Source organism: Vombatus ursinus, unplaced genomic scaffold, assembly GCF_900497805.2.
Source record: "Vombatus ursinus unplaced genomic scaffold, bare-nosed wombat genome assembly UNPS02014830.1, whole genome shotgun sequence".
Lineage (NCBI taxonomy): Eukaryota > Metazoa > Chordata > Mammalia > Diprotodontia > Vombatidae > Vombatus > Vombatus ursinus.
In genome coordinates, this window is record NW_020954608.1 from 475092 (window position 1) to 547180 (window position 72089).

Below are 72089 nucleotides of genomic sequence, written 5' to 3' on the forward strand. Positions count from 1 at the left end.
GCTACATTTGCAGTTAGGGGATTTGAATAAAATCCTGTCTCTGCCACTTATCAGTGAGACCTTGGGCAAGTCATTTATACTTTCTTCATCTCTGAAACGTATTGGTCTAGTTATTTCTAAGGTCTCTTCCAATTCTAAGTTTATGATCATGTGTATCAGTCCACAACTTACTTCCATCCTGTTGGGAAAAGCATCTAAATATAAGAGCAGAAAATTATATGAGCTCTCAGTTAAAATTGCTTAACTTTTTTTTTTCTGGGTACATACTCTGAGGGAATTTTTTATTGGGAAATCAGGATTGTGAGGACCTCCAAATAATATCGCTTTATGAATGATGACAGCAGAGTATAGCTCTCACACATATACTCTAGAAAATATTTTTTAAAAAACTAAGAAAAAGGATAAAGAAACCCAAAGAGAAACTATAGTAAGTTTCTTCATTCAACTGAAGACTGTCCAAAAAAAGACAATCCAAAGCCTGTGAGCACTGGGAAAGAGATCCTACCATAAAAGCCAGCTAGAACACAATTAAACAAGCTGGCAACTTTCCAGTACAGAATAGAGATGCTCCAGGGAAACCTGAAGACTTCAGTACTCTGCACCAGAGTGTTGCAAGGAAGCCCCAGAGTGGTACATATAATAACACATGGGAACACAGTTAGTGGAGCTAAATTTGGAGCACATCTAAACGTGGAGGATTTATATGTGGAGATATGTAGGGAATACATGTGATTAGTAGACATACATGAAGTGGTAAACACCAGTTCTCCATACATCCAGGTCTAAAATGTGGAGAGTACACACACCAGGGTGATTCACACCTCCAAATCTGAAGAGTTATTGATGTTCTCTGGTGATGTCATCATGCTGCTCTCTTCTGGGTGTCACCTTGCCTCTATAGAGTCTCTCCTCTCTTTTACATTTAAAGCCCTTCACAACCACACTCCAGTCTAGCTTTCTAGGATAATTACATATCATTTCCCTTAACTCTACCCTTAACAGTCAGAAGATGCATTAGTTCAAAACTCAATGGGAGTAGCTTATGAGCTCTGGTTTTGGAAGGGTACCGACCTACAGAATACCTCAAACATGAGATTACTATTCTAGGGACCCACATGTATGACAGGGTGCTAAGAGACTATACATAACATCATTGCATTTGATCCTTAGGATAACTCTTTGAGGCAGGCAGCACATATTATTACTTTTTTTTCTCAGTCAAACTGGCCTATTAGCTATTCCCTGTATAAATATGTTCCATCTCCTGGGGGCCATCTCCAGTCATCTTGATCTATATCTTGCCATTGAATCCAGATAGCTCCAAAGGAGAAAGTGAGGCTGGTGACCTTGCACAGCCCTCCCTCACTTAAATCCGATTCACTTGCATGTCATGGCACCATCTCCCTGATGTCATGGTCCTCTTTGAGAATGAAGGACAAACAACAACATTCCATCTCCTACTTTTCTCCCTTTGTATAGGCCATCCTCCATGCCTGGAATATTCTTCTTCCTCAAGTCTTTAGATATGTTGTATCCCATCAATTGAGTATAAGATCCACATGAATAGGAACGATCTCATTTTTTATGTGTATCCCCAGCACTGAGCGCAGTGTCTCCCGCAGAATAGATAATAAATGCTTGTTGATTGTTAGATCGCCTGATTAGTCTCATAGTGACTGAGTTTTTTGCACTAAATTCTAGTGGTCATATCCATAGGGTTTCCTACTGGCTATCTCAGCTCTTGTTTTCTATGGTGCAATGACTAGAAAGCATCTCCTTGATAGGAACCAACTATCAGATCTTTAATCATAACTGAAATTATGAGCTACTTCAGCTGAGATCAGGAGAAAAAATCCATATAATTGATAACTCATTAGCTAGTCTGATAAAAAAAATAAAGAGAGGAAAATTAAATTATTTACAGTGCAAGCAAGCCAACCAAATATTCTAGTCGATCCTCCAAAGCCACAATCCCAGGAAGCAACCCTGTATAGATGCAACTTGGCAACTGCTTCTTTGGGAGCTGTAGTCTTTACTTCTTCAGCAAACACAGCTGCTGAAGACCCAGGAAAGAAAGTATTTGATTGTCAAATGGTGCACCATTGAAAAAAAATATGATTTTATCAGTGGAACGGATATTAAAATAGATACATAACTAGCTGCTTTGTTGCTGAACCCTCAAACTATGATACCTTTCCACTTGACTTGTAGCTGAAATCTCTTATATGTGTTGTTTCCCCCTTAGGATATGAGTTTGTTAAGACCAGGGTTGTTTCTACTCTTCTAATTATGCCTGAAGTACTTTAGCACAATGTTGTGTACATAAGAGCTTAACAAATTTTTTTTCACTCATTCATTCAATATCAAAAATGGATAAGGAAAATGCAAAACAAATGAAGAGCTAGATGAGACTTTAAAGGCTATTTAGTCTAATTTTTTCATCTTAAAGATGAGGATATTGAGTCCAACAATGGTTAAATTACTTCTTCAAGGTCACACAAGCAGTAGTTAAGGGCTGCAATATTTGAACTCGTCACCTGATTCCAAATCTAGTGCTAGACTGAAAAAAGGTAAATAATACATGTTTTTCTCCTCAAGTAAGCAATTGGAACTGAACTTTAAATAAATCTGAACAAATTTTTGTTGCAATCTACATCAGTATAATATCTGATTATAAGAAAAAATGTGCTTTTGATAGAATAGTGAGTCAAATATATGAGTTGTATGTATGGACCCAAGGTAGCAATGTGAAAGAAATCCCAGTGGGAAGTAGATTAAGCAGTTCAAAATTTAACAAGGATCTTTATACTGTTATGGTATTCAACTTCCAAAGTAGAGAAACTCAGTAATAGATTTGATTGGATTGCATTTTACAGTCTGGATACAGGAAGTTTGGATAATATGATGGTTTCAAGTACTCCCAGCAGTATTTACTCTCCATATTTACGAGATCTGCCAGAAAAAAAATGGTTTCGTGTTTAGCCAATTATTTAGAAAATGTGTAACATTTAGCTTACATTCCGAAGGAACCTAGCAAAACCTGCAGTGTTACACTTTCAGTAACTGAGTTATTCCTGTTACCTCTCGGGGGGGGGGGGGGGTGAGGAGGGAAAGAATAAGGGAGAAAAATACTCTCTCTTACTGGAATTCCATGGGAGAGCCGGCAAAGTCCCAAAGAATGAACTCAAAAGGGAATGGAGGAAAGGCCTTTATAGATCTTCTTATAACCTAAAGAAGAGGAGGGTTTTTATAAAGGATGTGCTCCCAATGACATTCAGTGGCCAGTCCTCCATAACAATAAGAAATTGTGTATAGTCCCAAGACACAGCAGATATTCTTCAACAAAAGATTAATGAGCATGTCCAATTCTAAAGTTCATTCCTAGTATTCATAGTAATTCTCATATTCTAACACACTTACTCCTACTTTCTGGAAAGCATCAAAGCCTACCAATGGAAGAGGGGTGGGAAAAAGAGTCAAATGTGCTACTTTAGAGAAATGAAGGATTCAAAGGAATGAGAGAAGGAAATGGACTGGAAAAGTTCTACCACATAATTTAGTAGAAAGCAAACTGGACTTGGAATCAGAAGGCCTGACTCTATCATGTACTAACTATATGAACTTAAGCAAGTAATTTAACTGTGTAAGACCAGAGAATTGTAATGGCAGAGTGGTCAATGATGGTCCAGTTCTTTGAGTTCTTTGACAAAGTGCCTTATCTAGTCCCAACCTTTGTGGAAACTTGGTAAGCCTGCTTTTGGGTAAGTATAAAGAAAAGGCCCTTTCCTCCCCAACAAAGCATGTCTAAGCCTCCTCTGCTTTTTGTCAACTTACTCTGTAATGATAAAAAAACTTTTTATTGGCTTCTGAGCTAGAACTGAGAATATATAAAGTTTGAACAGACAAGCTCTTCCACTGATCCCTGGCAGCTTTTGAGTGAAGTGAAAGATCAGCAGAACTGGAGAAGCATTAGACCGTATTTTCTACCTGGCTACTGTGTGTCCATGAACGCATGGCCCCTCTGTTTCTTTTGTCTTTTGTGTTGATTCTTTCCTGATATTAAGTGAAAAAGTATCTGAATCTGGGACAGAGCAAGTTATGACTTTTGAAATGTTTAAAGAGCCATCAGGAGTCCAGCAACTGGAATATGTGACAGAGTATGGTGGTCTTCAGCAGTCAAACTTGGTGAGGAGCCCTCCCTGAGAAATAACATGTTTAACCCAGCCCAGCAAGAAGTCAGCCCTGTAAAGTACAGAGCTGGGTCTAAAACTGAGCTTTTATTAATCCAAATTCAGAGTCTCTTCTACTACCCCACTCCATCAGTTTCTGCATTTGTTAGATGGGAATAGTAATATTCAGAGTAAGACATTACTGTTACTAACATAGAAACGCAAAATAGGCTTAACTATGCAATGGAGTATGAAGTGAAGGGACAGGATTAAAAGGATAAATCCATCATGGACAGACTAGGGTTTAGGTAAAACAATATTTTATGTTATAGCAGAGAAGGGTATGTTACATCTCTCTGTTCTTTAGATATAGGCATATGGTAGGAAGATCAGAGATTTAGAACTGGAAGGGACCTTAGAGGTCTTCTAGTCTTACCCCTTCATTTTTCAGACAAGGAAATTGAGACACAGAGAAATTAAATGACATTCATAGGGTCATACAAATACCACATGGCAGAGACAGGATTTAAAAGCTAGTCCTCTGACTCAGTATTCAACAGCCTTCCCACTGTAGCAGCCATCCTCTCTAGAAGTAACACCATTATAAATTAGAGACCTAAATTAACTAGAACTGCAATTTGCACAATCGGGTGATTTGAGCATCACATTTGTAAAATTGTCACTAGAACAAATAACGAAGCTTGTTTTAAGGTTCCCAAAGTGCTTTCCTAACAAATGATAACTGATGGAATCGAACCTCATAGAGGTTAAATGGTTTATATACAGTTGCAACAAACATTAAGTGTTCTGACACTAGACTTCATTCCTGTCCTTTTGACTCCATCTTGTACTCTTTCCACTGGATTGGATGGACTCTCTACCCATGTGATTGTTGTATGCCCCAAAATTGAAAAGAGTAAAATGTAAAAATTAGGAGACAGGGTAAGGCTGAAGTTGTATGTGCAAGCATCACATGTAGGTGTGAGTAACACTAAGCTAGAAGCTTATTTTGGGGAAAAGGGGAAGTAGACATTAGAAGGAAGAAATGGAGGACTGTCTGCTTGGGGGTTTTATTCTGGGCTTTCCCTAAGATATAGGCTCCCAGAACAACTATAAAGAGCATTTCTTTCTCTCCTAAACTCTAAAATAAAGTGTAGGTATAGTTTCTGTGCTACAATCCACAAAAGGGATTAGCATGGTTCCTTCAAGAAACGGCAGATACCAGGTAGGAACAACTATCTATTTTCCCCATAAAATAAAGGCTTAAAATACAAATGACTCAGAATAGTGCCTTAATGACTACTTAATACAAAACAATGACTTATAGCACCAATTATCTTTCCCAGGAGGTAATGATGTTTATGGTACTGTTTAATATAGATATTTCTCATTCACCTTGGTTATTGCTTAAATACCCAAAGAACTTTCAAAGTCCAGATCTTCTGAACAAAGAGGCAAGACCCTTAAGTCACTTCAGGTTCAGGGGCATCATGTCAGTGGTCATCCCAACCTGTGAGAAGAGGGGTAGTAGGAGCAGGAAGCATTTTCCACTGGGCAGCCAGCCATGACTCCGAAGTCTATGAACTCCAGAACCAATGTGGTAGCCACTAAAGTTGAAATTATCTGTTTATCAGAATCGGCATTCATTGACCTGTGCTCAAGAAAACAAACACAGAGCTGAAGAGGCAGCCAGGTACTTGAGGTCCAAACCCAAGATCACTTAGGCAACCTTATTTTCTCACTGCTATGTGCTCATTACCTCCTTTGCTTCTAGGGAACAGGAGGGGAAAGAAATTGTCTCCCTGCATTGTTCCATGATCTAACAAAGCCCCAAGATATGCTCAAAAGAGAGAGGAGTGAAACCGTTCTATAACTCTTGCTGCCTGCTGGGAGGGGAGGATCCTTCCCATATAATCCGGTAGCCAATCTTCCTCAGTCACCTAGAGACACACAAGCAACACTCAAGAGTGACTGTCATCTCCACTGAGTTATTCATGTGCGACAGTGATCACAATACTGTTAAACTCTAAAAGTGCAAGTAGCTTAGGATCCTAAGCCCACAAATCCAAAGCCCTAGCATAGACAGAAACAGCATGAAGCTACTACCACATACAAAGTAGTCATGGCTTCACTTTTTTCCCTATTGCAGGAAGAAACAAAATGCCTCAAAACTTAGCTCAAAACTCAAAAAAAGAAAAGAAAAGAAAAAAAGGGAGGAAGAAAAAAGGAAGGAAGGAAAGAGAGGAGGGAAGGGAGAGGAGAGGAGAGAAGAATTGTTTAAGTTCAAGGAATAAGGGACTTGGCTCTGTTTCATTATCCCATAAAGTAGGGCATGCCATTAAGTCTTGACTGATCATCTTCCTCTCCCTACACTAGTGCTTCTACCCTCTAACATATTTAAATTAAAGCACTTGAAGGTTGGAGAAGCAGTGGGGCATACTGGTATAAAAGGACTGGAAGAAGAGTCAGAGGACCTAGAATAGACTACAGGTTCACTTACTGCCTGAATGACCTTGGACAAATCATGTAACATTACTGGGCCTCAGTTTCCTGGTGTATAAGATGAGCGAGTTAAACTATTGATCTTCAAGACCATTTCTAGCTCCTAAACTTAAGTTTAAATAAAGCATGTATGTTTTTTTAAATGCTGAGTTTAGTTTTAAAAGTATGCCCAGTCACTCTACCAGGAAGAGAAAGTAGCCTTTAGTCAGATACTATGTCCAGTAATATGGATTATGCAAAACACTGGCACTTCCACTATACGGCATCATTCAGAAACCCACAAGGTTTGCATAGTTCTGCTGTAATTTTTGAACCAGACATTAGAGCATCTACTCTGGTAATTTTATTTTACTGATTTTAATCCCTCGTATCCACATAATTGTGGGAGTCTTGATATTTATGTAAACATCAGAGGGTGGTCTCAATCTTTTTTACTACCATTAAACCATCTACACTGTGCCATACATGCTATGTAATCTGTCGATAGATGCTATGAGCAAGACTATGTAATGAGCAAGATTCTGTGAATAATTATGATATTTCTTTAGCCGATGATTTTTTGCTTTTAATGACTCTCAATCTTATGTGATTTGGTTGGGTGTCCATCAAGTGGGAAATGACTGAATAAATTGTGGAACATAAATATGATCAGATATTATTTCACCATAAGAAATTATAAATAATGAGGAATTCAGAGAAATATGAGAAGACTTGTATAAACTGATGCAGAGCAAAATAAATAAACCAAGAATAACGTATCCAAAGGCTTGTTATTGTTCAGTCTTTCAGTCATGTCTGACTAACTCTTTGTGACCCTACAGACCAACTATCTGTGGGGTTTTCCTGGCAAAGACACTGGAATGGTTTGCCATTTTCTGCTCTAGTTTTATGCAGGCAGGGGCTAAGTGACTTGCCCAGGGTCACACATCTAGTAAGTATCTGAGGTTTGATTTGAACTCTGGTCTGACTCCAGGCCCAGAACTCTATCCACTGCACCATCTATGCAAAGACTGCAAAGATATAAATGAAAACAACTCTAAAAGACAGTCATATTTGGATTAACTACAACAACCAGTCTTTTCTCTGGAGAAAACATAACTCCCTTCTCTTGATAGAAGAGTGGAAACAGGAATGATGGGTTTAAAATGTTGCATATTCTGCCTTAATGAAGTCATGGTTTCTATCAGTGTCTTGCTTAACTATTTTTCTTTTGTGTAAGAGGTAGTTCCATGAAACAGAGGTATAACTGGGAGATGACTGATATGAAATTAAAGGGTATTAGTGAAACAAAAAATTCAGTTGTACTTTGAACAATATTTGATTCAGTAACTGTGTAAAAATGGAATTTTCAGCTCATTTCTACAATTCATGGTGATTGTGGAACAGAATATTTGATACTGAAAATACTGTACAGTGGAAGGAATGCTACATTTGAAGTCAGAGCACTTCAGTTCAATTCCTAGTGCTGCCATTTGCTACCTGTATTACTTTAGGTGAAATAATAATATTAATAATAAGACTAATATTTGTATAAATGAGAATACTAATAACTAACATTTATATAGAGCTTACTATGTTTCAGGCACTGTGCCAAATACTTTAGAATTATTATTTCATTTGAACTTCACAACAACCCTGGAAATAGGTGATATTATCATCCCTGTTTTATAGATGAGGAAACTGAGGAAAACAGAGGTGAAGTGACTTGCCCAGAGACATACAACTAGTAAGTATCTGAGGCAGGATTTAAACTCGGGACTTCTTGACGCCAGGCCCAGCCTTATATCTACTGCACCACCTACATGTTCTCTGGGCCTCAATTTTCTCATCTATAAAATTAGGGAGTTGGACTAGATTACCTCCACAATCTTTTACAGCTCTAAATCTATGATCCTGTGATTCATAAAATGCAGGATGTTAAACTAGAATTACATTTAAATTATTTTTAGATTAAATTTAATCTATGGCTTATTTTTTTTTAATTTGGAACTTATTTTTAAAACTATGTACTTTAATTCAAATATACCCCAGTTCCTTCCAGGGTGAGGCAATATACAGAAACAAATTTTCTTGATTTTATGCCAGATATATACTTTCTGGAATATTCTCATGTGAAGGTACTTACAGATTTTTTTTAAACTTAAACCAAACCCAAAACAAGTTTAGTCTCAAATCAATAAAACAAGCTATTTAATTAAACCCAACAGAAGCCCTGAATATGTGTATAGGTATCTATGTGTGTTTCTATGTGTGGGTGCGTGACGTATGAATGTAACCCAAGGCTCAAGCATATTTGTGTAAAACTGAATGAGGGGCAGTATGGGCAAGACCTTGGGAGAGGAAAGATCCTTGTTCTTCTGGCTTCTGGTCTCAAGAAAAGAGACATGCCCTTGCAGATTCTTTTCAGGGAGAGGTCTCTTAAGGGAGAGAAAGACTCTAGGAAAAAACTAACATGTAAACAGATTGGTCCTGTCTAATTTCAAATAAAGTCTATCTAGGGATTTTAAAATGGAGTCAGTTTTAAAATACTCTACTTTTAATGACTTGAAAACCTTTGGTCATTTGAAAGATCAGCAATTTTAACAGAACAAAATTATTTTTATTTTCCAACTCACTGTCTTCACAAATATTTTCATTAACTTATTTTTAAATTGTTAAATCTGTTTTATTGTCTTTTTAATATTAATATCTTTTAAGGTTCAAATGAATATTTTCTTGAACCTTTGGGTAGCTTTCATCTAAAGATTTGCAGAAAGGCTCATTTACACAAATTTTCTATAATATATGCAAAGGAATAAAAAAAATAACAGTTTCCTACAAGAAGAATTTGTTCGTTCATTCATTTGTTCAACAAACATTTATTGAGCACATTTTTTTCTTTCTTTGTGTTACGTTTCTCAAGAATCAGAGGTGGCCAGATAGTAAATAGAGAGAGAAGCCTCAATATGAAGGCTAAGGCCCAACTTGTCTGCAAAAAGGCAAATTAGGATCTGTCTATCCCAATGTTAGGCATGTGAGGGAAACAAAGGTAAATCAGACACAATTACTCTTCTCAAAGAATCAACGATCTATTAAGGAAGATAAGCAAATTTAACAATAACTAGATCTCCTTCTCACTAACAAGGAGGAACTGGATATTGTGAAAATGAGGATAGGTCCCAAAATGGGAGATCCATTGATGAACTGAAGAAACAGGCAAAGTGTAAATACCATTAGCAAAAATTCCCAAACTGAATCCAATACCCCAAGTGTTTTAAATATGGTAATAATGAGAAGTCTAAGTAGCAAGAAGTCAATGGAGATACAAGAAAATAGGTTTACATAGAAGGGGGTGATCTGGCCACCGTGTAGGGGTACAACAGCATATAATTTTCTACCCCCGATCACAAAATCAGAAGATCATAAATTTAAGTGTTGGAAGGTACCTCTGAGGCCAACAAGTTTAACCTCTACCTTTTATAGATGAAGCAATTAAGACCCAGTGAGGTTAAGTGATGCCCGAGGTCACACAATTGATAATTAATCTAGCTGGTAAGTGTCAGGCCTTTGACTCCAAGACCAGTGTTCTTTCAACTATACTGCGCAGGCATGAGGAGGTTGAAGAAGGGAGTAGGATTTCAGGATATACATCCCATCAGTCAGAAGAGCTGAGGTGTCAAGTAAGGAATCTAAGAGCTGAGGAACTGAGGTCCAAGGGAGGGAACTTGGTTATTAGGAAACGGTGAGCCTAAGGATAAATTTGGTCTTAGAGTTTGAGGTGGACTTGCATTACTGGGTAGCATTCAACTACGAAGTTGAAGACAGAGCAAGAGTCAAATACCTCATAACAGAATCCCAGTTTTAAAGTGAAACAAAGTAGAAAGAAAGGGGAAGTGAGGAGTATGGGTATATAAATATACAAAGAGGAAGTAGATATAGTAATGGGGTGTTTTTTTTTTCATTAATCATAGACTTAGTTTATGTTTCTGTGTTCACTGAGTCAGGTTTATTGTTCTAAAAAGTGGTAGAAGTAAATAACTACTCAAGCGCTGTTTCCATTTCTGGTTGTTTTACTCTTCGAACATGAAATAAAAAAATACGAGAAACAACTTTAGTATTAAAACACAGGCATAACACCTTCTGCAGCTGGAATCATAAAAAGAAGTCTCCATCTCCTGTTTATATACATGCCAAAAAAGGGGAGGAGGAACCCTCAACCACCTGAAAGACTATTTTCTGCCTGAGGAATTTTGTAAAATCTCAGTGAGATATATGTTTATTGTAGCTAGTGACTGGAATAGAAAACTTGAGCCTTTGGCTGAGCTACTGCTACTGACATGATGAATGCCTAGAGCAGGCGGAAGTGTCCATTAAACTAGTAACAGTTGACATCATATCCCTCCCCATGATGTCTGATACTTACAGCCAGCTACTAAAGTGATTATGCACTCAGTGGTGAGTCCATCCTGACAAAGCACCTTACCAGAGATGAAAAGGAGACTTGTTGAGGTTGCTAATCCAATGAATGCTTAAAAGACGGAACGGGTTATGTCGTTATTAAAATTGGGGTCATTTTTGAAGTTGTGCCTTGATAAATAAAGCCCTAGGCACATCTGTTCAATATCTGTATGGTTGGCAGTATAGAAATCAAATCAAATTTCAAAGCCACTTATAATCCGCTTGATACTCAAAGTACATTTCACTGACCTCATGATTTTGCCATTTGAGGTAGCTGTATTAGTCACATTTCAGACATGGTAAATGATGATGCCGAGACTGGTTGACTTAGCAATCAAGCAACAAGAAATATAAGGGTTGTCAGGTTTCCTGAAGAACAGAAAGCAGTGATTTATCCTTTAAAGTTTACATGTGATTTTCTATACTGGGATACAATTGCATCTCTACACCAGCTTTCATCGGTTATCACTGGCATTCCCAAACAGTAGTTAAGTCCCTGCTCTTTTTTGAGACAATACCATCAGCTCCTGACACTTTAAGAAGAGGTTAGTAGAACTTCTCTTGGATAGTGGAAATGGATAGTAGCAGTAACAGATACAGCAATCTGATATTTGCCCAACAGGGGAAAAAGAACCCAGAAGGGTACCATGGAATTCGGTCAAGAGAAGTGAAACCATGGTCAATAGCAGTGAAACCACGGTTGCAACATAAGTTGACTCTTTCCACACAGTGATTATGCTTCAATATCTTGAATACCTGATAGAAAACATTACAGAAATAAAACTAACTATGCTTAGGACTGTCCAAATGAATTTAAATGCTTTGTTGTTCTTTTCAGAAATCTTAAGTTCAAAGTTGCCTCCTTCCTTTTCTATTATCCCTTAAATTCTCCTTAGCTACTGAATTTAATAGAGTTCATGCATTCAATGAAAGATAAAATGATGTATAGCCAATTCTTGGCTATTCACATTAAAGATTTTCCTAACCTCCTTCTTCTTCTTCAACTCTTTATTGCTCCTACCATGTCATGGATATTTTGTTACATTATCACCAGTGGGTTAGAACAGGGCTATCCTTAGGCAAAAACTGTGAAATGGGTAAAAGTTTATCTTTGGTGTTCCCCACCTCCCTTTTCGGCCTATCCTCACTAGAGAGCCAATGGTCTCCTACTGACCACAGCAGAATGGGATAGTGAGTGGCGTGCCACGGTGGAGTCTGGAAGACAAGTTCAAATATTGCCTCCAACACTTACTAGCTCTGTGACCCATATACATAGGATTATATTATTAGGATTATATAGTATATACATATATATGTATACATAGGGATATATATAGATAAGAATCCTTGACCTCTTTCTCTTCTATCTCTAAATCTGTGTCTCTATGATCCTATGAGGTACCCCTGTCTTTCAGAGGCAAGAGATTTGGTCATCTAATTTATACTATGGTTTTAGTGGCATGATATATGAGTCCTCCCATGATTTGCATTTTAAAAGAGTATTTCAATGTGTAACCCCCCAAAAAAATAGTACTCAGAGACTTCTACCTGGGTAGGCAAGATATCATAGGAGAAGGTAGAAAAGGTATTCCCAATGCTTCTTATATCGCAGTAGATAATTAACTGTTTACAATGGCAATATGTACCTACACCTAAACGTCGCAGGAATTGCAAAGCTACTTTAGTAAGATGAATAGAAAGTTGCCCTAAGGGAAGTCTCAGAACAGAAACCTGTCAGCCAAGGGTACACCAGTGCAGCTTGTGGTTGGATATATAAATATATATACCTATATGTACACATATATATACACACATATATACATACACACATATATACACAAAAAGAGATATATATGTATGTGTATATATATATAAAACATATGTGTGTATATATATAATATGTATATATAACTTCTTCAGTCTGACAGTAAATTAATCAAGATCCAGCTTATCCCTGGCTTCTTCTACCTTCCTCATAGATAAACACCTATCGGTAGGCCAGGGAACCTTCCTTCAATGGGTATACAAACACAACCACATATATAATAATTTGTGTCCTGGGACTGGCTCAAATGGTAGAGATTCAGTATCCAAAAGAGGCTCTGTAACTAGAGTTAAGAAGAGTTCAAATCCAGCCTAGCTATGTGAGCCTGGGCAAATCATTTAACTGCTGTCAACCTTGGTTTCCCCTAGATTGTAAAACAGGTATAACAATAGCAGCTAACTTGCAGGGTTGATGTGAGAATAAAATGAGACAATATCTGTGAAGTATCTGTAAACTTTTAAGTGCTATATAAGTACTAGCTATTGTTAATTATTGAACTCATACAAAGGGAAAAGCAGGAAGGAAACCCAAAAACAACTGCAGTTTGGGGGATCTCCTTAAATTCCCTGGTTTAAACAGACTGTAATATGATGTCTGCCAAACTCAAAGTATATCTAAAAATAATAATGTTAGTGATAATGTAATAATGTTTAGTAATAATGATAAGAAATATCATTTGCAATAGCATTTAGTAATAATGATAACAAATAGCATCTGCATGGTACTTAAGGTGAGCAAAGTATTGGACAAATATATAAATACTAGTTATTAGAAATTCTAGTTATATTTTTATTTTTTTTTAAACTCACACAAAGAGAGAAGCAGGAGGAAATCTAAAGACAACTGCATTTTGGGGGTCTCCTTCAATTCTCTGTTTGGAAGAAAACGTAATATGATGCCTAACTCAGTATGCCTAACAACAACAATAATAACAATGATAATGAAAATAAACAGCATACACACACTGCTTAAGATTTACAAAGCACTATACAAAAACTATCTCATTTGATCCTCATGACAACGCTATAAGTCAGGTACTATTATTATCCTCGTTTCACAGAGTTTTTGCCTACTGCAAAGCTTAGCCTGGAGTAACAGGATGAGTAGCCCTGGATCAATAGATCACTAGCAAACATGTGTTTCTTCTTTGACCTTTGATCCTTTGATTGGCTCTTTGGTTTGCCCAAAAGAGAAGTGGTACCCAAGAGAAGTCTATACAGCTGTTGTGTATAAGATGGGAGCCACGTGTAAGGTTGTTGCACTGAGTGCATAGACACCTTCTCTACTGATTGACTGCTTGGTTGTAGGATGAGAATGCTCTCCTTCCCCACCATAGCTTGTTTATTTTTCTTCTTGTCTCCTTCTCGTCTAAAATATTGTTCTTGATCCCGTATCTCTAACTGCAAGGGCTAATTTCTTTCTTGTAAACTGCCAAAGAGTTGAATTTATTATTTCTAGACAGATTCTGAACTACAGCCTTAAAAAGAGTGATTAAAGGGATGCCAGCTCATTTCAAGAGGCTCCTTGAGGGTATGGAGGGTGTCCTTTTTAGTTCTGTATCCCCAGCACCTAGTAGAATGTCTTGTGCATAGCAGGTACTTAATACGCGTCTTTGATGGAATTGAAATTGTATAGTGGAAGAGTCACTGGATCCCTGTTCAACCACTTATTATTGGCGGGATCTGACCTAGTCATTGCACTTCTTAAGCATCTCTGTATCTTCCTGTCTAAAATATTAAACAGGAGTATTACTAAGGTTCCTTCTCTCAGCTGAAAACTATACTAAGATTTTTGGTATACCCTGTATATTTGAAGTTACTCTGATGGAAACATTAGTATTTTTAATAGCATCATTCACTTGAGAATTTAATTTTAGCAAAAGAAAAAACCCTCACAGAGTGATCATCTATAAGGCATTCCGTATTTTCATTTTGGCATATAGAATGGGAGAAAGACTGTATTTATTTGAATATATTTGAGATCAGGCATATTTATGCCAACATACTTTTAAGATCAAATGTATTTACTTTTAGCATACATTTTGAGATCAGAAGTATTTATTGCTATATACATTTTGAGATCAAATGTTTTTTAATAGGTTCAGTATGTATAATGGTGCCTAATCATTGGCACTCACATTCACACTATTTCAAGGTGCAGAGCTCCAGATAATTACATGCTGACACATTCATACATCATACCCTGTAAGAGATTTTCAAATGCTTATAATTTTGTTGATATTAACATCTTCAAACATCTATGCTCATTTTTTTTTCATTATTGAGTATAAAATCCATTGTAAGCACAGAGTTTGAAGACTAAACCTTTTGGCATTACTATAGTTTAGACCAGTTAGAAATAGTAACATCTCAATCAATTCTCTCTCCCCCTCAAAAAAGGTATTCTTTTTACTATTTAGGATAAGTCTTCCAGAATCAGTTCATCTCTTCTTAGCTGTCTGGGTAAGCTAAGTTCAACAACTATAATTCAAAGAGGAAAAAAGGTCATTCCCTCAGCTTCTTCATCTGTAAAATGAGAGGGTGGACTACATGTCCCCTAAGTTTCGTTCTAGTTCTAAGACTCTGTGATCTCTGAAATAAATTTTTTCCTCCAACATTAATTGAATATTTGCTGCATTTCTTCCATTTGACTTGGTTATGCAATATACCTAACAGTCAGGTCTACCAGACCAATGGGAAAAAAAAGAGAGAAAATCATTTACTTATCTAAATTATTCAGGCAAAATGCCTATTTTCTCCCAAAGGGGTTGAGTGTTTTAAGTAAATAATTTAGCATAAAAATTCTGAAATATTCTAAAGGAACTAATATGGGTCTTCCCTTTTCTTTTTCTTGGATAACCTGACACAATATGCGCTCTTTCTGATTGAGGACTAATGATTTAATTTTTGTCTTTTATCCCTAGCATCTATCAAAATACTTTGCACTTAGAAGTACTTCATAAATGCTTGTGGAAATGAATTGACTGAACATAGAATTAACACTGACCTTTGAAAGCCTTGCTAGACCCTTTGTACCTTCATCACATTATGGGGAAAAGGTTTCATTTTTTGGCCTATCATTTGTTTATCACAGAAACTTTCAGTTAACCCCTCCTGCGCTGTTTTTATTGGTACATTTTGTTTTGACATATCAATCACTTTCCAGCAAACCACTTCACCATATACCTTCCCACAAAAAAAAAAATCATAATCAAAACAATTGGAGTGATTGTAACTGACAGTGCATGTCACTTTCCATTTTTTTAGTTTACCACTTTTTCACAGGAAGAAGGATATATACTTTAATTTTAATAATTTGGAACCAGCATTGCCCATTGGATTTGACCTGAGGTTTGTTGCCTTTTGGCATTGTTTTCATTTACATTGTTGAAGTCACTGTGTGTATTGGTTTTTTTTTTAACTCTGTTTTCTTCACTTTGCATCACATCATACAAGTCTTCCTGTCTCTCTGAATTGTTCATATTTGTCATTTCTTTCAGAGCAATAATATCTGATTACATTAACATACTACAATTTGTTAAGCCATTCTCTAATCATTGGGCTCATAGATTTTTCCTCCAGTTTTTTTTTTTTTTGCTATTACAATAGTGCTGACATTAATACTTTGGTGCAGATGAGTCTTCTTCTATCCTTAACCTCCTTAGGGCATAAACCAAAGAGTAGGTGCTGAATCAAAGGGTATAAAGAATTCAGTAACTTTTCTCTCATGATTCCAATTCTTTTTCCAGAATGGTGGGACCAACACTTAGTTCTACAATCAGTTAGCAATTAGTGCCTGCCCATACTGCCCCTCCAAATAATTTACTTTTCATCTTCTGTAGTCTTTATATTTTTATATCAAATAGAAATCATATTATCCTTAGATAAAATTATCTCAGTCATCTAACTATACAAATAATCATGCTAGGAGAATAACACTTTTTTGGAATGCCTACTGACATTTCCTTTCTATAATTATCACAGAGCCATTCTTGTACATGTATGTGTGCAGCACATATGGAGAAGAAAAAATAGAAGGGAAACAAGCATTTATTAATCTATTACTAGTATGTGCTAGGCACTGCGCTGAGTGCTTTACAAATATTATCTTTCTTGATCCTCATGATAACCCTGTGAGGTAGGTGCTATTATCAATCTTCATTTTTACAGATGAGAATACTGAGGTAGATAGAGATTGAATGACTTACCTATGGTGACAGCTAAGCATCTGAGGCTGGATTTGAATGCAGAAAGTCCTTACTTCAGGCCCAGTGTTCTATAAACTATGCCACATACCAGCCTACAGTGAAACAGAGAAGATGGAAGAACCAATAGAGAAAGAGAGGGACAAGAGGAAAAAAGTGAAAGCTAACAAATATCTCAAAATTTGCCTTGCACCCAGTCTAACATCAGGGTTAATGAACTTATCAGTGATTAATTCTTTTTCCTGATATGATAAAAAAGCAAAATACATTTGGGGAAAAAATCCAGATAGCCTTCAGGTTCAGTTCAGCAAACTTTTTTTAAAAGCACTATATACAAGGCACTGTATTAGAAACTAGGCACACAAAATCAAAAATTAAAAACAATTCATTCCCTCAAAGAGCTTACATTCCTTAGAGAAATACAACATGTAAACAAATGAGTATATACAAGATAGTTTGAAGAAGGAGAGAGAATAACAACTAAGGTATCAGGAAAGGCAGCCTGTAGAAGGTAACACATGAATTGAATCTAGTAAGAAGCTAGAGATTCGAGGAGCAGGAGGTAAGAAGGGATTACATTCCAGACATATGGGATACCTTGTGTGAAGGCAGGGGTGTGGACATGGAGAGAGGAGGATAGGAGATAGAATGCCAAGTTCAGAGAATGACTAGCAGGCAATTTGCCTGGAAAGTAGAGTGGACAAAGGGTAGTGATATGACAGAAGTCTGAAAAGATAGAATGAAGGCAGATTGTGAAGGTTTTAATGCCAAGCTAAAGAGATTGCATTTAATTCTATGGTCAACAGGAAATAGTAAAGAATCTTGAGCAGTGGGGTGACAGGGTCACCCCTTTGTGTTGAGAAGATTATTTTGGGAGCCCTATGGAAGATAGATTGGAGAGGGAGAGAGACTGGAAGTAGCATATATGTGCTGGTTATAGGGTGTGAACCCCATTAAACTCCATACTGAGAAAAAGCTGTAGAAATTGTAGAGTTGCATTTTTCAGAGCATTTTCAGAGTCACTGAAGATGCTTATGAGATATTCTGTCTATTCATTCATTATCATCTAAATTAAAAAATTATAAGAGCTGACAGTGAACCTTCCCAACATGTATCACAATAAATCAACTATCATATAGCCCTCTTTGAAAAAAATGTCAGCCTTCTTACACCTTCTACTTCCCGAGAGAATCTCACAGAAGCCAGACTTCATCTCACCAAGCAATGTGTACTATTCTTCAAAGACCATTTCACATTTTCCTATTTGAAACAGTTAAATTGGGGCGAGATGAAATATTCGTGTGGCATACTGAAGCTAGTTTGGCTGGGGTTTCTGATTTCTTTGCCAAGGGAAGCAAGAAAAGTCTTCTAGGGGTGGGGGTGGGGGGTAGGAGAGATACTGAATAAGAATCACCAGCATCTTGAAATTCTTCTTTTATTTAGTTTCTAAACAGACCAAAGTGAAATGTGAACTACAGCTTTAAGACATCTTCCTGAATTAATAAGCTCCAGGTGTATTGAAAACCATTAATTGCTTCTGAAGGGAGCAACAGGAACCTTCTCCAAAAGCCTGTTATTTGGAGGAAAGATCCTAAGCTGAATGTTTGCTGCCTCAGTGAGTTCCTATGGCAAAGGTATTCACGTGGTGCTACAACTATGAAGTTTGAAAGGAATAACATGGGCGTAGAACTTTGTTGTAGTAGGATGAATGCACTGAAGGCCCTGTAAAGGCAGTTGTTTGAATTACATGTATGTTAAACAGTTTCCAGAGAACAGTTTCCATTTGAGGTTCTTGCACAATAAAACCTAAATTGCACTTTTGCCTACTGAGACGAGTCTTTTAACTTGCTTTTTTTTTCAAAAATAATAAATCACCCTAATGATGACTGTGCAGCACTGTCACACTCTGACATAGTCAATTTCCTCAACCGTGTGTCATTAAAAGATGCAACTTACTTATTTATGATGATTAATAAGAATGAAATATGGATGAAGAAATGAATTATACAAATGCTATGTGGTACATAACAGGGATGGATACAAATTACTAGGTTCTGATTACCTGCAAGCCGCTACAAACAATGGGTAACATAACATTTATTTTCAGTTGATTACCTGCCTGGATCTTTGTGGGGAGGGCAGCATGTGAGAAAGTTTTGAGAAGTATTTTGACACCAAGGTATTCTTTTTTTTTTAATTGTAGTTTTGTAAAATTATACTTTCTTTCCCCCCAGATTTCACTGTTGCCTTCACATCACATTATTTTAGGCAGGGTACAACACCTCAGCCAATGCAGTCTGACATGATGTGTCAAATGCTTTTGTCTCAGCTGACACAGAAATTCTAGATACCCTCCTGGTGCTTTTCTTAAATATCCATAACTTAACATTTAGGATTTGTATGCTGAGCAAGTTAAGCGAATGAATGGCTCTTGCAGTAAACAGTACAGGTGGGTGTGAAATGGGGTCAGGATGATGGGGAGGCTACTAGTTTTCAGTTTTAGGTCCATCAAAGTTCGTAATGGGAGTATTTAATTAATTGCTCCTGGCACTGCATAGTAGTCTGGTTTCTGTATTTTCACTAAGAATATGTGTGTATGATGAAAAGCATTTTGGATAGACAACCCCAAGACTCCCTCTGTAGTCTGGCAAATAAATTATCCTTCTTGGGTCTCAGTTTCTATCTGTAAAATAAGGATGTTGGACTAACTGGTATCTGAGATACCTTTCAATTCCCATTTGGGACATAGTCAAGGAAGTAGGGGAAGATAGGTTGTTTTTTATCAAGTGCTTATTGACTTGACTGTACTTTCTTGACATAGGGAACTCCCAGTGAGAAGCTCTCTTGATCAGCAATCACTCAACAATTTACTATATTAGAGAATTCCCTGAGGCACTGAGAAGTTAAATACTTGCCCAGGGCCACTCGGCTACTTACTGCTTGTGTAACATTAGGCAAGTCACTTAACCTTTGTAGTCTTCAGTTTCTTCAAGTGGAAAATGAGGGGATTAGATGAGGTGACCTATAAGGTCCCTTCTAGCTTGGTGATTCTGTGAACTTTACATGCCGTAATTTGAACCTATATGTTTCTGACTTTCCATTCATTGTACTATGGTGCCTCCTCACATATGATAAACATTTGATTTTTGAAAATATATTAAATAAGTGAAATTTCTGAAATTTGAAAATGAGTTCATTTTGAACTAAATTGTAAGCCCATAGAAGCCATCCCAGAAGTTCTCACAGGTTTGTCACTGTCCATCAGATCATACCCAAAATAAGCAAACAAAAAAGGTCACCTTCAGATTCAAGAGGATGTAGATGACTAATCTTTGGAAAGCTGTTTATGATTTTCTTCCCTTCAAAGAAATCAAAAGGAAATTCTCTTCTTAAAATAACCCCACCTTGTCTCCACTAGACATAACCAGGGAGATCACTATGTTCTCCAGCAGGACGTATGTGCTTGCTAGAATTTTCAACCAATGAGACCCACTTAAAGGATATTACCATTTCTGAACCAAATCACTGTCTGCTCATGCCCTGAGGCCATGATGCTGTTTTTAAGCTGTTTCCAAAGCCTTTTTCTAATTAATCCTTTCATAGATGTCATGTACACTATAGATGTTGATGCACATAAATTACCAACAAAGACTGAAACATGAAACTATTAGATCTGAAACATTAAGCTGAAGTAAAACAAAAGGTGGAATGTCCAATCATTTGGTTCTGTCATTGAAAACTTTGGATGGTTCTAGGTTCACATTCTTCAGATTCAGATTTTACAAAAATCTAGGAAAGTTTCCTGTTCTATTCCAAGAAAGCACAGCAGTGTCCTCCCATGAAGTGTAACCCAAGAAGAGAAAACTTCCAGGTTGCACTTTGCCCCTTCCCTTGAGAATTGGTTTGTAGTGAACTCCCTACATCTACACTTCTACTTTCAGTGGTAAAAACAGTGTGAAAGTATACTTTACCCCACTAGGGAATAACTGAGAGGGAGCCTGGAATAATGGATAAAAGATTGACTTGGAAATCAGAAAGACCTGGGGACAAGTTTTGCTTTTGACACAGACTGGCTTTGAGAGTCTGGGCAAGTCATTTACCCTCTCAATGCTCTCAACTCTAAAAGTATACTATAGCTTAGTTTTTGAACTGCATGTTTTGAAGGAGTTTCCGTACCATGAGTTCCCTATACAAATAAAATCACAGGTCCATACCAAGTGAGAGAGAGAGAGAAAACGACCAAGATTGATGATGTACTATGTTTGTATTCAGCAGATGAAAATATTATTTAAAAAATAATCTGTTTCATGAGTTACAATGAGCAAACAATTCATTAGTTAGCAGCCAGAATATTGGTGACAAGTCTCTTTGAACTTACTTAGGCTAGTTCTTATATAACAGACATCCATATCTGAATTCAGATTTGAAGCCTTTTAAACTAGATAAAAGTTGCTAGAGCTTAGGCTCTATAGGCTGAGCCTACAAGAAACCAGGTTCAACTTTCATCCCTGGTAACACACTCTATATAGTTCATTTTATTTTAGAGACAACATAGTATGATAGATGGGACACTGGACTTCAAGTCAGGAAGATCTGGGTTCAAATCCCACCTCAGAAGGGAAATATTGAAAAAAGAAAAGGAAGAAAAAGACATCAACATGGGAGACATCTTGTTGATGGAGATTTTATATACATATATATATATATACAGAGAGAGAAAGAGAGAATTTTATTTTTCCCAGTTACATGTAAAAACAATTTTTAACATTGGTTTTTAAAACTTTGAGTTCCAAATTCTCTCCCTTCCTCCCTCCCCACTCCCCCTCACTGAGAAGGCAAGCAATTTGATATAGGTTATTCATGTGTAGTCATACAAAACATATCTATAATGGTCATGTTGTAAAAGAAAACATAAGAAATAAAAAAGTAAAAAAGTATGTTTCAGTCTGTATTCAGACACTATCAGTTCTTTCTCTTGGGATGGATTTTTCATCATTTTTCATCATAAGTCCTTCAGAGTTGTTTTGGATTTTTGTATTGCTGAGAACAGCTGAGTCATTTACAGCTGATCATTTTACAATATTGCTGTTACTTTGTACACAATACATTTCACTTTGCATCAGTGCATTCAAGTCTTTCCAGGTTTTTCTGAGGGCATTCTGCTCATCATTTCTTATAGTCCGATAGTATTCCACCATAATCAGATACCACAACTTGTTCAGTCATTCCCCAATTGATGAGAATCCCCTCGATTTCTAATTCTTTGCTCCCAGAAAAGAGCTGCTATAAATATTTTTGTACATATAAGTCCTTTTCCTTTCTGGTTTTTTTTTTAATCTCTTTTGGGATACAGACCTAGTAATGGGATTGCTAGGTCAAAGGGTATGCATGGTTTTATAGCCCTTTGGGCATAGTTCCAAATCATTCTACAGAATGGTTGAATCAGTTCACAATTCCACCAACAGTACATTAATATCTCATTTTTCCCATGTTCCCTCCAACATTTGTCATTTGTCTTTTCTGTCCTGTTAGTCAATCTAATAGGTATAAGGTAGTACCTCAGAATTGTTTTAATTTGCATTTCTCCAATCAATAGTGAGTTAGAGTATTTTTCACATGGCTTAGAAGTAAGATTTTAAGTAACAAGAAGAAAGTCAAAATCAAATACAATTTAGCATCTACCCCTATAAAGGAGCTGAAAGTATGGAAAAAAGGTAAGATAGAGGTCTGAAACAAACAAAAAAAAACTTACTTAAAAAAAAAGTCTTTTAATGAAATAAAGGATTTCCAAGACTTCTTGATAAAAGGTTGAGTAGGAACTTTGAAATACTGCATGAACACTGAAATCAAAAGAAACATAATAAATATATGAGCAATCAGAAAGGAATAGACAAAGATGAAGTGTTTACAATCTAATGGGGACTGCTTACTCAGAGAATACTGGAGAGCCAGGTAAAAATTAATTGAAATAACTTCGACAAAGTTGTAGGATATAAAATAAATCCAAATAAATCATCAACATGTCTGTATATTACCAACAACATCCATCAAGAATAAAAAGAAAAATGTCATTTAAAATAACTACAGAATGTATAAAATACTTGGGAGTCTACCTACTAAGACACACAGAGGAACTGTATGTACACAACAACAAAATACTTTATTCAGTAACAGTGGCAGGCCTAAATAATCGGAAAAGTGTTCATTGCTCATGAGTAAGCCATACAAGTATGATAAAAATGACAATATTGCCTAAATTAATGTATTTATTCAGCTCCACACCAAACCAGAAATGTATTATTTTATAGAACTATAGAAAAAATATAACAAAATTAATCTGGAGAAAAAATAAAGAACCTCAAGGGAAATAATTTTTTTAAATGGGAAGGAAGGTGGCCTAATGGCTCTAGATTTTAAAATATGCTATGAAACAATAATTATCAAAAACAATTTAGTACTGGTTAAAAAAATAAAGAGACAAATTAGTGGAACTGATTTGGTAAACAACATACAGAAGAACATGAAACCAATAGCTTAGTGTTCAGTAAACCCTAAGGCCACAGCTATTTGGATAAACACTCATTATTTGACAAAAAACTACTTAGAAAACCAAAAACTAGAATGGCAGAAATTAGGTTTAGACAAACACCTCACACTATGTACCAAGATAAGTTCTAAATGGATGCATGACTTAGAAATTAAAGGTCACGTGAGAAAGAGGTTAGTGGAACAAGGAAGAAATTACTTCAGATCTGTGGCTAGGGTGGACTGCATGACCGAAGGACAGAGATCACAGAAGATAAAATTTAGAAGTATCTGTAAATAGTAATAATAATGCAACTAAGATTAGAAGGGGAAAAAATTCTTTGCCACAAGTTTCTCTGATAAGTCTCATTTCCAAGATGTATAACTAATTCAGTTTGATTTCTGCTTCTGTTTTTTACTGTGGGCATGACCTTGGTCAAGTCACTTCATCTTTGTGGGCCTTCCTTTCCTTATTTGTAAAATGAGGACATCATTTAGATGATGATTTAGATTTTGATGAGTTTAAAAGTCCCTTCCAGCTAGAAGTCTATAAAGCTTATAAAAATAAAGATGTCGTGTAAAGAGATAAAGCCTGTCACTTGTTTGCCACCTAACCTAGTGTTGTGCATGTAGTAGTTTCAAAATAGTTATTTGTTGAATTGGCCAAGTGCTTTTTTCTTTTTATTGTCTTAAGGTCTGTTTATATTTTTAAAGACCATCTAATGCATTGTTCTTTTCTAAATTCTGGGCCACAACTCAAAATAATGCTATGGCTACTCAAAACCCAGCTCAAATATCTTGACTAATAACTCTTCTTCACACATGATGGTAATAGAAATGCTTTTTTCGGGGCTTGATGACATTTCAGAGGTGAATTCATCAAGACAGAGGAAGCACTACAAGCAGTTTCCCCTTTCCACCCCTGAAGTCAGAATAAATTGTGGAGCCCGGAGACACAAGCAGGGTCCTGAAGCCTGACAGCTGTGTTTACAGAGAAATCAATTCCCTTTACAAAGAGCTGCCCCCAGTTGAGTTTGTCACACCTGTCAATCAGTTCCAGCTACTAGCCAATCTGAGAGCATGCACAGAAGACTAGCTAATGAACCTAAAGAAAACAAAAAAAAAAAAAAATAGAAACTAATCAAACTGGTTTGGCCACAGTGGCAAGGGTGCTGGTAAGGTGGCAAACCAGGTTTCCCATTCTTGGAGGAGGGCTCTATTTCTAGAGAGATTGAAGTCTTATGCAACAGCATTGTTCTTTCACCTTGGATTGTGGGAACTCTCGTCATTCTTTATTCTATCCTTGCTCACTTATCATCTAGGTCTCAGAAGCACCTTTCTTGCTACCACGAAAAAAAGAACCAATCCTAAAGTGATCAGGGAGTACCAAATCTCTCTAGACTGTTTAAAGTAAACCCTTTATATTCCAATTATCCACATTGTTAAACTTGACTTTATACAAAAGTTGTACTTAAATAATCTTAATCTTTACATCTGTGTTATTTGTCTTAATTTATATTACTTTGAAATATTTTGTATTTAAATATCTATAGGAACACAAAAGTTAAAAGTTGGAATTTTCTGTAAATTTTTGTTTTACATGAGTAAAAATATAGTTAAACTGTGTCAAAAAAAATTTTTTTTAAAGTATCTGATTGGGGCAAGGTCTATCTTTAGGCAGAATTGTAAGATAGCAAAGTTTCTATTTATAATCTTTCTTCCTCCCCTTTATATGCCTTTTCTCCCCCTTTTCAAGGATTCTTCTCTTCATTCATTTCTAGGTCTATACTTCTGATCTAGCCACTCCTTTTCTGGAGGGAAAAAGATCTGATACTACCTTCTTCCAGGCAGGTAGGAGTCAGGAAGACTTAAGTTCAAAAATCTGACCTCAGATACTTACTGGTTACATGACCCTGGGCAGGTCACTTACCCTTGTTTTCCTCAGCTCTTCTTCTGTGTAATCAGTGGGGGAAGAAAATGGCAAACCACTTCAGTATCTTTGCCAAGAAAACCCTAAATAGGGTCATGAAGAGTCAGATACAACTAAACAACAAAAGAAACACTACTCTCAAGTATACTTGCATTTTAGAATAAAAGTTAGGCAAACACAAAGTAATGAATCATTTACTAATGGAAAAATTTTGAGTATCAATAGTGGGTTATTAGGAGGCTACGGCACCCCTCAGAGAAGACCATCACCTTTAAAGAAATATGACCCTGGTTGAAGCAATCTTGCTTTGCTTATTACCACAATCTCAGTTTAGGGACGATTTTTGTAAACATTTGTCATTTCTACTTCTCTTTAGGGTATTGGCATTACAAACACAGAACAAAAATATTATGGAAATTTAAACAAAGGGTTCGACTAATGACCTGGTAGATAGAAAAAGAAAGAGTGGTCTTACTAAAAATGTAGTATAGAGTCACTTAAATCAGACAAAAGAGAGCAGTAGAGAAAACAGGGTTCCAGTACTCTCACCTAGTAGACAACATAGAATTTGTAGTACCTGGAGACTAGGTGACTGGATTTTCTTTAAAATAATTTTTTATTAAAATCTCTTGCTTTTAAATCACTTACATTCCCCACTTTAGTCATCCCCTGAACCTTTTCAAAGAGCTACCCCTTATGACAAAAGAATAACAAAAGATGAAGAAAAAAATTTAACAAAATTAGCCAGCATATCTAACAAGTCTGATGTTACATAGAGTATTCCAAACCCATTCCAGTTCATTCCATCTCCCCTTCCCCCACCCCCACGTGCACATACTCACTTTGCAAAGAAGGTAGAAGGAAACATCTTCCTCTTATCCCTTCTTTGGGAGGGGTGAACAGGCCAAGGTTGGAAATAGAGCAGGTCAACACTGGTACCAACCAAGAGTGGAATCAGATCTGTGAGTGGCTGCCATACTTCTTGCCTGGGAGAGATGAGAGTACCTGGTCTCAAAAAATAATAATAACCTTAAATCTTGCATATAGATCCTTCTTGAAATTCCCTTCTGCCTTGAGAGAGGCATCATGGGGTAATGGATAGAGACCTGGCCTCAGAGACCAGAAGACATGGATTTAATTCCCCCTCTGTTAATCTTTCAATGATTTATGTAGGAGCTGACCTGAATGTATAGAGGGATTTTTCTCGTCTAGGAATTCCCTATACCAATGAAATCAGCGGTCCAGTCCCTGAAACTTTTCTAGAAGAACCAACTGTGGTACCACTTCTTCTAGGGAGTGACTGATTTTTCTAACTCGCTTAGCTTAAAATGATGTCTTGCCACTCAAATTTCTCAAATCATAATTGATTTGTAAAGATAGAAATTCCTAATCAAATAACTGAATAGCATTCTAAAATGATCAGATTGAAAAAATACTTACAGAGTACTATTTAATATCCCTGACTAGTGATGGCTTTTAAACAACATGTATGATGCAGTTACATTTTTTTAAAAATATTTTTATTTATTTTGTTAATTATTTCCCAGTTACATGGAAAAATTTTTAACAATCATTTTTAAAAATTTTGATTTCCAAATTTTCTTTCCCTCTCCCCAAGAAGGCAAGTCATTTGATATCAATTATATATATGAAATCATACAATATATATTTCCATATTATACATGTTGCAAAAAAAAACAATAAAAATAAAAAACATTTTACAAGTATCCTCCAATCTGCATTCAGAATTCATCAGTTCTCAATCTAGAGGAAGATGACAATTTTTATCATGGGTTCTTTGTAAATGTCTTGAATCATTGTCTTGAGGAGAGTAGCTAAGTCTTTCTCAGTGATCATCCTTATAACATTGCTATTACTGTGTACAATGTTCTCCTGGTTCTGCTCACTTCACTTTGCATGAGTTCATATAAGTCTTCCCAGGTTTTTCTGAAACCATCTTTATCATCATTTCTTACAGCACAATAGTATTCCATCACAATCATATACCACAATTTGTTCAACTCTTCCCCAATTGATGGGCATACTCCTCAATTTTCAATTCTTTGCCACCACAAAAAAAAATGATTTTTTAGCAAATAGGTCCTTTTCCCTTTTTAAAAATCTCTTTGTGCATGTTTTCTTACCCAGTAATATCATTACTAGGTCTGTATTCCGAAGAGTTTCCTTGATAATCTAGTTTGGAATTTAGTATTTCTAAGCCACCTTCTTTCACATTTTTTTTATTGATTCTCCTGATATATTTGACCTTTTGTTCTTCCAGATGAATTTTATTATTTTTTCTAGCTCTATAAAATAATTCTTTGATAGTTTGATTGTTATAGCACTAAATAAGTAAATTAACTTAGGTAGAATTGTCATTTTTATTATATTAGTTCAGTCTACCCAGGAGCAATTAATATTTCTCTAATTGTTTAAATCAGTCCTTATTTGCATGAAAAGTGTTTTATAATTATGTTTATATAATCCCTGGGTTTGTCTTGGTAGGTAGACTCCCAAGTATTTTAAATTGTCAGCAATTATTCTAAATGGAATTTCTCTTTCTATCTTTTACTGCTGGGTTTTGTTGGAAGTATACTAATGATTTCTGTGGATTTATTTTATATCCTGAAATTTTGTTACTTGTTTTAACTAATTTTTTAGTTGATTCTTGAAGGTAGTGTAAGTACATAGTCATATTATCTGCAAAGAATGATAGTCTTTTCCCCATATTACCTATTTTTATTCCTTCAATTTATTTTTCTTGTCTTATTGCTATAGCTAGCATTTCTAGCACAATATTGAATAACAGTGATTATAATAGATATCCTTGTTTCATCCCTGATCTTACTGAGAAGGCTTCAAGTTTATTCCTATTATGGATAATGTTTGCTCTTAGTTTGAGGTAGATATCATTTTAATAGAGGCTCTTTCGATTCCTTTGTTTTTGAGTGTTTTTAATAGGAATGGGTGTTATATTTTGTCAAAGGCTTTTTCTGCATCTGTTGCGATAATCATATGATTTTATTGTTTTTGTTATGATATAGCCAATTGTGCTAATAATCTTCCTAATATTGAATGAGCCCTGAATTCCTGGTATAAATTCCACTTGGTCATAGTATATGGTCTTTATGATATATTGCTGCAATTTCCTTGCTAGTATTTTATTTAATTTTTTGTATAGATATTCATTAAGAAATTGATCTATAGTTTTCTTTCACTGTTTTTGCTCTCCCTGGTTTAGGTATCAAAACCATATTTGAGGGGCAGCTAGGTGGTGCAGTGGATAGAGCACCAGCCCTGAAGTCAGGAGGACCTGAGTTCAAATCCAGCCTCAGAGCAAACATTTTGACACTAACTAGCTGTGTGACCCTGGACAAGTCACTTAACCCCAATTTCCTGAAAAACAAACAAAAACATATTTGTGTTATAAAAGAATTTGGTACAACTCCTTTTTTACCTATTTTTTTCCAACTAGTCTATATAGCATTGGGATGAATTGTTCCTTTAATATTTTGTAGAATTCACTTATGAATCTATCTGGTCCTGGGGACTGATGGCTTGTACAATTTATTTTCTGAGATAGGGTTATTTAAATATTCTATTTCCTCTTCTGTTAATCTGGGCAATTTATATTTTTGTAAATATTCATACATTTTACTTAGATTGGCAGTTTTACTGGCATATAATTATGCCAAATAGCTTCTTAAAATTGCTATAATTTCATTTTCATTGGTGGTGCATTTATCCTTTTCATTTTTGATACCAGTAACTTGGTTTTCTTTTGTCTTAGTCCAATTAATCAATGGTTCATCTATTTGATTTTTTCATAAAGCCAGTGATTATTTTTAGTTATTAGTTCAATTTTTTATTTTCAATTTTATTAATCTCTCTTCTGATGTTTGAGATTTCCATTTTTGGTGTTTAATTGGGGATTTTTAATTTGTTGGGTTTTTTTTAGTATTTTTACTTGTATACCCAATTCATTGATATGCTATTTCTCTCTTTTATTGATTTACATGTTTAGAAATATAAAGTTTCGCACAAGTACTGCTTTGGCTGAATCCCACAAAGTCATTCTCTTTAATGAAGTTATTGATTGTTCCTCTGATTTATTCTTTGTCCCACTCACTCTTTAGGAATATATTATTTAGATTCCAATTAATTTTTTTATCTGTGTTTCCAAAGCCCTTTATTGAAAGTAATTTTCATTGCATACAGTCTAAAAAGTTGCTTTTAATATTTCTGCTTTTCTGCATTTGGTTGTGAGGTTTTTATGCCATAATACATGTTCAGTTCTTGTGAAGGTACCTTATAGAACTGAGAAAAAGGTACACTCCCTTCTATTAACATTCAGTTTTTTCCAGAGGTTTACCATAATCCAACTTTTCTAAAATTGTATTCATCTCCTTGACTTCTTTCTTGTTCATTGTATGGTTAGATCCATCTAGTTCTGAGAGAGGAAAATTGAAGTCCCTTACTAGCATAGTTTTACTGTCTATTTCCTCCTATAATTTATTTAACTTTTCCTTTAAGAATTTGAATGCTATATCGTTTGATGCATGTATGTTTATTGTTGATATTTCTTAATTGTCTATGGTTCCTTTCGGCAAGATGTAATTTCTCTTCTTATCCCTCTTTATTAAGCTTGTTTTTGCTTTCGCTTTGTCTAAGACCATGATTGCCTTTTCTATTCCAGTTAAAGCATAAGAAGTTCTCTTTTTACTCTGGGTGTGTGTCTCTGTTTCAAGTGTGTTTCTTATAAACAATATATTGTTGGAATCTGGTTTCTAATCCATTCTGCTAGCCATTTCCATTTTATGAATGAGTTAATCCCATTCATATTTACAGCTATGATCACTAACTTTGCATTTCCCTCCATCCTATTTTCTTCTGTTTTTCCTTCTCTCATTTCCTCTTTATCCTGTTTCCCCTCTAAAGTTTGTTTTGCTTCTGACCACAGCCTTCTTTTATCTGTCCTCCTTTTTTCCCCACTCCGTCACCTTTCACTTACCCCCTTCCCCTCCTCCTACTCTCCTGTTAGATAAGATAGATTTCTATTACCAAGAATGTGCATGTGTGTATGTATATATAAAACATATGTATATGTATATATGTACGTACATACACACACACACACACATATATATACTCACATCTCCCTCTTTGAATCAATGGATGTAAGTGAAGTTCAAGCATTGCCATCACCACCACCATTTTCCTTTCCACTATAAAAGTTCTTCCTTGGGCACCTCTTTCATATGAGATAATTTCCCCCATTCTTCCTCTCCCCTCCCCTTCTCCCAGTGCATCCCTTTTTCTCACTATACATTTTTAACCTCATCCCAAGATAATCAACTCAATACCATGCCCTCTTTCTATGTAGAATCTTTCTAATTACCCTAATAAAGATAAAGTTCTTAGAAGTTACGTGTATCATCTTCCCAAATAGAAAGATAAACACTTTAACCTTATTGAGTTCCTTATGATTTCTCTTTCATGCTTACCTTTTTGTGTTTCTCTTGAATCTTGTATTTGGAAGTCAAATTTTCTATTCAGCTGTGGTCGTTACGTCAAGAATACTTGAAAATCCTCTATTTAATTAAATATCCATTTTCTCTTTAAAGTATTATTCTCAGTTTTGGTGGTTAGATTATTCTTGGTTGTAATCCCAGCTCTTTTGCCTTCCAGAATATTGCCTTCCAAACCCTCTGTTCCTTCAATGTGGTAGCTGCTAAATCTTGTCTTGACTGTGGCACTGTGGTATTTGAATAGTTTCTTTCTAGATACTTGAAGTATTTTCATATTGACTTGGGAGCTCTGGATTTGGGTGTAATATTCCTGCTTGTTTTCATTTTGAGATCTCTTTCAGATAGTGAAAAAGAATTTTCCTTCATAATTTCTTGAAATATGATGTCTAGGCTCTTTTTTTAATTATGGCTTTCAGGTACTCCAATAATTCTTAAATTATCCCTCCTCAATCCATTTTTCAAGTCAGTTGTTTTTCTGATTAGATATTTCACATTTTCTTCGAATTTGTCATTCTTTTGGCTTTGTTTTATTGTTTCTTCCCATTTTAATTTTAAGGAATTATTTTCTTTAGAGAGCTTTTGTACCTCTTTTTCCATTTAGCCAACTCTACTTTTTAAGGAGTTGTTTTTATCAGTGATTTTTTGTACCTCTTTTTCCATTTGGCCAATTCTATTTTTTAAGGTGTTGTTTTCTTCAGCATTTTTGTGCCTCTTTTAACAAGCTTTTAATTGTATTTACATAATTTTCTTCCTTTGTCTCACTTCTTTCCTAATTTTTCCTCTACCACTTATATTTGACTTTGTACAAAGAGTTCTTTTTTTTTTCGTATTTGACTTAAAAAATCATTTTTAGCTCTTCCAGGAATTCTTGTTGGGCTTGAGTCCAATTCACATTTTTTTTTCCCTTTGAGACTTTGCTTGAAGCTGTTCTGACTTCACTGTCTTCTAAGTTTGTATCTTGATCTTTCCTGTCATCATACCAGCTTTTCATGATCAAATTCTTTTTGAGTTGTTTGCCCATTTTCCCACCCTATTTCTTGATTTTGAACTTTATGTTAAATTTAGGCTCTATTTCTAGCACTGGGAGTAAAGGGATCTGTATCAATTTTCGGGCCTTTTTTTTTTTTTTTTTTTTTTTTTTGCTCTGCTGTTTTCAGAGCTAGTTCAAGGAGTTTGAAAATTTTCAGTGCTTCCAAGGTGATGTGATTTGGGAAGTGATGTGGTCACATTTTTTTTTTTTTTGGTCTGTACTCTGGGCCTTACCCAGCAAGGGTCCCTGATCCCTTGGGATTACAATCAATACTACTCCTTAGGGCCTCTGATCCCTAGGGACTGGGAGTGATATTAATCCTCAGGGTCCCTAATCTCTTGGAACCAAAACTGATACTGCCCCTCAGGGCTCCTGCCCCCTCTTGACCAAAAGTGTTCCTCTTTGTCCTTGAACTAGGACCAGAAGTGATTCTAGGTAATGGAGTTGCCAAACAGTATTTAGTCCTGCATCCAGGGCTAGCACAGGGCTCACCTATAGTCTCTTTCTAATCAGTTGCTTCGTCCCCCTACTGTCTCTGACTTGAGTGCTCCCAAAGCTACTGCTTCTTCTGTCACTACTGCCTAGTCCCACCATGGGGTTTAATCTATGTGGGCTCTGGGCCAACCTCTACCCTTATATCACAGATCTCTCTGACCTCCTAAGTTGTTTTGGGCTGGAAAAATGCCTCCTTCTGACCTTTTGTTGGCTCTGCCACTCTAGAATTTGATTTGAGGTATTATTTTAAAGTTCTTTGGAGGCAAGCATTGGGGGAATTTAGCTGAATGCTTTAATCTTAGCCCCATAGATTTTGAAACAAATAATCTGCTCCCCCTCTATTGTCAGGGTACCAGCTCAATTTTTCCCCAAATCGGTAATTCTTTTTCTGCTTTGGATTTGGAATATGTATAATCCAACTTGGCTAATAAGACTAAGAGATGTTGATAAGAATAATTAACATAATAAGTAATTACTATAATAAAGTAATAAGCATAATACTTCCTCAAACATTTTCTTTTTCATTAGCAATGGCATTAATGTATCAGTTTTCTTTTTTAATAACCTCTCTAATATTTCCAAATGGGCTTTTAGTAATGTCATCACCCAAACCTTGATACATCAGTAATAGCATTTGTATAACACTTGACTGTTTGCAAAATACTTTTTTCCCCATATACTAAATCACTTGATCCTCACAACCCTGTGATGTAAACAGAACAGATATTATTATTATTATTATTATTATTATTATTATTATTCCTCTAATATAGATGGAGTCCCTGAGATTCAGAGAAATAAAATGACTTGTCTTAGATCACAAGGCTCATAAGGAGCAGACTCAAGCGCAGTATTAATAGAACCCTTATCTATACCCATATTCATGAATACAGAATTCATAGGATCGTAGATTTAGAGATTAAATGAACCTTAGAGGCTACCTCATCCAACCCCCTCATTTCACAAATGAGGAAACAGTCCCAGAGATGTCACATGACATTATCTCGCTGGGGAAAAAAGTCATTTTTTTGACATAGCACTAAAGAAAGGGAAAGACAAGTTCATATTTGAAGCTTTAAATCTTGCCATTATTTTTTCTCAACTCTTCCAGACTTCCTTGTGAGAACTCTGTTCAATATGGACCCAGCATAGCAAAAAGAATATTGAACTGCAAATCACAAGACCTGGTTTGTCATTCTGCCCCTGCTACTAAATGACCAAATGACTTTGGGCAATTGTTTAATTTCTCTAAATGTCAGTTTCTTCATTTTTAAAACAGGAAGATTGAAATAGATAACTTGCTAAAGTCCCTTCCAGAATGACACTAAATTTGTTGTTTAGGTATGACTATTGTTTGTCCTTCACTCTCGAAGAGGACCATGACATCATGGAAGTGATGCCATGACATGCAAGTGAATTGGATTTAAATGAGGGAAGTCTGTGCAAAGTCATCAGCTGCCCTTTCTCTTCCAGAGCCATCTGGGTCCAGTGGCCAGATACACATCAGGATGACTGAAGATGGCCCCAGATGTGGTGGAAGACCTTGGCCTTTTAAAACTAAGGTCTTTAGCAAGTCTCATTTTGACTGAGGCAGTGCTCATTCAGGCTAGGTAAAAAATGAACCAAAGAATGACCACTTTGACCTAGTCCAGAAAAAAAAAATCAAACTGGGAGGGGAAGACCCTCAGAATTTCTGGCCAGAACAGAAACAATTCCTATTTACATTGGTAGATTTATTGAATACACATTAATCATTTAAAATATATAAAATTTCTCCCACTAATTTGCATTATAAATGCAGACAATATTGACCTTTAGTTGGCAATGGCTTTTAACACTTGTTCAATAAGTTTCTTTGCCCCCAATGGATCCTGATAATTAGATAATGATCTTTAACAGATATTTGTAGTAATAAATTCTCTAAGGCCCTAAGAGGTTAAGTGACTTTCCTAAGATCACAGTTACTAAATGGTTCTTCCCACTTCATCACTTAAGAGCACTAGGGAAGCTAATTAGTTAAAGGAACTCTTTTGTATAGGGAAGAATAAATTGATAATATGAGTTCTCTCGCTGTAATTTATCTGTTTTGTCCATTTATGCTTCTGCAGGCTAGGTCTTCTTATAACAAGACACACCTAGAGTTCACTTTAATGAAGAAATATTGATTTAACTTTCTTTAATAACAATTTATGTTAAACCAAATGCAGTTGTTCCAATGTGAATGTTTCTTGTTCGTTCAAAGTAATAAAGGGCTGTTGTTACAATACAAGTGTTATAATTAATCTTTCCTTTAACAAAAGTTAAATTAATAACTATAATTAATACACTTCATCTTTTTCCTACTTTATTACAAAAATCTAGACCCTTTGTGTATGTGTGCATGTGTTTAGACAAGCGGAGAAGTTCCTGTAGAAAATTAGGATACCCAATGTGCTTTTACTTGATAAAAACAACATCTGAAAAACTTCAGAACAGGAAACACTTAACATAATCTCCAAATACTCAGAAAGCTAGTATGGGAGCATTGCCTTAGAATTCTTACACAGAGTTCACTTGGCATGGTCTCCAAATATCAGAGAAAGATATGTCAGCAAATAGCTCCTCCAATACAAGATATCTTTGTAGTTAAATATTTCATTTCTGCATGAGTGGTTGTGAACATCTATGGATTCCAGGCATTTGTAGCCTGTATAGCAGAAGAATTTCTGAGTACTTTCCACAAGTAAAATTGAATATGATAGTCAGATAAAGTAGGTGAGACTAGTAGGAGAAATTATCAATAAGCATAAAACCCTTCATGTTAATTTTTAGAACCCTAGAATAGAGCTGTCAAAAATATTAACATTTATATTTTTTCAGGAATAGAGAGAATATTACTTTTTCAAAAATCTTATTTTATAAGTATGCTTTAGGGAAATAAAGCTCATCCCTAAAACATGGTCTTCTTTTTCAACATGATTTATCATTGAATTCAATGGTGCCACTTTCATGGTAACTTCATAAATCCATCTCAATTATCGCCCTCCCATCTGCTCTCATTTCTCCCTCTTGTTGGTCCTCTGGCAAGAAATAAAAGGTAAAAAATCTTTATTATCACAATACCTTCATTTATTCAATTCCCAAAATACCTGTGAAAGGGTTAACTGTGTGACTGTCAAAAGCCTTTGGCTCAGCTGATTTACTCAATTTCACTAGTGGTTATTCCCCAGGTTGGTTCAAGCTACTGCTGGGCTGACATAGAGCTCACCTGGCAGGGGTACAGCTTCCTGTCGGGAAAACTAGACAATACCAGGCCTGCCTAGAATTTACTCAGCATAAGCCTTGGGAGCACGTACTAAATCATAAGCTATCTTTGCCTGATTACACTCCAGGAGTGCTAGTTTTCTCTATAAAGAAGTTTTACAACGAAATAACAGTATCACAGAAGCCAAACAGAACAAATTTAATCCCTTTTCCATGTGACAGCCCTACAAATACTTGAACACAACTTTAATGACCCACCCCCAAATCTTCTCTTCTCCAGGTTAAACATCCAAGTTCTTTCAACTAATTTTCACATGCTTTGGACTCAAAGCCTTTCACCATTCTATTTGCCTTCCTCTACTTATTACTGTCCTCCTTAAACTGGAGTGGCCACACAGCACTCAGGATACGGCCTCCGAAGAGCAGAGTACAAGGGGATTGTTGTACTTCCTTTTTTGGTCCAGACCTTTTTGGTCTTTATATTATTGCTTTTATGGTACATCTTACTCCTTTGACTTCCTCTACTCATTCTGCTGCCAGCCCCTGACCTTTTTAATTCTTTTTTTGGGGGGTGGGGCGAGGCAATTGGGGCTAAGTAACTTTCCTAGGGTCACACAGCTAGTAAGTGTCAATGTCAAGTGTCTGGTCTGAGATCAGATTTGAACTCAGGTCCTTCTGACTCCAGGGCTGGTGCTCTATCCACTGTACCACCTAGCTGCCTCCCTGACCTTTTTAACATTGTTTTTTAAGGTGTTTTTTCAATCAAGACAGGTGATTTCAACAGTATGGAAAACTCCCTACACCAGTGCAGCTTAATATAGTTTGCCCTTACACATCACAATTTTCCCCGTCGTGGTTTCGATATGTTGTGGGCCAGCATAAGAAATTAAATGGGAATTTTTTGCAGAAGCCACAGAGAGCACACAAAGGCCAGCAGACTACACAGAGCCTATGACCAAATACTTAACCCAAATTTTACAATAAGGTACTGTACACACCCCATAAAAGAAAAAGAAAAAATTCAGACTTCTTCTCTGGTAGGAAGAGAGGGCCAAAAAGTTTTACTCAGATTTCCAGATCACAGGGGCAGGAAGAGATAACTTCTGTACTTCTGTACTTTATGTATACTTCTGTAATTTATAGTCTTAGAGAGTTGTCTCAGGGCTTGAGGGATCGAGTGACTCTCCATGTGTCAAATAGCTGACTCCCGTCAGTAGGATTTGAAATCAGGTCTTCCCGACTCCAAGATCAGCCTTTTATCCACCCTAACCGTGGAATCTCTGATATTGAGAAATACTGGCTCTCAATTCAAAGGACCTATGTTGAAATTTCGTCTCTGACACTAACCAGCCATATATATGACCTTGGGTAAACCCACCAAACTCTCTTGTTCTCAGTATTCTTATGTGTACATTGAAGGAGTGACTCCATGACCTCTGGAGTCACTTCTGGATTTATGAAGCTATGATTATTTCACTTAATTCTCATAATTCTTTTGTGAAGTGGAGAGGGACCATAGAGATCACATACTCCAACTCTCTCATTTTATTTTATTTTCCAGTTACCACGTATTTATTTTCTCTTCTCCCCAATTTAAGAGAAAACAAGAAAACAAAACACTTGTAATAAATATGCGTATGTAAGTGAAATAAATTCCAACATTATCCATGTGCAAAAATACAAAGTTTCATTTTGCATCCTGAGTCCTATTACCCCTGTGCTGGGAGGTGAGTCATATTCTTTATTCTAGATCCTCTAGAATCATGACTGGTCATTGTACTGAGCAGAGTTCTCAAGTCTTTCTTTCTTTTTTTTTTTACAATGTTATTTTATTGCATAAATTGTTCTCCTGGTTCTACTCACTTCACTCTACATCAGTTCATACAAGTCTTCACAGGTTTCCCTGAAACTGTCTCTTTTGCATTTCTTGTGGCACAAGAGTAATCCATTACATTCATACACCATAATTTGTTCATCTATTCCCCGACTGATCAGTACACTCAACCCCTTTATTTTAGAGATGAAGAAACTGAGGCCCAGAGAGTTCAATTGTATGAGTCAAGGTCACACAAGTAATAAGCAGCAAAGTAGGCTTTGAACCCAATTTTTCTGACTCCAAGTCTATTACCATTTTCACCATACTTTGATTAGACTCTATAAGAGTAGATTTTGAGAGGGTGGTAGATTGTAGAGAGAATTTGAGAACACTGGATACTCTGGCCCATCATGAAGGTGAAAGAATTATTGGAGGGACTATTCTAGAGCAAGAAAGGATGCAAAAAGAGGAGGGTGGTGCCCCTGAAGACAAACATGGCTTACTTCACAACCATATACTGCATAATGTTTTTGAAGATCATTAGCAAAGAATATATTTCTAACCAACAGAATTTCATTGGTACAGGGAACCCCTGAGTTGGTGCACTCCTGCGAATGTAGTTTGGCACATTCTCTGCAACACATAGTCTTAGAAAGTTGCCTAAAATTGAAAATTAATTTAAGTGACTTGCCTAGCATCTCATAGCCAGTATGTGTCAAGGGCAGGATTTAAAGCAAGGCCTTCCTTGCTTCAAGACCAGTTCCCTATCCATTCCACTCTGCCGATTTTTCTGTTACTCTTTGAAATCCCATATACATCAAAAAGGAATCTATCTCAAGAATGAAATCACTGTGTTAGAGGTGACTTTTTTTTTTTTTAGTTCAGGCAAGACTGAATATTCAATTTAACAAACATTTATTAAACATCTGCTGTGTGCAGAATCTAGTAATCTAATACATTTAAATAGAGCTTTTCCTCCCAATAATCAATGCTATAAGTTAAATAGTGAAAATAATATCTCCATTTTTCCAGGGAAGAAGATGGGGCTCATAAAACTCACTGGTTTCATATTAAATCTTGGAATCAGAATAATAACTACCATTTATATAATGCTTTAAGATTTGCAAGGTACTTAACACATTATCTCATTGAATCCTCCCTGCAAATCTATGAGACAGGCGCTATTATTATTCCCATTTTACAGATGAGGAAACTGGGACAGACAAAGGTTAGGTTAATTGGCTAGGGTCACACAATCTAGTAAATGTATGCGGTAGGATTTAAATCCAAGTCTTCCTGACTCCAAGTCTAACACTCTATCCACTGTGCCAACTAGCTGCCCCTGTAAGGCATGGCTCCAAGTCAATAGCTTTCCCCACCATATTGCATTGCTCGTCCCTTGGTTTTCAAATTAAACTTACCATACTTATTTCTGTGGTGTCATGAAAAGAGCACTGGACTTCAAGTTAGAGGATGCTGGCTCTTCCACTTAATAGTGGTATGACTTTGGTCAAGTCTGCCTCTCTGGGCCTCAGCTTTCTCATTTACACAATTAGAGGGTTAGACTAGAGAACCTCTAATGTCCTTTCCAATGCTATCTATGGTCCTATGAGTCCCTTGCCTATGGCAGGCATTGAATTCTTTCCATTTTCTTGCACCTTTTTACTGGTGTCTTTCGTTTTTCTATCACCTACAGTTGTCAGTATGCTCTTTCTCCTCCCCCCCTTCTTAGTGAGCTGTCTGCTATAACAAAGTATTTTTTTAAAGGAGTGAAGCAAATTAATTCTTCAAAACTAACCAAAACATTGAAAAAGTCTATTACACACAGTGTTTCATACCCATATCCCCCACCTCTGTAAAGAAGAAGGAGGGGAAAGGTGAGATATAAAACTTTCAAGATAAACCCAATCAAATAACATTTAAATCATTAGATTACCTTAAGAAAGCAGAGGTATCTGTAGTCCTAGTTTCTGTTCAGAGTCAAGGATATAGCATATTGTGGCTTCATTCAAATTTATTTTCCTTAATAGAGAACCAATTTAATGCAACAAATATTTATTAAGCACTTATTATGTGCCAGCATTTAAACTCTGCAGACATACTAATGGAATTTGCAAGGCAGAATATTAAAAGCCAAGAACCCAAGGTCAATGATTCAAAAACACAAGCCAATAAGCAAAGAACGTATTTCAGTATAAATAGTAATGATGAACTATAAAGCAGGCACTGGGCCAGGAGCTGCTTAGATAAGACAGGGAAACTCTATTGAGTACTGGCAAAAGACAAAATATAATCTGATCATAAATTTAGAGCTAGAAGAGACTGCAGAAGCAATCTAGTCCAACCATTTCATTTTTTTATTGATTTATTTTGATTTATCAATAATCACTTCCATATGCTTTTGAGTTTAAAATTTTTCTCCCCCTTCCTCCCCACCACCCTCCCCAAGATGGTGTACAATCTGATATAGGTTATACATTTACGTTCATACTAAACATATTTTCACATTAGTGATGTTGTAAGTAAAAATTAAAACAAATAGGAGGAACCATCAGAAAGAGGAAACAAAACTCAACAGAAGAGAAGAAAAAAATAGCAATTCAACTTCCATAGTTCTTTCTTTGGGTGTGGATAGCATTTTCCATCACAAGGCGTCTGGAAATGTCTTAGATCCTTGTATTGCCAGGAAGGGTTAAGTTTATCAATATTAGTCATCACACAACGTGACTGTTATTGTGTACAACGTTCTCTTGGTTCTGTTCACTTCACTCAGCATCAGACCATACAAGTCTTTCCAGGTTTTTCTGAAGTCAGCCTGTTCATCATTTCTTACAGCACAACAGTATTCCATCACATTCATATACCACAACTTGCTCAGCCATTCCCCAATTTCCAATTCTTTGCCACCACAAAAAGAGCTGCTATTAATATTTTTCTACATGTGGGTCCTTTTCCCATTTGTATGATCTCTTTGGGATATAGCCCTAGAAGTGCTATTGCTGGGTCAAAGGGTATGCACATTTTTATAGCCCTTTGGGCATAGTTCCAAATTGCTCTCCAAAATCCAACCATTTCATTTTACTGAGAAAACTGAGACCCAGGGAAATAAAATTATTTGTCCCAAATCACATGGCTATGTAGTAATCAGCAAAGGCCAGATTACCCAGGTCTTCTGACCCCAGACTCATTGGCTATGCCATGGAACCATTGCCAATCAAAAGCTTGTACCAGAGTGACAATGTACGGCAAAGGTCCTTTCTTAGTTAAGAAATGTTGGTACACATATAGACATGGAAGCTGGTTTCAAAAGGTTTAGTAACAACCAATTTCATGGAGCAATTGTTGTGCTACTCTTAAGGGAGACCAGTGTAGCCCCTCATTGGTAAGGGGGATAATGGGAAGTATAATTTTTTTCCAATTGAAACAAGGGATTGAAGGATCACGGATCATAGAGGCAGAAATTACATTACATAAGGAAAACCCAAATTTTGTATTGAATTTTGGAACTCTGTGGGACAGGCCATTTTGTATTTTTCTTTGTTTCTTTGGTTGTCCTGGCCAAATAATTTATCTCCCAGTAGCTAGTCTCCTGGTAATGAGCTTCTCTGTACTTAGCTCATTCTCATAAAATTGAATTTCAAATCCATGACCCCTTCTGTTAGGTGCGCTAATTCTATCAGTTTATTCATTTGCTTCAGAGTTAGCAAAAAGGTCAAATTATTTCAAACCACTTCACTGAACTTTCAAAAAAACATCACATCCAGGAAGATTCTTTGGATGTGTTGAAATAAACTCAGATACATTCATTTAATGTGTTTCAGTATTTTCAAGGAATACACATATGTTATTTTTCCACCCCCTCATTAGCACATTTTAGTGAAAAACCCTAGTGATGATATAAAGGCCAGTAAATGGCTCGGCTGAGTTCTTCCCACAAGAGCCGTTAGAGCAAATTCCTCTTTCAGAGTCCAAAATGTCTCCTTCCATTATGGAGTTGCACAGTTGGACACAAAAGCCCTAATTTCAATAAACATATGGTATTAAACAAATCTGAATGAATTAAAAATTTATGCCCCACAACCAGTTTACTGTGGTCAAATGAATATAGCTTTGGTCTAGGCTGTATTACACAATTAGCCATATATCCTTAGGGCATAGCTTTAATAACATGCCTCTGTGAGCAGTTTATACTGATCAATGAGAAAGATCCTTTTCAATTTTTTAAAAAACTTATTTGTTCAGTAGTTTCAATCATGTCTAACTGTTCATGACCCCATTTGTAGTTTTCTTGGCAAAGATGGCTTGCCATTTCCTTCTCCAGCTCATTTTATAGATGAAGAACTGAGGCAAAAAAGGGTAAGTGACTTGCCCAGGGTCACACAGCTAGTAAGTGTCTGAGTCCAGATTTGAACTCAGGAGGATGAGTCCTCCTGATTCTAAGTCCAGTGCTCTATCCTCTTTGCCATGAAGCTGCACCTTAAAAACTTACACTACCACTGAAAATCACGCATAGACCAACCTCTTAAGTTGAAAAGTTGTTATTCAGTCTTTTTTCAGTCATGTCCAACTTTTTGTGACTCCATTTGGAATTGTCTTGGCAGAGATAGTGGAGTGGTTTGCCTTTTCCTTGTCCAGCTCATTTTACAGATGAGGAAACTGAGGCAAACAGCATTAAGTGATTTGCCCAGAGTCACACAGCTAGTAAGTGTCTGAGACCAGATTTGAACTTACCAAGATGAGTCTTCCTGACTCCAGGCTGGGTATTCTATCACTGTGCTACCCATGCTTTCCCATGGTTGAAAAATAAAGTTGAAAAGTAATCTCTCCCAAACTGGCTTATAGCTAAATGTGAAATGAGAAACTCACTAAATCCAAGCTCTTAAACAAAATATTCATCTCAGACCAACTTCTCTTCTAAAGAAGGAAGAGAGGAAGGCAGATGCTGCCAAGTCAGAAGTACCAAGGGTATCCAGTCAATATGACACTGCTGGGAAGTCATTTTAAATCATGCCTTATGGTTTTGATAGAACCTTTGGGGTGTGTGTGGATGTCTATGAGACTAAAGTATTTGTTTTGTAAAGTACTTTCCCTCTTTTTTTTTTTTTTGTAATGGTGACAAAGCCTAAAAAGGCTTTCCTGGCCCCAGGGAGATAGTAAAGGCAGGAATGTGTCTAAGTAGGGAGAAGATAATGACTTTGCCAACCTTACTTAGTTTTGTTTCTGTGCCTAAGACAGGCCAACTAATCTGGTTGGGAAAAGGGAAGGGGCTTTGGAACTGAGAAGCAAGGGAACCCTTGGCCCTGAGAGCTTTTGGCAATTTGCTAGAAGGACTGCCTCTAGAGAAGATGTTAATTAGGTACAGTCTAACCACAAGAGATTAAACAGGTAGGTGTGAGGAATTTTTACCCAGAGCTAGTGTGAGATCAGACAAAGATGCAAGCCCAATTGACAATAATACTGATATTAGAATTTCTGAAATACTATTAAAAAAAAAAGATTAAGCCTGAGGAAACTGGTTAGTTAAAAGTAGCCCTGTGACAAAGAATATCCTTCTGAAAATGAAAAGGCTGTTTTAAAGGAATAGAACGCTGAGGAAAAAAAAGTTGGTGAGGTACAGATTGTTTTCTCCCCAAAGAAGGACTCTTCCTTATCCAATGGCTCCAACATGTTAAGGGATGCTGCTTTCTAAGAGGTCAATGGTCCTTAAAACTAAAAAAGGATCACACAACCCACTCTTCTCAGGAGGAAGAACTAGCACTCCAACTGAAGCCAAGAGCTCTGCAACTACATGCCCAATGAAGCTGCTTCTAGATGTGTTTAGTGGTGACCACAAGACCAGAAAAGACTGTGTCTTCAGCTGAGGCTACGTGCCCAGCAAAGGGTATGTTTCATTTAGACTCTGGATTGGATGTCCTCCAGGACAATGGAAAGCACCAATGACAGGTATATATTTCCCTGTTTTATGCTTTGCTTGATATTAAATCAGACTATTAAATCAAAATGTCCTTGAATGGAGTTTCTGTAGTTGTATATAAAAAAAAATATAAAAAAAATTTTTTTGCAATCATTTATGCATTAGAGACGTATTGTTGGAGAAGAGCTTTTAAGGCTGTATTTTGCTCTACAGAATTGGTTGTCTTTTGTAAGCAGCAATAAACAGTGGGATATCATGTTCTTTACATCTTTTGGTCAATTGTGTGACTACAAAAATGCACTATGCTATAGAAAATCATTTGTGAAAGCTTATCTGTTCCATTGTCATATTTTCATCAAGGATGCCCTTTGTATATGTATAGATCATTCTCATAAAGATTTTTACAAGCATGAAAAAGGGATGATACAGGTTAGTAATTACTGACATTTTCTCAAATGACTTTTTGGCTAGGAAAAGGGAAGGGAGCTAGTATTTAGTTAAGCACCTACTATATTCCAGACACTTCATAAATATTACCATATATAGATAGTGATAATAAATACTATCTTTAATTTTTTCCTTCTTTTGGGATCTTCTCTTCCCCGAGATCTTATTAAATTGTTTCTCACTTAAATTGTTTTGCACTACTTCCAACAAGGATTGCTTCTGATTACCTACCTGGTGATCTTTTTGCTTTTGTTCAAGCACTGAAAGTTAGAATTACAATGTTAAAAAAAAAAAAAAAACAGTGTCAGATAGTGGAAAGAACATCAGATCTAGCTCTAGAGGACCTAGGTTCAATCCTTCCTCTGCTACTTACTATTTGTGTGCTACTAGCCAACACATTTTACTTCTATGAGACTTCATGTCTTTATTCATAAAAATAGGTGGAGGTTGATGATTCAGTAGATAAAGAACCCTGGGCCTGGAATCAGGAAGACATGTATTCAAAGCTATCCTCAACCACTTACTATTTGTGTGACCCTGGAAAGTCACTTGAATGCTGTCTGCCTCAGTTTCCCCAACTGTAAAATGAGAATAATAACAGCACCTACCTAGTAGGGCTATTGTGAGGATCAAATGAATTCATACTTTTTTTTAACATTCTGGGTTTTTTTCAATTACATGTAAAAACAATTTTTAACTTTCATTTTTTTTAAAAAAAAAATTTGAGTTCCAAATTCTCTTCTTCCTCTCCACACCTCCCCTGAACTTAAGATGGTAAATAATATGATATAGGTTATACACATGAAGTCATGCAAAACATATTTTCATCTTAGTCATATTGTGAAAGAAAACAGAAAAAAAGAAGAAAATAAAGTAAAAAAAGTATGCTTTGATCTGGATTCAGAGTTCATCAGTTCTTTCTCTGGAGGTGGGTAGCATTTTTCATCTTAAGTCCTTCAGGATTGTATTAGATCGTTGTATTACATTTGCAGTTGATCATTGTACCATATTGCTGTTACTGTGTACAGGGGCCTCCTGATTCTGCTCACTTCACATTGCATTAGTTCATGTAAGTCTCCCAAGTTTTTCTGAAACCATTTTGTTCTTATAGCACAATAATATTCCATCACAATCATATACTGCAACTTTTTAAGCCATTCCCCGATTGATAGGATCCCCTCAATGTCCAATTCATTGCAACCTCAAGAAGAGCTGCTATAAATATTTTATACATATGTGTATAAATGTACATTATGTATATAAATATTTTGTACATATATGTACATTTGTACATTTTTTCTTTCTTAAATCTCTTTGGAGTACAGACTTAGTAGTGCTATTGTTGGGTCAAGAGTTATGCACAGTTTTATAGCCTTTTGGGCGTAGTTTCAAAGTGATCTCCAGAATGATTGGATCAGTTCACAACACCAATAGTGCATTAGTGTCTCAATTTTCCCATATCCCCTCCAATGTTTGTCATTTTTCTTTTCTGTCATTTTAGTCAAGGTATGAGGTGGTACCTCAGAGTTGTTTAAATATGGATTTCTCTAATTGACAATTATTTAGAGCGTTTTTAATATGACTATAGATAGCTTTGATTTCTTCATCTGAAAACTGTCTGCTCATAATCTTTGACCATTATCAATTGGAGGATGACTCATATTTTTATAAATTTGATTCAGTTCTCTATATATTTGAGAAATGAGACCTTCATCAGAGAAACTTGCTGTAAGAAATTTCCCTCCAGTATTCTGCTTTCCTTCTAATCTTGGCTGCATTGCTTCTATTTGTGCAAAACCTTTTTAATTTATAAAATCAAAATTATCCATTTTATATCTCTTAATGCTCTCTAGCCCTTGTTTGGTCCTAAATTCTTCCCTTATCCATAGATCTAACAGGCAAACTATTCTGTGCTCCCCTAATTTGCCCATGGTATCACCTTTTATGTCTGAATCATGTACCCATTTTGACTTTATCTTCATATGTGGTATGAGATGTTGGTCTATACTTAGTGTTTTTAATAGGAATGAGTGTTGTATATCATCCACAGCTTTTTCCTGCATCTATTGAGACAATTATGTGATTTTTGTTGGTTTTGTTATTGCTACAGTCAATTATGCTGATAGTTTTCCTAAAATTGCACCAGCCCTGCATTCCTGGCATAAATTCCACCTGCTTATATAATGTTTGTGATATATTGCTGTAATCTCCTTGCAATTATTTTATTTCAAATTTTTGCATCAATTTTCATTAGGGAAATAGGTCCATAGTTTTCTTTCTCTGATTTTACTCTTCCTGGTTTCAGTATCAAAATGATATTTGTGTCATAAAAGGAATTTGTTAGGACTCCTTCTTTGCCTATTTTTCCACATAGTTTATATAGTATTGGAATTAATTATTCTTTATGTGTTTGGTAGAATTCACTTGTGAATCCATCTGGTCCTGGTAATACTTTCTTAGGGAGATCATTGATGACTTGTTTAATTTCTTTTTCTAAGACTGAGTTATTATTTAAGTATTCTAATTCCCCTTCTGTTAATCTGGACAATTTATGTTTTAGCAAATATTCATCCATTTCACTTAGATTGTCAGATTTATTGGTATGTGATTGGATAAAATATCTCCTAATAATTGCTTTAACTTCCTGTCCACTGGTGATTAATTTGGCTTTTTCATTTTTGATACTGGTAATTTGGTTTTCTTCTTTAAAAACAACAACAACAACATCATCAAATTAACCAATGGTTCATCTATTTTATTGTGTTTTCCCCTATAAAACCAGCTCCTAGTTTTATTTATTACATTGATGGTTTTCTTATTTTCAATTTTATTCATCTCTTCTTTGATTTTCAGAATTTCAATTGGGTATTTGGTTGGGGATTTTTAATTTGTTCATTTTCTAGTTTTTTTAGTTGCATACCCAATCAATTGATCTGCTCTTTCTCTATTTTATTGAGGCAAGCATTTAGAGATATAAAAATTCCCCTGAATACTACTTTGGCTGCATCCCATCAGTTTTGGTATGTCGTTTCATTGTTGTCATTCTCTTTAATGAAATTATTGATTGTTTCTGTGATTTGTTTTTTGAACCATTCATTCTTTAGGATTAGATTATTTAGTTTCCAATTAGTTTTCATCTATCTTTCAATAGCCCTTTATTGAATGTATTTTTATTGCATTATGATCTGAAAATGATGCATCTAATATTTCTGCTTTTCTATATTTGGTTGTGTGGTTTTTATGCCCTAATACATGATCAGTTTTTGTGTAGGTTCCATGTACTGTTGAGAAAAAGATATATTCCTTTCTATTCCCATTCAGTTTTCTCCAGAGGTTTATCACATCTAATTTTTAAAATAATCAATTCATCTCCCTCACTTCTTTTTTGTTGATTTTTTGGTTAGATGTATCTGTTTCTGAAAGGGTAAGCTGAAGTCCTCTAATAGTATAATTTTGCTATTTCCTTCTGTAACTCATTTAATTTTTCCTTTAAGAATTTGGATGCTCTACCATTTAGTGCACATTTGTCTAGTATTGATATTATGTCATTGTCTATGGTACCTTTAGCAAGATCTAATTTCCTTGCTTATCTTTTTAAATTAGACCTATTTTTTCTTTTACTTTGAGATCATGATCGTTATCCCTCCTTTTTTTTTTTTTACTTCAGCTTGAGCATAATAAATTCTCCTCCAGCTCCTTACCTTTACTCTGTACGTGTCTCTCTGCTTCAAGTGTGTTTGTAGTCTGGTTTTTAATCCACTCTGCTATCCTCTTCCATTTTACAGGTGAGTTCATCCCATTCACATTCAGTTATGACTACTAACTATGCATTTCCTTCCATCCTATTTTCCCCTTCTTTATCCTTCTCTCTCTCTTTCCTTTCACTCTGACTCTCCTCAAAAGTGTTTTGCTTATGACCATCACCTCTCCCAATCCATCCCCCTTCCCTTATCCCCTGTAGGGTAAGATAGATTTTGATACCAAACTGACTGTGTATGTTATTTCCCCTTTCAGTCAATGTTGACGAGAGTCATGTTCAAGTGTTGCCCACCAAACCCCCCATCTTCCCCTCCACTGTAAAAGTTCTTTCATGCCTCTTTTATGTGAAATAATTTGCCCCATTCTACCTCTCCCTTTCCTTTTCTCTCAGTGCACCCCTCTTTCTCACTCCTTAACTTTATTTTATTTTTTGGATATCATCCCATCATAGTCAACTTGTACCCATGCCCTCTGTCTATGTATAATCTTCCTAACTGCTCTAATAATGATAAAATTCTTAGGAAGTACAAGTATCATCTTCCCATGTAGGAATGTAAACAGTTTAACCTAATTGAATCCTTATAATTTCTCTTCCTACTTACCTTTTCATTCTTCTCTTGAATCCGGTATTTGAAAATTAGATTTTCTGTTCTGCTCTGATCTTTTCATCAGTAATGCTTGAAAATCTTCTGCTTCATTAAATATTCATTTTTTTCTCCTGAAAGATTACACTCAGTTTTGCTAGATAGGTGATTCTTATTTGTAATGCTAGATCCTTTGCCCAGAATATCATGTTCCAAGCACACTGATCCTTTAATATAGAAGCTACTAGATCCTGTGTTATCCTAGCTGTAGTTCTATGATGTTTGAATTATTTCTTTCTGGTTGCTTACAGTATTTTCTACTTGACCTGGGAGCTCTGGAATTTGTCTATAATATTACTGGAAGTTTTATTTTTGGCTCTCTTTCAGGAGGTGACCAGTGAATTCTTTTCATTTCTATTTAACCTTCCCCTGTGGCTATGAGCTCTAGTGTACTAGTGCTCTTCCTCTCCCTAGGACTATTACCTGGGCCTGCTTCTAGGATCCCTGTGTGGGCAATGCAACGGAGTCTTTCACACAGTGCCAGCAATGGATCCCCGATAATTTTCTTTTGACCACTTATCCTTCATCCTCACCATCTGTGGGCTGAGAGCTCCAGAAGCCATTTTGGCTGATTCAGTTGTCCCCAAAGCTTGCTGCTGATTTCTCTGGGAGGTAGGGCCTATGCTAGACTGGACTTTACTCTCCCCGTAGTGAGACTTACCTTTCCTGTTGACCTTCTAAGTTGTCTTGGAATGGAAAAGTGTTTCACTCCATGCTTGTGTGGGTTCTGCTGCTCCAGAATTCATTTTTAGGCATTTAATTTTTTGGAATGGAATTTGGGAAAGCTCAGGCAGTCCCTGCCTTTATTATGCCACCTTGGCTCTGCCCTCATGGATTATATTTTTTAAAAGTGCTTAGCAGAGTGCCTGGAAAATAGCAGGCAATATTTAATGAGCATTCACTTCCCTTTCCTTCCTCTTAGGTGACTGGTAAGGTTTCTTCCAGATCTAAGTGTATAGTCTTATAAAAATAATAGCTAACCCTTACATAATGTTTTCAAATTTACCAAGTATCTTACACATATTTTCTCATTTGATCCTCACAACAATTCTGTGAAGAAGATGCTATTACCCCCATTTTACAGATGAGAAAATCAAAGCTGAGAGAGGATGAGTAACTCACCCAAGATTACACATCTAGTGTCTGAAGCCGAGTGAAAACTCAGGTTTTCCTGACTCCAGATATAGCACTTTATCCACTGCTCTGCCTTGCTTTGAAATTGTGTTCCTTAGAGCAATTTGATGCATCTTCTGATCTTATCTAAAATCTAAATACTATTCTTAGGAACAATTAGCATAGTAGGTATGGGGCTGGCCCTGAAATAACTTCATAGTCAGATTTTTATAGTACATTGAGCAGAGGGCCACATTCTATCACATAATAACAATATTTGGAAAACTACTAGAGCAATGGGAGTTACAGAACTTTAAAAACTGGAATTCCTTTAGTCCAAGGTTGGGGAACCTGTGGCCTCAAGGCCATATGTGGCATTCTAAATCCTTTTGACTGAGTCCAAGTTTTACAGAACAAATCGTTTTATTGAGGAGATTTGTTCTGTGAAGTTTGGATTCAAGTAAAGGGCCCCACTTGAGGACCTAGAAGGCCATATATGGCCTTGAGGCTGCAGGTTCTCCACCGTTGCTTTAGTCTATTAGTGAAGATGGAAGTGTTTAGAAATGTTTTAGTTTTCCGGTAAATATTACTGTATCATCTAGAGAGTAGGCAAGAACATCTAGATGGCACAGAATAGATAGAGTACAAGGCCTGGAGTCAGGAAGACCTGAATTCAAATCTGGCCTTAGACACCTACTCTCTGTGTGACCCCTAGGCAAGTTGCTTAAACCTGTTTGCCTCAGTTTCCTCATCTGTAAAATGAGCTGGACAAGGAAATGGCAAACCTCTCCATTATCTTTGCCAAGAGAACCCCAGATGGGGCCATGAAGAGTCAGATACAACTGAACAAAGACAACAGCAGAGATTAGGATGGCATAATTATTGTGCATTGATCCACATTCCTTTATCCCTTAAAAGAAAAAATGAGGCAATAGAATCAGAGGACATTCTTAGAACTTGAAGAGGTTTTAAAAAACCACCCGGTCAAAAATTATCACTTTGCAGGTAAGAAAACTAAAACCCATAGTGTATAAGTGACTTGCTAGGGAGGCACAGAACTGATAAGAGGTAAAGTCAAGTCTTATGACACCAAATTCCAGTGCCCTTTCCACTATACCATTGTATATATCACAGCAGTTAAGCTGTAATAGCTTAAAACTACACTAAGACTTGCGGGACACTCTGTATTTCAAATACTTAAAATTACATGAAAATTTAAGAATCTGAGTTATGATTAGGTGCAAAATGTATTCAAACCTCTATTTTGCAAACTGGTATTACATTTATTCCACATTTTTCTGTGCCTAAAAAGGGATAATGGAATTCTAGAATTGATGTTCAAATCTAAATAATTACCTTGCAGCTGGCTATATAACCTGTGGGTCGATTTCACATTCTCTGAGGTTTCATCCAAAGGTCAACAACCTTTCAGAAGTGGAATGACAAGCTGGTGACCCCACTTCTTGTGCCATTTGGGGATGCATGTGCCCAGAGTAGGCAACTGCAGCCAAAAAGTTTTCTTGTTAAAATATCATCCTTATACATTAAACCAATTAAATATGCATTTAAGAATCTTCCTTTAAACTACAAATTTCCTATTTGGAGCTAACTTTATCAGCCATTCACGCCTGAGTGTGAATTATTTCAATCAGGCCATTAAAACGCATTCCTCATCACTGTCACCATGGGACTAAAGAAATGAGAATTTTGATTGAGAAGGGAATAAGGAGATCTGTGTTAGGCATTTTTAAAAACCTGGGAGCAGGACAGAGCCAAGTAGGATGTGCAGCAAGGACTTCTGCATACCCAGAGGGGAAGGGAATATTTACCTAGGGTAGAGAACCTGAGGAGAAGGGATCCTTAGAATCAAAGAGTGCCCAAGATCAACTTCAACTCCTGTGCAATTTGTCACAAAACCATAATGGTGGCAGTTACCCAAGTGCCATTGAAAATCATCAACAATTTCAGCTTTGGCGATCAATTGATGACACCTGGTCCAGAGATAGATGGTTGAGAGAATCTGCAAGTCCTATGGTGCATGTTTAGAGAAACAATTTCTCTGAGAGATCTTGTAGCCTTCCCATAACAATCTTCCAGTTCCCTTTATAAGTTTTCATCACTGTAATGCCAAAACTTTATCAAGTTCACTTTTTCACAGAACTTTAGAGCTGAAAGGGGTTTTACAAATTATTTAGTTCTACCTCCTTCATTTTTACAGAAGAGGACATTGTTTAACCTCTAAATAGCCATTACTAAGCACACAGCTAGCAAGCAGAAGAATCAAGATTTCACCCAGGTCACCTGATACCAAGTCACATGCTCTTTCCACTATATGTATGCATTTTGTTTATAACATCAAAAATTGCTTTTTTTTTAATTGGATAGACTAAATGAACTCATTTGGGTATCTTACAGGCAAAGATAATATCAATTTGAGTCTGAAAGGATGGTTGGTTTGCTAGAAATTAAGGCATCAGTTTGTGGGGATATCTCTTCTCCAATGGGGGTAGGAGACATTTATAACAGATAAATGATTAACAAGATTCATAAGTAGTTGCATAACTCACAAGTTAATGAATATTCAAGTATCTTCAAGGGACAGTAAATCATTGATCTGAGGGCCTACATGGGGCTTAATCAGAATTAATGAAACTATGAGAATCATCTAATAATATGTTCAGAATACTGATACAGTACATCCTAGTTATTCCAATTCAAAATTGGGATTCCCTGTGAATTATATGAAGTAATGCTATATTATTTGCCTATCTGACCTAGTCTGTCCACATACAAGGATGCTACAAAAAACTTTAAAACTTTCATGGGCCCCTAAATCGTGTGAGACAAAACATTCCCTTTAGATCAGAAAGAAAACAGAGGTGACCACTCCCAGTCTAATGGAAGTTGTCTTTGAAAGAGCACAAACGGTTCTCAGTTGGAACTTTCTGGTTTGAACTGGTAGCACCATAAATCAACAAGCATTTATTAAGATCCTAGGATATTCCAGGTACTCTACTAGGAATCAGGGATACAAGGACCAAAGTAAAATTAGTCCCTTGCCCTTGAGGAGGTTGCAAATTAGCCATATATATGCAGTTTGACTCTGCTTGTGAAAACATACACCAACACTTTTTTCTGAGTTCTGGGATCCTAGAATAGTCTTAGTTATTTTAAATCATACCTCAATAAAACACAACATATTGAAAAACACTCTGGATCAGATTTCTCTCATCTGTGGATTTTGAAAGGTCTGAGTTTTAATACAGAAACATGTAACAATTGCATGCACTGAGCAATAACTTTTGTATCCTTTGGGAAAATTATAAAGACATGGGAAAAGTTAGGGTGCTTTTATCATTGCATTGATAATGCATTGATTAGTGTTGTGCTGTTTTTTTCAGCGTTCTTTGTCCTTTTCTCCCACAAACTCCTTTCTCTAAAAGGAGGAATCATCTCTGCTTAATTATTTCTAAATCACGTTCTCTGCAACAATGTGAAACTGAGGGACAGGGACAGAGTGGTGTGGCGAACAGAAACTTGGAGTCAGCAGACCTCAGTCCTGATCCTGCCTTAGGCAGTTACTGAGCCGTGGACAAGCCATTTAAAATCTCAGAAGCTCATTCTCTTCATTTGTAAAACAGAGGCAGGTGGGTGCCTCCTCTTTGGAACTAGCTGAAGGTGTGGCAGGGTGCTGGTCACGAGTCAGGATTGCCTGAGTTTGACTGTTGCCTTAGACAAATGCAAGCTGTGACCCTTGGCAAGTCATGTAACAACCACTGCCTGCCTCAGTTTCCCCAACTGCAAAATGAGGATAACAAGTGCACTTACTTTCCAGGTTTTTGTGAAAATCAATGAAATAATATTTGTTTAAAAAAACAGTGCTTGACACATAGCAGGTGCTACATATATATGTGTATAAATATTATTCCCATCCCCTTCATTGGAACTCTTCAGGTAGAAGCTGGATGACAATTTGTTGAATCTGTTATTGCTTTAGTAATCCTACCCCTGGGCTCGGCTATCTTGATTAGTGATAGAAAGCAAACTAGCCCACTGTCCCTAGCTGGACCCAGACTCCAGCAGATCTTGCCCCTCATCCAGCTCACTCCCTCATATCTTACAGCTAGGTGATACAATGGGTAGAGTGCTAGATTGGCGCCAAGAAGACCTCAGTTCAAATGTGACCTCAGACACTTACGAGCTGTGTGACCCTTGGCAACTCACTTAACCTTTACCAGTCTCAGTTTCCTTAATTGCAAAATGGGAATAACTACAGCACCTACCTCCCAGGGCTATTGTGAGAATTAAATGAGATAATATTTGTAAAGCACTTAGCACAATACCTGGCACATAGTAGGTGCCTAATAAATGCTTCTTTCCTTCCTTCTTGCTCTGGGCACTTTATATACATATATACATATATATATACATATATATACATATACATGTGTGTGTGTGTGTGTGTGTGTGTGTGTGTGTGTCTGAGGCCAGGTTTGAACTCAGGTCCTCCTGACTCCAGGGCTGGTGCTCTATCCACTGTGCCACCTAGCTGCCCCAAGGCACTTTATTTTTTTAATAATATTTTATTTTTCCCAATTACATGTAAAAACAATTTTGAACATTCATTTCTTTAAATTTTTGAGTTTTAAATTCTTTCCCTCCCTTTCTCCCCTCCCCTCTCCCTGATGGAGTATTGCTCTGGGCACTTTAACCAAATAAATAGTATCACTGTGTGCAGAAAAGTGTATCCATTGACTTGCCCTTTTTATCGATTTACCATTCCTGTGACTTCCAGACTAAAAGTTTTTCCTTGAGCACCACTCCCATAATAACAGCTTTTCCCCCTTATTATGATGTAATCTACTTGAGGGCAGGGGCTATCTCTTTTTATATTTGTATTACCAGTGCTTAGCATAGTGTCAGCATATATTAAATACTTAATAAGTTTTTTTTCTTTCATTCATTCAACATTTATTTATTTTCAGGTATGAGTTAGACTAGCCAGCTGCTAAAGTCCTTTCTAACCATGAAACTTTATGGTTCTGTGTTAATGATACTTCCTACCTCATAGATTCTTGAGAAAATCACTGTATAAATACATTATTATTAAGATTGGGAGAGGCAGTGTGGCAAAATGGGAAGCTTAGAGATAAAAAAGACCATAAGTTGCAGAGTAGGTGCTGATTTATATAGGGAGAGATAGCTTTTTCATCCCATGCTTCCCATTCCAGTGAAATAATAGATCTATCAATCTATACATACATATTAATATATGCACACATAAATATATACAGATATGTAAAATATAATTTTATTCTGCTAACCTGAAAGATCTCCACAGTGCAACAGAAGACTCCATGTCAAATAAATTATTTTAGGAACAAATGTAACAAACTGGCCCTCATGCCAGACATACACATCCTCCCTACTTCCACAGTTTCATTCAAGGCTCGTTTCAGGTGCCATTTTACTCTAGAAGCTTTTATGAATGCACTTATGGCCTTCTACCTCCTCAAATGACCTTTTATATTCTTCTCTGTTTTATCTTTTGCTCATCCCAAGAGAATATAAAATCCTTGAAGACAAAGGTTATTTTGGGGTTGAAGTGGGTGTCTATCTTTGTATCCTCAGTGCCTGACATGGAAACTTGTAACTCAAATAGTAAACACTTAAATGCTTTTTTCAATCAGATTGGGTAAAATCGGGGTAACCTAATTTGGCTGAAGCTATTGATAAGTTCTTGGTGGCAAAAACTCTTTATTTTTGGACTAAGCAATTTGGCTAATACTTGGAGCACTTTGTCTTCCTGGGATGTAGATGGGTCATCATTGAATTGGTTATGGTTAAGGTATCTCTACTAGGAGTGGACCTAGAGTCATTCAATTACTCAGTTAATGGATATACAATCCTTGTTCAATGTACTTGCTATCACAATGACATAACCCTTTTGTGCGCATCTGGTCTGTGAATCTGGAAACCATAGCACTAATTAAATGCTAGAGAATTCAATGAGAATTTGCTCAGGATTGACTATTCTGATGATTGGGCCAAGGATTCTAACACACGAATACCCCCACACATAACATACATACACATATATACACCTATGTACCACTACTTCATAGAATTTAGAGAGAAAGCCAATTTTTACCTGAAAGAACTTGCCTGAAAGAACATAGATTTTGACTTTTTTAAACCCATTTATTGATTGAATGGGGGTAGAAAACATTGGTTTTCAATGATTTGTAGCATCATAGATTTTGAAGTGACCATAGTGTTTTCTTGGCCAACCCCCTTATTTTATAGGTGAAGAAACTAAGGCACAAAAGTTATCTCATTGTTTCCCCCCAAAATCTACCCTTCTTCCTAATGTCCTTATTTCTATGAAAGGCACCACCATCATTCCAATTGCCAGGTCTGAAACCATAGTCATCTTTGATTCCTCCCTCTCCCAATACCCTCCCCCTGCCAGATCCAATCAGCTGCCAAGTCCTACTTATTCTACCGCCACATCTCTCACATCCATCTCCTTTTTTCCACTAATAGAACCAACATCCTACTTCAGGCCCTCATCTTCTCTTGTTTCTACTATTGCAGTAGCTTTTTAAATGCTCTCTCAACCTCAAGGCTCCCCCTTTTGGATCCATTCCCAACAAAGCCACTTAATTGATATTCCTAAAACCCAACCCTGACAATGTCACTCTTCTGCTCAAAAAGCTTCAGTGCTTCCCTATTGCCTTCCAGGATAAAATACAAACCCCTCTTTTATCTAAGGTCCTTCATAATGCATCTCTATACCACCTCTAGGGTTTTTGCATATTACTTCTCTGACAAACTCAAAGTTCTAAGCAAACTGGCCTATTTGGGGTTCCTCCTACATTGCAATCCATATCCTGTCACTGTGCCTTTGAACAGATTGTTGCCTCCAATCCTGAACAAAGCATTTCTTGATTCCTATGGTTTCATTCATCTGTTTATACCAAGTCCTAAAATCCAGTTTGTAACTATAGTATAACCCCCTATCCCCAATCACTTGAGGATTGGCCCAATAGCCATAATTTAGGTAAACTGTCATATTAGTTATAAAATAAGTTATTAAGTGACTGAACTAACTAAAGTGATAACTATATTATATTTCATGGGACATAATTTGAACCATGTCAAAGCTGAATCTTGTTAATAATAAACAACATTATAACACTGACCTAATAAGTAAGCTTTTAGTTTCCATATTTTGTTTGTGTGTGCATGTATACATACATACATATGTGTGTATATGTATATATGTATATAATATATATACATAATTAGCATTTTTCCTACCCAGTTGGAGAAAGCCCTGATTTGAGGCTTTCAAAGTTATTAAGTACAAGAGGAATAAAAAGGAGAAGAGGAAAAAGATGAATGCAATAGGAACAGGGAAAAAAAGGCCCAAGAGGAGCTGAGAAAAGCTGCTTAGAGAAGACAGAATACAGAAGATAACAGGAAATGAGCTGACAGGAAGGCTTTCCAGCTATTTTTCTTGCTTATTGGAAGAGAGGTGCTGCTTTATGGAGTGGGTCACTGGAAAAGAGGTGAATCCCTTTGCTGGGTGGACCTATTGCTCTCTAGAGTTATCTACAGTGAGAGAAAAAGAGAGAGAGAGAGAGAGAGAGAGAGAGAGAGAGAGAGAGAGAGATTATTTCTACCATCCTCTAATTTGAGAGAAAGAAATACAGGCTTCAAATCTGTTTTTCCGTGAGACATGGTTTGACTTTGTGGACAAAGCAGAATTCCCTGTATTTGAAGAGCTAGTTGGGGAAAGACTACATGAATCCATTACTTGAGAGGCAGAAGCTTATTAGAACCCCATAGCAGACCTGGCTTAAGTGAAAGTCTTGTCATTGAAAGAGCATAACACCTTCTTCATAACCTGCTAAGGATGACTATGTGCTAAAAGAATTTGTCACTACTTCAGCAGAAAACTAGAGAAACAGCTTTGGCCACCAGCAGAGCCATAAAGACCAGAAAGGGATCAGATAGAAGAAAAATAGTTAGTCCCAGCCAGTTATGTATATTGTATACCATACTCCAAAAAGACCCAAAACATCAAGACTTGCTATTGTTAGGTTCCCTGGGCATTTGTTTCCCTATTTATATGCATTCTTGCTAAATTTTTGTGTGTGCCCATTTTTCTTCATGGAACCTATATGTGCTGATAGGAGAATGTAACCCAGGTTTATAGGTGGACTGGTATATTTCTATTATTGCTCTTGCTTTTTATTGAGAAGATGTTAAATTATTTTTGCTTTTGTCATCTACTAAGAAAGCATTATGAATATTCTTGATTTTACCTTATCATTGGATAATTGTTTCGTGTGTATGAGTCAATAGTGTCGTGTTGACTGTTTTATGTAAATCAGAAGCAGACCAGTTGGGGGGGAGTCATGAACTACACTGGAAGTAATAGGAGTACAACACATGCACACACACACACACACACACACACCAGGGTTACCCCTAGCTGCCTGAGAAGTTTGCATTTCAGCTATGGTAGTCAAAAGGCTGTGTCCACACCTCTGCTCTCTCAACACCCTCCTGAAAAAGGAAACTCAGAGATTCCAGCATTAGTGCAGGTTGAAATAAGTGAGTCATCAGAGAGAGAGGGAGAGAGGGAGGGAGAGAAAAAGAGAGAGGGTGTGGGGACCACATCAGATACCACACCCCTGGAAGATAGTTCCCATGTCAGTGGGCTGGGCATCCTGCCCTTTGCATATATTCCATCTATAATTGAGTTTAATTCAATTCAGCGAGCATAAATGCTCGTGACTGATATATGCCAAGTATTAAATGAGGTGCTATGGATACAAAGACAGAAATGAGAACACAATAACCAGAATAAATGAATAGTTTTCAAGAAAAGCATAAAGCTAACCAAATGCTTGTTGGATGACAAATCATAATCAATCTTAGTTCTAGTGGAGTAGAATTGGAAAAGACCTTTCTACTCTCAGCAGCGAAGTGGTAAATTTCAAATGTGGAGTAAGCCATTCATTGTCAGGGAAAGCCAATGTGTTGCCGTTGTTGCTGTTGCTTAACTGTATTTCTTTGTTTCAAGAGTTGACAAGGGCTCTTTAGTCAAGGCAAGAAGCATTTATTAAGGGACCTACTATGTGTCAGGGCACTATGCTTACACACTGAAGATAGGCAAAAACAATCCCCGCTGTCAAGCTCATAGTCTAAAGGAGAAGACAATATGCAAACAATTATGTGCTAATAATATATACAGGATAATTTGGAAACAATTTCAGATGAAAGGCACTAAGATTGAAGAGCACTGGGAAAGACTTCTTGACAAAGGTGGGAACTTCAACTGAGACTTGAGGGGAGCCAGGGAGGCTGAGGGATGTAGATAAGCAAGGAGAATTCCAGGCATGGAGGACAACTAGTGAAAATGCCAGGAATTGGGAGATGAAGTGTCTTACACAAAGAGCAGGAAAGAAGCCAATATCATTATGTCGTTAAGTACTTGGAAGGGGAAAAAGGTACAAGAAGACTTAGAAAGGTTGGAAGGGTCCAGGTTATGAAGGGCTTTAAAAGTTAAACAGAAGTTTTCATATTTGATTCTGGAAATCATAGGGAACCATTGGTATTTACTGAATATTGGGTAACATGGTTAGAGCTACACTTTAGGAAGATCAATTTGACAACTGATTGGAAAAAAAGGGTCTTGAAAGGCCAACCAGAAGGCTATTTCAATAATCCAGTTGTGTGAAGATGAAGGCCTGTACCAGAGTGATGGCACTATAGTGTCAAAGGAGAGAAGGGGGTGGGCAGGCATTTGCAAGAGGTCTTACAAAGGTAGAAGCAACAAGACTTGGCAACTTATTGAATATGGAGGGTGATAGAAAGTAAGGAGTTAAGGATGACACCTAGTTGTGAAACTGGGTGACTGGAAGAATGGTGGTACCATCAAAAGTAAAAGGGAGGTTAGGAAGAGAGGATGATTTGAGGGGAGAAGGATAATGAAAAAGTCACTAAGAAATGACAGAGATGTTTGATAAAAATACTGATTTTTTTTTAAATGACCAGGTCAAACAGCATGAAAAGTATCTTTAAATCAGCTTTCTAAGACCAATTCAAGCTAAATTAGGAGAGGTAGAACCCAAGTCAGTGGCACCTATGAACAGAGATCCCAGGAAACAGTAAGACCATTCCACTAAGGAAAGGAGGAAGCTTTACCATCTGGTACCTTTCTATTTGAATTAATCCTTTGTGCAAATTAGGTGTTAAGGTCAACTGTTTCTGTGCTGCTAAAAGGCTGTAAGGCTATCTAAATTTCAATGCCCTTTGACAAAGCCCTGATTGTCCTATCCCAGTTATGACTTGTTGTAATACAAGTTACTTAATTTTTTTTTTTAATGTGTAGAATGTTTTGTCCTCTTGGAACTATTATCAAATCAAAACCAAATTTCAAAAACTTGAAATTTCATGTGTGTATATATTTGTATATATGTACACATATAAAGTTATATTTATATATACACATATGTACATATATACATATGTGTAGCTATGTACATTTAAATATTATTGTATTAATATGTATTTTAAATCCATTAAATTTATCCTTTGCTTGTAGAAAATGGCTATAGTACTCATTATTTTAAATATCATCTTGGCCTAAAGTATGTTAATATGATAGTTTTACCTTTTACTCAAAGTAGTATGCTCATTTATGTCCCCCCCTTAAATATAGGAAAACTAGGCGAAGGTTTTTCCCCCCTCCCTGAAAAGATTACCATCTTGTGGTCTCTTTTTCACAGCATCCTTTTTTATTCCATATATGCATATAAAGAAAATCTTGATGACACACAGTAGAGTTCAGGCACAATGATCTAATTTCATATAAAAACTCTATGAAGAAGTTTTACTTCATGTTTCTCTCCAAATTCATGCATATCTGAATTGATTTTAAAAAAAACTAACAAACTTCATTCACATTTATTCACATCAGAATTTTGCTACAAAGGATCATTTCTTACCAGAAAGGGCTGAAGCTTAAATAGAGAAAATTATGACTTTCTTAAGAAATGTATTTGTAGATTTGTTTTGTTTTTTTCAAATACAATGGCAACATTTTTAACTTATTTCAACATTTAAGTTTCTTTTATCTTCTCTTAACTCTCCCAACAGGTTCAGTGATCTCCAGTTTATTGTTTTATTGAAAAAGAGAGGTTTGCTTCTCTGCCAAAGTAACAGCCATCATACCATGTCATTGATTTTCTGACATGCCAATCTTTCAACCATAGTGGTAACTTAGAGCATCTAACTCCCCTGTCATTGGAGTCTTCCTCATAAAATGGATATGAAAATCACTGTGTTGCTCAAGAAATCACATTATTTTTACAGTGCAGAAGAATTGCTAAGCTTTTGCCTCCTTTTTTTTTTTGATTAATTTCATGCCTGACTCAGTCAGAGATTAGGCCTTGACACAGGTTATAATTAAATATTGAAATCATGAAGTGCAAGAATGTTTAATTTTTAAAATATGAGTTTTAATTTACCTCATACAGAGAATAGCTCTGGTCACCTGCAGAGAAGCATTACACACTACATTGCCTAATGTAGGATGCCTGAATAAGGCTGAGCATACAGTTAAAGTAAACTAATGCAATTTACTGAACAGCAGTCAAATATTTATCCAGTTGATGAAGCAGACTTTATGTGAAACTCAGACAATAATTAAAGAGAAGCCTTGCTTAAAACATGCTTACTCCAGTTTTCACAAATATGTTATAACCTAGCAGCATCTTCCCTTTTCTCAAATATTGATGGATACCTGAAACACTCTAAAGTGAACTTGTTTTGGCATTAGGTTAAATCTATAGCCTAGCATTGCATGGAATTATAGCATTTGAGATTTGGAGGGTACCTTAAAGTTCATTTTTACCTGTGTGGAAATAGAGGTGAGGAGAGGTTAAGGACTTACCCAGGGTCACACAGCTAATTAGTGGCAGAATTTGAACTAGAGTATAAAACTCCTGACTTCTTAGCTCAGTGTCATAGCCATCACAGTACTTGGCTTCTCTCTTTTCTTATCTCTATTACGTTGTTCCCTGAAAAGGAAAAAAAAAACTAGTTATCATTTGCCAAAAAAAGCATCAAAGCAAGGCAATAAAGGATCTTAGAGTATCAGAGCCACTAAATGATATTTGATTAGGTCAAAAAATTATGGGGCATTACATTACAAATTTACTACAGTTAAGATTCTCAGAACATTGAATATTATCTGAGAATATTTCTCAGATGTTTTCCCTAAGTTGTGTGCACAGATTTTTAAATGATAATAGACCTAGGACTTTCTTTTGAGAAGTAATAAATCCCATAAATTTCCATCCCTGTGATTTTTGCATTAATGCCAACATTTGAAATATTTTCCAAATACTAAGGATAACAAGTATTTTGTTGGAGCTTTATTTAGCTGAGTTGAAATTTTCTCTGAATCTCTTTATATCCAAATACCTTTATCAAGAAAATGACTAACAAAATTATCCATCTCAAATTCATCTCTATTTTAAATATTCTAGAAGATAAGAAGTGAAGAAATCTCTAAAGAGCAGTGGATTACTTTGAATGGATGAACAAAGATTGATTGAGTAAGACCAGTCCACAATAAGACCAGTACACAATAATGCCATCTTATGAAATCCTAAAGTCAAACTTGACCCAGAAAGAATATGGTTATCCCTATTTTAGAAGAATAACTATTTTACTTTATACTTCCATTAGACCCATATTAACTTCATTCCATCTTAATGAGATTTTATAGCTGTTTGTTGTTGCTGTTATTTTTAGCAATTACAAGTTGAAGAGAACCCTTCCTGAGAGCATACTTTACCAAGAAATTTTACTAGTGGTAAAGGAACCATGCACTGCATTCATAATTTACATTAGGAAAAGGATTACAGAGCACAAAATTCTGTCCATCAAAGACACTTTGACAATTACAAAGCTTAGGTCATCCATAGCTTTGCTTTGAGGTTAATCTGTGCCCAAATCTGACCTCAAAATAGGAGAGAAGCTTTTCAAGATTATCAAATGGTGTCACAAGGGCCCTGGGATTCAGAATTTAGGCAAACGAGCTCAAATGATCACACTGCCCACCGCGATAAGAAAGAAGGTTGGTAAGATTGCATTAAGAAAGGTTCAGCAATATCTGCCCATCCACAGTCAGTCTTTTTTTAGAGCATTCACATAACACTTTCCATGACTCCGTCTGCTTTCCGTCACTCAACTCTTTGTGAAAATAGGCCATTTTTGGCTTACAGAGTTCATCATTGGTCTCAGCCCCAAAGTGAACTTCTTGAAAGATTTAAGAAAAATGATTTCATTTGTTTTTGCTTCCTGACTCCTTCTACTAAAGAAAACAAACTGAGTAAAAGGTAGTGGAGCATTAATTGCATTTTTCCCCCTTTTTAGATCCCAGAAATCCTCCTAATAGCTCTTCTCACATACACACACACACACGCACACTCACCATGGGGATCACATGCTTTCCTTAGTTTGAAAAAGACTTGCTGAGATTAGATTAAAAAAAAAAAAAAGATTGGCATCTGTAATTGTCCTTTGAGAGAGAATTTACTTGTGGCCTGAACTCTAGAGTATGAACATTTGAGGTCCCAGCCAAATTCTATCTTCCCTTCTCAGGGTAAACAGGCTTAAATGGAAACTAGGAGAGCATACTTCATGAGGTGCCAGTGCAGGGTTGTTTATCATTTTCCACCAGTGTGGTCTTTCTTTCACCTATTTAAAAATGCATTTTTCCCCTTTGCTATTCATTCTTCTTTTTATCTTTCCCCCTTTTGGGGAGAGGAGGTGCCTTCATTGATCCCCTGTCCTACACCATACAAAAAAACAGTCGGGTCCAAACTGGAAACACTGGGCAAAAAATATACCTAGGACTAGGCAGAGAAGGTAGTCCTCATTCCCTTTGTTGTTTTTAGCTGTTCCTTCTTCTGCACTTTCTTCATGTTTTGAATTTGAGGTGCAGTTTAATTACTCAGGACAGGACAGCTTCAAAGGTTTTCTTCAGAGGGCACTAGGGATGGGTTTAGCCAGGTGAAGACCAACCTCTCAGACTGATAGAATAAATAGCACTTTGATTCTGAGGACTGCTTTCCTCTCCCTGCTGCTATTCTTTGAGAGATAGCAAGGCACAGAGGACAGAGAACTGGACTTGAAATGAGGAAGATGAGTTCGAATCTTGCTTCAAATATTTACTAGCTCTGTGACCCCAAGCAAGTAACTCAAATGTCTCTGTGCCTCAGTTTCCTCATCTGTAAAATGAAGGGGTTGAATCTGATGGTCAATAAGGTCCATTGTAGCTCTTAACCTATGATCTTTTTCATGAGGATATTGAAAGGACTTATCAATAACTCAAAGTATTTGCATGTTTTTCATAAAACTAGTCTGATTTTTCTAATAATAGAGTTGGAAATCAGGTTTTCAGTGGATGTGTCAATTTCCACTTCCTCCAAGAAGTTTTCCTTGGTCATCCACTGCAGTAATATCTCCCTCATTTGGACTCCTCTACAGTTACCATCAGTACCACTCATAAAACCACGAGTGCTTTAAAACTGCGAGAGAGAACTTTTAAAAAGAAAGTATTGATACAGTTTTTTACATTACCTTCATTTCTAAATATTGCCTTCCCCTCAAGACTGCCAAGCCCTGCAACAACAACAAGAAGAAGAAGATAAAAAAAAAGTTAAAAAAAAAACCAACTAATGGACACAATAAATGAATCTGACGGTACACGTGAAATTTCATGCTCATAGTCCCCTTCGCTGCAAAGAAGGTGGTACATTTTCTCATCCCTTTTTTTGGGGACCAGACTTGGTTACTGTAATCACACAGCATCTCTTCTTCTTCTTCTTCTTCTTCTTCTTCTTCTTCTTCTTCTTCTTCTTCTTCTTCTTCTTCTTCTTCTCCTTCTTCTTCTCCTTCTTCTTCTCCTTCTTCTTCTCCTTCTTCTTCTCCTTCTTCTTCTCCTTCTTCTTCTCCTTCTTCTTCTTCCTCTTCCTCCTTCTTCTCTCACCCCTGTCTCCAGATTCTCAAAGTAGTACAGGCTAATGTGGGCCACCACACTTGGGCATCAGTCTTCTGACCTGGGTACTGGGGTGCCCCTGATTCCCCAAATCAAGGCAAACTCCCAAGGGCCCAGGACCAAGGTTCCCAGTCAGCTTAAGATTATATAAAATGCTATGTGAATGTGAGCTACTATTATTATTTTTATCCTACATAATTTTAAGTAAAGAAATTGAGACCCAAAGAGTTAATGATGTACCTACTGTCACACAGCTAATTTTTGGCAGAATCAAGACTAGAACTCAGATTTACTAATTCCCAATCCAAGGTTCTTCATACTAACATTCTACCATGATTTTGTAGCTAACTTTTCATAGCCACGTCTTCTCACCCCAATTAGATTTCTTGAGATCTCCTATTCTTCTTCCTATCCTCCAGCACCTAACAAAGTGTCTTGCAGCTAGGAGGAACAATGTGTCCTAGAGCATAGGAAGCTAGACTTGGAAGCAAGGGGCCTGGGTTCAAATCCTGTTATGGACACTTACTAGCCATGTGGTTATAGGCATATACTTTACTTTCTCAGCCTCAGTTTTCTCATTAGTAAAACAGAGATAAGAAAACCTTTGGTACCTATCTCACAGGGTTATTGTGAGTCTCTAATAATGTTTAAATCCAATCTGAGACACTACTGGCTGTGTGACCCTGGGTAAGTGATATCACTTCTCTATGCCTCAGTTTCCTCAGCTATAAAATGGGGGTAATACTAGCACCTCCCTCCCAGAGCTGTTGTGAAGATCAAATGAGATATTTATAAAGTGCTTTTTGCACAGTGCCTGGCACATGGTAAGTGCTATGTGAATATTAGTTGTTGTTGTTGTTATTATTGTTTGTTAAGTACTTTGTAATCTTTGAAGAGCTATATAACTTTCAGGTATTGTTAGCAGGTACTTAAATATTTATTTACAATAGAAGTAATCCATCTACCACCACTATCCTAGCTCCCATCTTGAGGATAGATTAAGGATCCAGATGCAGGCTTGAATAGGTGAAAGTGGAATTTCTGTGGTTGGGGAATACCTTATCAATATAGAAAAATAGTCTTAATTCCAAAATAATCAGAGGATGGGCACACATTAGTCATTCTTGATTTGAAAAATTGCATGTTGTTGATAAAAGGAATGGTTATTAGGAGGTGACATATGAAAAAAAAAAGAAGGTGCCATGTGAAGAATCACCATAGAATAAGAGGCAAAGTAGCAGGCAAGCAGATTTTCTCCAGTGCCTTTTGGTAATTTGAACTGGCATACAGGGTAGGAAAGAGGAGTGCCAGATAAGGGAAGGCTGATTCTAAAGTAAGGAATGTACAATCAGAGGCTGAGGTTGAGCAATAAAAGAGCTCCAAAGAGGCAAGGATACTTCATTTATTCCAGGCTAAACAAGAAACCTAGGAGGACAAACTGCTCTCACCCAACCAGCCTATAGCCCTTTAGGTAAACACAATACCTACTTCATTGTTTGGGTACCCATTTGCTGAACTGCCCTCCCCACACCCTTCTGTTCCACTGTATTGTTTTGCTTGTTTTTTTAAAGCCAAGCAATTACTTGTGTAGACAAATGAACTAATCATTTTTCCATCAAAGACCAAGCCCTCTTATGCTGAGACATTCTCAGAGTCGTAAATCAATGAGCCAATATGAAGGAAACAATGTGCCCTATTAATCATAATTTTAACATTAAGAAAAATTAGTCTGTTTCTCAAACCTACCCTTGTCCCGTTCTACCTATTGACACATCACGAGGCGAAGAGCTCACACGTCCAACGTACATGGGGGAAATACATGATTTCCAGTATGGACTTGATAACACCTTTAGCTACACATCACTTTATTGTGTTTCACATTTGTTTCATTTTAGAACTATTAAGTGTTCAAGTTATATAAAAAATAGACACAAAGGTTGCATCTTCCAAAGGTTCTATCTTGAAATGCAAATCCACAGTAAAGCATGCTGACTGGTTAACAATGCATAGAAATGCCACAAAACAATTTAGGACCCAAAATGAAGAATATTATATCTGGGTGAAGATACTAGGGAGAGAGAGGTCAACAGAAAATAATTACACGTAGGAGAATCCAGACAGGACATCAACAAGAGCACAGACCATGAAATCTCCAGTGACCCAAGTGGTTGGGAAATCTTATCCAAAAGATAGAACTTCCAATGACACAGATGTGCTTCATACCAAGCTAGAAAATTAATTCCATCTCGATTCATCCACATCACTTCCCTCAGTTCCTATCCTGAATCGTCCTTATAGACAAGACAGGTGACCATGTTGGTAAAGTGTGCAGTATTGGCTGACCAAGAAATCCATTCTCCTTCATAGAGAGTGACAGGATCCACCTACACGTCACTCAGCTGAACTGAATGAGCAGGTGACAGAATTTTTTTTTTAAATCAGCTGCCACAATGAAGGGGTGTGGGGCATAAGTACGTAACCTTTACTGCTCAGAGATTTTATCCTGCACATTTCCACCCTACAGAGCCAAGGGGGAAAAAAACCACTTTATACTTCAACTTGAAAATGTTATGTTCTTCCTGGCTCCACTCTTTCCCCTCTTTGATCCATCCTTTGTACTACTGGCAGACAAATATTCCTTATTCATAGCAAATGTCAGTACCTTTCAAATTTTCTGTTGTTTCAAGCATGTCCAACTTGTTGTGACCCCATTTGGGGTTTTCTTGGCAAAGATACTAGAGTGGTTTGCCATTTCCTTCTCTAACTCATTTTACAGATGAGGAAACTGAGGCAAGCAGGATTAAGTGACTTGCCCAGCATCACACAGCTAGTAAATGTCTGAGGCTGGATTTGAACTCAGGAAGATGAGTCTTCCCAACTCCAGGCTTGGCACTCTATCCACTGCACCATCTAGCTGCCCTTGAAATTTTCTTGTGGCTCCCTATTACCTACTGAGTAAAGGTGTGACTATTCTGCCTGGTATTTAAAGTCTTCTACATTCTGAGATCACATTGCTTTTCTGGCTTCATCTCATATTATTCCCATACACACATACTAAGTTCCAAGAAAACTAGACTACTATCTATCCTGCCTTGTGCTTTCCAACCTCCATGCCTTTGGTCATGCTGAAAGCTCATGCTTTGAAAGATCTCCCACCCCATCTTCACCTGTTGAATACTATAAATCTCAACTCCATTGTCACCTCCTCCAGGAAAACTTTACCTGATCCTTCCATTGGTGACTTCTTCTCCCCTACTTTGAACCTTCTATACTGCTTATTATGCACTTCTCTAGTGTACTTGTTTCTTATATTATATTATGGTTACCTATACATCTTATCCCTCTACTAGAATGTAAACTGTGTGAGTGAAATTACTATTTTTTATCTAAACTTTGTATCTCCTCCAGCACCTACTTTAGCACGCTACCTAGAATAAATATCTCCTAAACTTTAGTGGCATTGTAGAATTCCTCTTGAATAGGCTTTTTTAAAAATGGTATATTTTATGGGAATCGATATGGTTCATCTAAAAGCAAACCTCTGTCAGAGACTAGACCACAAAACATTGCAGGGGACCTACAATATTTAGTATTCAATGTGTAAACTTATCTATTATTTAGAAATTATTATATATAGGTGATGCTTAGTAAATGTTCATTGAATGATGAATACATCATTTATGATATTCTGGAGCCTCAACTCATGAGTGATGGAAGCTTCTAGAAAGTGACCTTATGGTCATGAATAGTTTCAGTGAGAAGAAAATGGAGAGAAATTTTTAAGACCAATGTAGCTACACAAGGAACTCTCTAATGGGCTCAAATTTTGAAAGAATGTGATAAAAATGGAAAGGGTATTATATGATAAGAGACAAATACAAAGAAGATAGCATAAAACTCTAGGAATAGTGTAAGGGAGATTAAAAACCAAAATAATCAGAGACTTAAAAAATGTTTAAAAATGATAAGAAAGAGCTTTTTAACAGTTTGGGTGGGAAAAAAGATAAGGAATAGATCTACTTCTAAAGGAAGATTATTAACAGATGATAATAAAGAAAGCAAAACTATTCAATCCCCATTTTGTTTCTGTCTTCTCCATGGAGGAAATCCATCTTCAAACTAGATAGGGTAGAATAAACTTCATTAAGAAGGAACAGATGCCCAAGATAGCTTCAAGAAAGCACTTATCTGCATTAAATGAGTTCAAATCTCCAGATTTAGGTGAATCACATGCCAGAGTCTTGAAAGAATGTTTAAATGTGATTGTAGAAATACTGTTAGTAAGCTTTGAGGAATCACAGACAGTAGGTAAAATACCATTAAACTGGAGCTGGTAAAACATCGTCCAACTTTCAAAAGGAAGAAAAGGCTAGCTTCTAATAGGTATAGAATAGTACATTTCAAATACATTCCTGGTAAAATTCTAGAACAGATTTTTCAGTTTCTGAGTTTTTGAGCTACTTAGAAAAAAAAGCTGGAAAAGCTACTAACCTGTATGTACCCTTTATCTCAGAGATTGCCATCCTAGGCTTATATTACAAGTTAAGTTCTAGTAATTCATAGTGTTAGCTCTTTGAGGATACTGGGAAGTTATGACTTGCCTATGGTCAAATAGCTAGTTCTTATCAGGCAAGACAAGAACATGGGTTTTCCTGACTCCCAGACCATCCTTCTCCCCATTCTGCCACTTGTATAATGCTTTGTAAATTTAAAAAGTGACTTCATATGATTTATAAAGCTCATTTGTGCTTAGCAAAAGTCCTATCAAACATAAGGCAAGTATCATCATCTCCATTTTATGGATAAGTTTACTGATGCCCAAAATTATGAAGTCAGTTAGCAGCAGAGACTAGAACTCAGATCCCCTGATACCTAGGGGGAGTATATATACCTAATTAGACCATGCTTTATTTTTCTCAGATACTTTTAAAGTTAAAATATTACTTTAATATTTCATGATTTTTCTTTGCCAATCATCATTATAAACAAATACTCATTATACATTCACTGTGAGCAAGGCACTGTTCTGTATTTCCACAGGGTATGTAATAGATTATGGAGAACACATTTCCTACCCTCAAGGAGTTTGTAACCTTCATTTCTTCCTCATCCAAAAATTCCAATTGACCTAGATTTGTTTTACCCAAAGGACAGGGGTAGCAGGCAGGAGATGATGACCCATGGGAAGGGGAAGAAAAAAAGGCCACTGTAAAGATTCAATAGGCCAAAAAAATGTCACCAAGATACGGACTGAAAAATAATATCTTATCTAAGCAATGAATTGCTTTGCTTATAAAATGTCATGGGAGTGGAAGACAAAGTAGACATTGATATCAAAAGAAAAATAATACCCTAAACCAAGACTTGGCAACTTGGTGAATCTGGGTGGGCCATTCCAATCACAGCCTGGAGTTGACATCCACACACTTATCACTTATCACAAGCTCAAGCTGTGTCTGGGTTCAGATGCGAGCCCATACATACTCAGATATAGAGCCATTCTTAGAGTATTTAAAATCAGACCAATCACCCTGTATTTCTCTCACTACTAATCTAGAGAGAATAAAATTCACCCTAACAGGCCCTTTGACAGAAGGGTAGAGCTGCTAAGGTAATCTCCCAGTTGCACATTTAAAAGGTTATACTTGGAAAACCTTTATTGCAACAACAAATGTAATAGGGATCATAGATTTAGAACTAGAAGGGATGTTAAAGGTTGTCCAGCCCCACCTTCCCATTTTATAGATGAAAAACTTGAGGTCATATAGGTAAGAAATGGAAGAACCAGGATTTGAACCTACATCCTCTGAATACAAAACAAGCACTCTTTGCATTGCAACACAGAACACTTCACTAAATGATTCTATCCATTTATCGAGCTTTTAACTCAGAAACCGGTCACGATTCCTCTCTCATCTACTGCTTCGTCCTCTCCAGTTCAGACTCGATCTTTGTCAGCCATACTCCAGACTATCCTTTTCATCTTATCTGTTAGCTTCCAGAACCATTAATCCCCACCCCTGTCTACCTTGACATTCCTTCACCTAGTCCTGCTGCTGAGCTCTGCCCTTGACTGCTCAGCCCTAGTCTCTGATTGTTTCTCAGATGCTCTCTTCTTCCCAGGCTCAAGCCCTACTCCTTTTTCAAACATCAGACACTCTAGTCATCTGATTCATGTCACTACTTGCTATTCCTTGTTTTAATGTCATCTGTGTTACTGATCCTGCTAATGATATGTCTATTAATAGTGATTCTTTAGACTAAGCTTACAGTTTTGTGGTTCAAGTCTGAGAGAAGGAAATCCAGCCCATTAGAGGAGAGATTTCCCTATTCCTAGTACAAAATGGGTGTAATAGGCCAATTTGAGAGTTTCTATAAATTTAGAAATTATTGAGCATATTAGAGAGTCTATATTAGACTGCTTTTGAATCCAGAGAAAGAATTAACAAAAAAAAAATGATCCTGTGAGCAGCAGAGGTGGGGGATAGTGTGGTTTCATCTTACTGCATCCTTGGGCACTGTGGATGGTGCCTAGCCTTGCCTGGTATTAGATAATCCTTAATACACACACACTGAAGTCTTCAATTCACATGGGGACCCCCTCCTTTGAATCTCCTTTATATTAAGGAAAGACAGGAGGAGGGAATAAACTCTTAGAGGTATTGACACATGAAATGAGCTGGAACTAGGGACCTATGAACATAGGTGCTAAAATTTAGAAGGCACTAATCTTTCAGTAGCATACTATAAAAAAAACTTAACCCTTACCTTTTAGCTACTTCCTCCTCCATCAAGGGTAGCCCACATGAATGCTTTCCTGTGTGGATCCTACCCTTTATTTCTGAGCAGAAAAAGCCTTAGGATATCTCTGGATTGATGCCTACCATCACTCCCTCCAATTGAATTGAATGGGTATTTTGTGTCACTCAGCCTGGTCACCAAAATTGATACATATACTCTTCACATAAAACATTTGACATTTACTGGGGAGGTACAACAGGATAAAGGGGGATATTTAAAGTAGTTTGTACATTCATCCAACTAATTACCTTACTATTAAGTACAGATGGTGAAAGGAATTATTTTCAATACTATCATTTAGTAAGCAAACATCAGATTAATAATCCAATAATCAATAAATGCTGAGGAATGTTCTTGCCCAGTAGCATTAATATATCCTTTCAGCCATGACTGGGGTAGAGTTTCCCCTTAGACATCTTTTATTCAGCTAAACTCAATATAAATATGGGGGAATGGCTGTGTGGTTAAATAGATGGTCAGCCACAAGCAGCTTTGAGTAATGATGATAGATAAGAGGTGAAAATGTTAAATAGGGCCAGAGTATTCCTTAAGGGCAGGCTTAATAAGTTCATATTTTCAAAATTCACTAATGACCAACTTAATAAACTTGCTCAATACA